We start from the raw sequence: 67170 nt of genomic DNA, 5'->3' as shown, positions 1-67170 counted from the left end.
ATGTACTCATTACCTGACGTGTAACTCGTCAGCCCTCTCTACATCGCCTTTATGATCATTTTCATTTAATAACACATATTTGATGATTTAATAATAAATATAATAAAACCCTAATGCTTCAATAATAAATTTAATGATTAATAATTTCAGTTAATAATAAAATGAGTATGTATGGCATGAAACATGGTATTATGGAAAATGTGGATATTCTGCTTTAAGCCTGATATCTGAGAAACCACTTATGAATCCAGGTCAAGAAGATAAATACGGGTCATCTTACAAGAGTGCTGTAGCTTAGTTCTTTTTTGGGTGACTATGCTATTTTATTTTAAATTTAATATTTAAGCAAGACATTTCTTAGTTTTAGCAAATAAATATATAAGTGCAATAACTATGTTAAGGTGTTTTATGCAATTGTGATTTGGTTTTATATCCTATAGTCAGCATAATAGATTTCAATAGGTATTGAGTAAATCTATATTAAATCAAATATTTAAGTAGAGTAATGCAAATAATTCTTTCTTTTTGTTGGTAATGGGGCTTGAACTCAGGGCCTGGGCATTGCCCCTGAGCTCTTTCACTTAAGGCTAGAGCTCTACCACGTTGAGCCACAGCTCCACTTGCAGTTTTCTGGTGTTTCATTGGAGATCAGAGTCTCACAGACTTTCCTGTCCAGGCTGGCTTTGAACTGTGATTCTCAGATCCCAGTCTCCTGAGTAGCTAGGTGGACAGGCACGGGCCAACAGCATGCAGCACAAAATAAATTATTTTATGTTCGTGGCTTTTTTTTGCCGAAAGCTGGTGCTCTACCACTTGAGCCACCCCTCCGCTTCCAGTGTATTTTTCCAGGATTCTAGTAATCTATTTGCAATCTTCATGCATCTTTCTCCAGACAACCCTCTCTGCACCAAAGGTAAAGCTGTTACTTTTACTGTCACAGTAAACATAGCCATGGCTTGCTGTGACCTGGCTGTTCCTCCCTCATCCAGAACTCTTATCGCCAATTAAGCCACCAGAAAGCAAGAAGAGGAATGGGGACCAAAGCGAGCCTTGAGCAGACAAACTCAGGGACAGTGCTCAGACCTTGAGTTCAAGCTCCAAATATAAATAGGTACATAAATCAACTAGACTTTCTCTCTTACACTCGACTTTTTGTGCTGCACGCGTCAGAACTGATTTATTGGGAACTGCAGGAACATTGTCAAGTTTACGAGAGGAAGGTTAAAGCCATTTGTCAAAAGATAAAGTAAATAAATGGACTCTTCCTGTCCAAGAGAAGCTCTGCACATTAAAGCATACAGTTATTATTTATCTGGGCCATGTATTCACTGTGACCAAGTATGTCTATCCTAAAAGTTATTATGTTATTAACACACAAGTTCCTTACTTGATTTGATAGAATTCACTGTTTTGTAAAGAGGGAATGATACACAGCAGGAATCTTTTTATTTTAATTTGGTTTTGGTGCCGGTATTAGGGCTTGAACTCAAGGTGCCACATTCTCACCTGGCTTTATCTTATCAAGGCTGGTACTCTACCACTCGAGGCACACCTCCATGTCTGGCTTTTTCTCTTCTCTCCATCTCTCCTCTTCCCTTTCTTTCCTCTCTCTGGTCCTCCCTTCCCCTTTTTTCTTCCTCTTCGTTCCCTTTTTCTTTCCTTCTACTTCCTCCTTCTCACCCCCCTTCCCCATCACCTTTCATCATTATTTCCTTTCATAATGGATCAATGCATCACATTTTCTACATTGCTCCAAAGCTACCATTTATTTATGTGTGCTGGTCCTGGGGCTTGAACTTAGGGCTTGGGCACAGTTCCTAAGCATTTTAGCTCAAGGCTAGTGCTCTACTACTTGAGCCACAACTTCACTTCTGGCATTTTTTGGTGGTTAATTGGAGATGAGTTTCATGGATTTTTATTTTTTGTTAGTCCTAGGCTTGAATACTGTCCTTGGACTTTCTCAAGGCTAGAGCTCTACCACTTGAGCCTCAGCACCACTTGCGGCTTTTTTCTATGTATGTGGTACCAAGGAATCGAACCTGGGTCTTCATGCATGCTAGGCAAGCACTTTAACCACTAGGCCAAACTCCTGGCCTGGGCTATATATCTTGCTAGATATATGCAAAGGAGATAACTTTGTGTTCTCACCACTTCTTAAAGTTGTGAGAGTTCAGATGATTTGGTGGAATCCAATATTTCCTAATCTGGGCCCCAAGGAAAATGGAAATAGGAGTATCTATGTTTTCACTTTCTAGAAAGAATTTTCCAAATATTAGTAGCCAAGATATGGTGTCCTTACAACCTAACTCTTGTTCTTTAGACACCGTTCTGAGGACTGTCCAGAAGACCCCGGCCTTAGTAAAGTGTATCAGAATCCATTCTATACTCTCTGAACTGCTGGCAGTCAGGTGCCCAAAGCAGGTTTTCTACTTGGATTTTCAGTATAATGTCCAGTATCAGGGACTTACCTTGTTCTCCAGATTGCTAAATTAATAGGGCTGAGTTTCTCAGCCAGGATGAGAGCTGTTTTCTCCCTCCTCCCTCTGCTCAGAGCTCACTCTCAAGTTTCCCTGTAAAGGGCCTGCAGGAAACCTGCAAAGGGTCAGCAGGGCCAAATAACCATAGAATTGTCACAGAAGAACTGAGAACTGAGGCAGGTGTAAAGAAGCACAAAAGACTTGAAAGCAACAGGGAGGTATACACAGCTGCGAAGGCCTACAGACTTCCCCTGTCATTGCTGCATCAGTCCCCACCTTCTGCATGGCTGGTACACCGGGCCCTGGGAGGCTCATCTGAGAAGGGAGTGCAGGTTGCCTCAGTGGAAGGAAACATAAAGGGTTGCTAGAGGCCCTGCAGACAGAGGACTGCACTATGGTGAGGGTCGCCAGAGTCGTCTGCATAGGTGCTGCTAAAATCCACAACTTCGTACAGCTTAGGTGCAATGACCCTTTCTTCGGTTGAGTTATGTAAGTCAGTTAATGAGCACATTTCTTTCTGGACAATGTCATCTCTTCTCCCTGTTTTTCCCCACCCATCCCCACTCATAAATTACCTAGTTCATATTACAATGTGGGGGGGAACCCCTCTTGTTACCATTTCCTAGAGTTCATTTTGATAATTATTTTATATGTGCCTTTATATTCTGTTGAACTTTAATCCATCATCTTTGCCTTCTTTGAGGCACAAGCGTGAAACCCCTCCGTAAGTGTAAAAGATCATTTTGCATCTATTCCAGAACCATCCAGTGTTTTTTTTTTTTTTTGTCATGGATTCACTTGGCTTCTGACAATGAGCATAGACCATGCCAGCTTGTAGACCCTCAGGTACAGAAGTCCTGATACAAAAATTGAGAACTTTCAGAGTCACTCTCTTGGGAAAAATAAGTAATTAAAACTCAAAGTGCAGGGAAATGGATGGACCTAGAAGGTATCATGTTAAGCAAGGCAAGACAACCTCAGAGGTAGTGTTTTCTCTCATATGCAGAAGCTAGAGCTAACATACACTGGGCTGTGATGAACTATACATGACTTTGGTCTCGCTATGAGTACCTAAGTACCTAAAGGAGGAGAAACACAAAGGTGCAATGCCTGTGTGCCTCTATATATCACTTTACAGTAACAGCAACAAACTTAAAAAGGAAACACCTTGACATTCACACAAACAAGAACAAAATCCTCTAAGTAAGAGCAGGAGTCTCAGAATGCAGGAGATGGACAAATGTCTGATCTGAACTTGAACTACAAACCTCGGACATCAAGTTGCTCTTTTCTACAGTACAATCCTGCCTCTCCCTGTGATACTTCTAGAAGGATCCCCTCTCACCTGAGGTCCCTCCTGGTACATGCTTTTCTCTCTTATCCCCCCTTTTTTATTTTACATTATTATTCTTCAAGTTTATCTTATTTTGCAACACTAAGGATTGAGTCCAGAGTCCCCATGTCCTTGGCTACTTCTCTATCATGGAGATATACTTCCCGCCTCTGCTTCATATACCTTTAAGCACCACAAAGAGAGTGGTTTTAGTCACCAATACATTGTTCAATAATCTGGTACAGAGTTACGCCAGCATGGCTTCCTCACCAGTACCTCTTAGCCCCTAATCACAGCGTCCTTGACTCCACCAGCCTCTTACTCGGCCTCCCAGGCTGCGGTGTCTCCCTCGCTGGGAGAATCTCAAGAGCAAGCAGGGGGTCAGATGTGCTGAGTGCAGATCTAGGGACTTCTTGCGGAGTTGCTCATCCCTCATCAGGATGCAGAGGGAGACAGGTACATGGATATTCCTTCACCTAGGCCCTCCAAGTCCCACTGTGTCTTTCAGCATGTGGTGGACAAAGACGGAAAGACCTCCATGAGGCGGCCCCATCACTGACAAAAAAAAACCCCATGCCACAAACCCATACCCAAACCCAAACCCACACCAGGCAGAAACAACTTCATCTTTCACAGGGATCTGCCCAGAGTCAACACCATTGGCCTTCCAACAGCAGGGGAATACTTCCTCAGTTTACCCTAATTCCATTTGTTACTCAGTGGAGACAACACCACGGCTGTGTTTCTGTCAGTATTGGGACCAACACCTAAACCATTCACACATCTTCCCATTCTCCATTTAATTCTAGCTCCTCTGGGAAGTGAGTTATGTGCAGGTTCGATACTGATTCTGCCCTTGTAAGGGAGGGAGATTGTTGGAGAATATACCTTTCTATGATGATTGGTACAAGAGATGCTTGGCATTCTTGATGTTAGAATGTGTGATTCTACACTATAACATAACTTGGGAATGTGATGACTCAAGTCTAAAAATTCCTGCTTTTTTTTTGGCAGTCTTGGAGCTTGGAACTCAGGGCCTGAGCACTGTCCTGGGCTTTCTCAAGGCTAGAGCTTTGCCACTTGAGCCACAGCACTACTTTTGGCTTTTTCCATGTATGTGGTACTGGGAAATCGAACCCATGTCTTCATGCATGCACTCTACCACTAGACCAAACTCCTGGCTGAGTTGTGTTCTTTTTCATGTACACTTTGTGTGGGTCTGTGTGAACACATATGTCTCAATGTGATTGTCTCTACACGTGTTTATGTTTTCTTGCGAATAGTATTGAAGTGTATTTTTAATCACATCCTTTGGTTGTCTAATATTTTTTAATTTTAATTAATTACTTTATTGTTGGGGTGCTGTACACAGGGGTTACAGTTACATTTATCAGGTAGTGGGTATATTACTTCTTAACATTGTTGCCCCTTCTCATGTTTTTCTCCCACTTTCCCTCCCCCTACTGCTTCCCACTCATCTTGTTTTTCACTTACCTTTTGGTTGTCTAATATTTTGCGTTAGTGACAAGTGATTGTCAGCCCCTGGGGCTTACAGCTAATACAGGCATTCTGGGCATGAACTCCTGACAAATCAGAGGATGCAGATACTAGAATAGTCCCCAGGGAAAGGTGAGGAGCTGGGAAAACTCTGACAGCAAGTTGGCTTGTCCAGGACAACTCACCTGCTAAGGCACTTGGAGTGGGCTTGAATCCTCTTCAGCTTCCCTGAAAGTCTGAGACTGGCTGCAGGTAGGCCTGCACAGAAGTAGCATGTTCGTGGACTGTGTCCTCTTAAAATCAAGAGGTTCCATCACAAGAACAGACTCAGGAATTGGAACTAGGAGCTAACTTCATTTCTTTCTTTGTCAGTTGTGGGGCTTGAATTCAGGGCCTGTCAGGTGCTGACCCTGAGTTCTGCAGTTCAAGGCCAATGTTTTACCACTTTGAGCCCCAGCACTACTTCCGGTTTTCTGGTGGCTCATTGGAGATGAATAATCTCATGGACCTTTGTGCCCAGGCTGACTTTGAACCACTATCCTTAGATCTCAGCCTCCTGTGTAGCTAGAATGACAGGTGTGAGCCACCAGCACTCTGCTTTGACTTTCTTGACAGAAGACCAAACTGAACTTAGAACCCAGGTAGCTAGGCAGACACGTTCCAAAGCCAACATCAGTTCAAGAGACAGTGGAGAAAGTAGGATGTTCTACTACTGTCTCCCAAGATGAGTCATTCACAGTAGATACTTAGGATTTTCTGAGAGTACATGTGTACATGAAGTAAATGTTTGCACTGTGGTGTGTGTTGGCTTGATGGTGGTAAACATTTCACAGAGTACTCCTTCAAAATATACAGTTTAATGGGTCAGCCTGAACCAAAGATTCAAAACTTTTAAATTAAATTTAGACTTTTATAAATTATTATTTGAGAATTAGTTTAGAAAATGTGTCTAACAGGAATCTTCAGTCATAATCACAATAAAATGCATGCTTTAGGTTAAATTTTTCTTCCAGTGTTATTACAACTATGAAATAGCACTAACATTTCTAGTAGATGTTTGAAAAAGAAAAAGTTCCTCAAGAATAATAAACTGTTAAGGTTATTGGTGATTCTTCATTTGCTAACAATGACACTGCTTTCAAATATATCAATTCAATACAAAGTTCCCATGCTATAATACAAGATTTACCTAAACATCAGGCAGGCTTTATGATTAACAAAATTATGTTTTTGATAAATTAACACTTCTAATGTATTAAATGAACACCAGAAATACTTGTTCCGTAGAATATTTTTGAGTTTCCTAATGTTTTGATATTGTATAAAGAAACTTTTCTCAAATGAAATCCTGCCAAGATTCTTTTTTTTTTTTTTGTCAATCCTGGGGCTTGAATTCAGGGCCTGAGCCCTGTCCTTGGGCTTTCTGAAGGATAGTGCTCTGTCACTTGAGCCACAGCACCGCTTTCAGCTATGGTACCAAGAAATCGAGGACAGGGTTTCATGCATGCTAGGTGAGCACTCTACCACTAGGCCATGCTCCCAGCCCCATTATTTCCTTTTTTTTTTTTCCCTGTCGGTCGTGGGGCTTGAGCTCTGGGTTTGGGCACTGTCACTGAGCTCTTTTTTTAGCTCAAGGTTAGAGCTCTACCGCTTGAGTCACAGGGCCACTTCCAAGGTGAATTCTTTCTCTCCTGCTCTTCTCCTAAGGTGTTTTTGCTGTGAGTTTTATCTTCATTCGTCTTTTTCTGCTGGAACAGAACACCAGAGGCAGAGGATTACTGGCGTCCATGTGGGGCTGGCCTTCCTGCTGCAGGAGGATAAGGGACGCCAGGCTGGCTCTGCCCTGTCTCGACAGGCGCACTGCACCATCACTTTCTCTGCGGTGGGGTTTCAGAAGTTTTGGTTTGAACTCAAGGCCTGGGCCCGGTCCCTGCGCCTTTAGTGGTTGACCGGTAGCGCCCTTCCACGTTAGCTGCAGCTCCCCTTCTGGCTGAGTGGACGTGGGTCTCATGGGATTTCCCTGCCCTGGCTGGCTTCGAACCTCTGTTCTGCAGTTCTCAGGCACCTGAGTGAGTGGGAATCCCGGGTGTGATTCATGGATATGGATGCTGACGTGATTCTTGTCGGTTCTGGGACTTGAACTCCGGGCCTGGGCGCCTTCCGGAAGCTCTGCAGCTCAAGGCTGGGCCACTTCCGGTTTCCTGGGGTTTCCTGGGGTTTTCCTGGGGTTTCCTGGGGTCAGAGTCTCACAGACTTTCCTACCCCGGGTTGCCTTCGAACCGCGGTCCTCCAGTCCCAGCCTCCGGAGCCGCCAGCGCCTGCAGTGACTTCCAGGCCTGGGGCTCAAGGAGTCGTCCCCCCCGTTGGCCCCATCGGGGATATCGCGAGATTTCACACGTGAAGTCGGAGAGGCGGGAATCGGCGAAATCGCTGAGTCATCCCGGCCTTCCTCGGCCGGCCGGGGCTGCGCGAGGCGGCGGCTGCGGCGGCGGTGGCGGCGGACACCGGGGGAAGACGCGGCGCGAGGACGCGCGGCGCGAGGAGGCGCGGGCGGGAGCGAAGGTAAACACTCACCCGGCTGGCGGGCGGGCGGCCCCGGCTCCCTCCCGGCTCCCTCCCGGCCCTGCCGGCCCAGGGCGCCGCCCACCTCCCTCCGACTGCGGGCCCGGGGGCCGCGCGAGGCCCGGGCGGCTCGGGCCTCCCGCCAGGGGCGGAGCGCACCGAGCCGGGGTCTAGGCCTATGGGGCCTGGCTGCCGAGAGCAGGGGTGGGCGGCAGGGGGTGGGTGTGTGGGGGGTGGGTGGGTGGCGGACGCCAGGGCGGGACTCGGGGCCTTCGGGGGAGGGGGTCGCAGTCTGGGGCGCCAAGGCCTGGGGCGCCCGGTCACTAAAGAGAAGTGGCTAAGCTTTGGGCACCAGAAAAACAAAACAATAAAAGATGGAATGAGTGTGGTGTGAGGCCCCCCTCCCCCTCCCCCGTAGTCCAAAACCACACAAGAAGGGAGGAGGGAGGGGGGAAGGGGGTGCATCCCACCCACTCGAGGCTGAGCCCTGAGGATCCTCTCTTCCCTCTCCACGCCCCCCTCCAGGAAGGTTCCCTGAGACTCCTCCAGTGACCCTCCAGAAATCTGGAAGTGGAGTTGTGGCTCCCTGAGGGGGAAAAAAAAAACAAAAAAACAAACCAAAGCAAATTCCTCAAGTAGGATGCCCTAGGCCTCACTGTCAAGCACCTATACTAATCCAAAAGAAATGCACTGTGCATTCACAGACTGTGAGACCAAAAGGAGGATATTCAAAAGGGGAGGTGAAATACCTGTGTGCTTCTGATTTTTACAAAATGATACCGTCAACATGCAAAATGAACTGAGAGGACAAAGTGGAGTCCACAGTACTCAATTTCTCCAAGCAATATATTGCTTCAAAATTACATGTATGAAAACCCAGTCTCCCTGACTTTGTGTGTGCGTGTGTGTGTGTGTGTGTTGGTGGGTTCTGGCCTTAGCTCAGGGATTGGGCACTGTCCCTGAACATTTTTTTTTTTTTTTGGGTGGGTCATGGGGCTTGAAGTTGGCATGGGCACTGTGCCTCAGATCTTCAGCTCAAGGCTACTGCCCTAACCTTGAGCCAAGCATCACTTCCCATTTTTCTAGAGGTTAATTGGAGATAAGAGTCTCAGGTTCTTTTGTGCCTGGGCTGGCTTTGAACCTTGACTCTCACATCTCAGCCTCCTGAGTAGCTAAGATTACAGGTGTGAGCCACCCTGGCTTGTCCCTGAACATTTTTACTCAGGACTAGCACTCTTCAGGTTGAAAAGAGTCTTATTTTCCTGGTGTCAAACCATGCTCCTTAGATCTCAGCCTTCTGAACAGCTAGGAGTGCAGGCCTGAGCCACCGTTGACCAGCTATGTCTACTTGCTTTCTGATTACTGCTCTTACACTTGTGCTGAAGCTGTGGACTGACAGGACAGGGCCTCTGGTAAAGGAAGCATTATAAAACTTGATTCCAATCTGAGTGTGGCCAGTGTGTACAGAAGACAGCATCAGGTAAGATGTCTTCTAATCATTTCCAGTTCACCACTGTCCTTGGTACTGAAGAGTTTGAAGAACTCTGAATTCTGACACACTTTGCAGGGAAAGCAGAAATAGGAGCAGCCTTTATTTTCTTAGATGCTGCATTTCCCTCCAAGAGCATTTTGTGCAAGTCTGTCTAGGTCCTCTTACAAGGAGCATTCTAGTTAACCGGAGACCCCTCTCACAAAGTGAGGTCATTTTTACAACATGTGCTTAGGGATGTCAAGCACTCAAGAGCTGACTGACAGGTCTGTGGACACAGGTTTTCAGTTTTATAAACTGGGTTAATGTGTCATTAACTTTCGGATTATGCATCATCAATTCCTGGCATGTTAGGTGTGACATGTTGGCTTTGCATGGTCAGATCTTGCATTCAGTGTGTTTAGCTCCCTGACTAAATGTACATCATATACAGTTGCTATTTTGACATTGTTGTAGGTACCTATTTTTTTTTTAACTTTAACTAATTGTAGTGGAACTTAAGGTCTGTTACTCACTAGGTAAGTGTTTTACACTAGAGACATGCCCTCATGTTTTCCAGATAGTGGATGTTTTTGCCTGAGACAGCCTTGGTACATGATACATTCACATCCACCTTTTAAGCAGCTTAGAGTACAGATGTGAAGTATAATGTCCAGCTGGGATTCTTTGTTTTCTTTCTGCCTTGGAAGTATTAGAGTTTGGTCTAGAGCTTGTGCTTGCTAGACAGGTAATCTGCTGAGCCTACTTATGTACTATTCTTGTGTTAAAGTCTTAATGTTTGCTGTAGCCAAGAAGGAAACAGTGTGGGCCATGCCGCATTATCATTCCCTTGTTCTTATCAAATACAGAAGAACATCTCAGTTTAGAAAACTTGAAACCTAATATGTACTAACATTGAAAATATTTTCATAGCTAATATGATATCAAATTGGGAAATCCTACATATGAAGTTTTATTTTTATGCCTAGAATTATTTAAAATACCAAATAAACCAAATGGATTGCCTTTGTACAGGTAATCTGTACTAGAAAATTTTAAATGTTATATAAAAGATCCGAGTATCTGTATGTGAAGTGTACATAAAACATTCATGTGTTTGGCATTTTGGGAATCAGACTAATCAGAATACTAACTAATACATAAGGCACATATCTCAAAATTGAAAAATACACAAAGCCCAAGCCTTCCTAGTGCTGGGAATTTTTGAGAAGTACAGTCTCACCCCTTTCTCCACAAAAAGGCTGTGCCAGCTTTTAAGCTCCTTGGTATTCACTTTTCAGGAAGGCTAGAATTAGTATGATCAATGTGGGTTATGAGGCAGGGGTAGTGATTATTTTGCTTCCTTCAGCTCTGGGCCAGATGTTGGTCCTGTTGTCGGGAGAGGCACAGATGTGGTTTTGTGGCCACAGAATTTAGAAGGTATTTTTCTCAGACCGAATTTCCCATGCTGTTTCCTGACCAATGGTACTGGTCCTGGATTGATCTGTCTGGAGGGTGGAAGAAAATGTTGCTCGTGCTCAGCCTGAGAAGGTTACCTAAGTGCCTGCATGTTTCCCCAGCATTTTTTTCCCCAACAGAGTCATCAGGATGAGTACATGTGGCCCACCGAGCCTCTTGGAGCTGGCTGTACAGAGCCTGCTGAAGGATGATGCATTGGTCATTGCTGCTCTGGAAGAGCTGCCGGTAGAGCTCTTCCCACCTCTGTTCACGGCAGCCTATACTGGGAGACACAGTGAGAGTGTGAAGAGGATTGTGCAGGCCTGGCCCTTCGCCTGCCTCCCTCTGGGGACCCTGGTGAAGAAAGGGCAGCCACACCAGGAGAACTTCCAAGCTGTACTCAGTGGGCTCGATGCCCTGCTTGCTGAAGACATTTGCCCTAGGTGAGAAGGACCCAGTCACCTGCAAGTCCTGGGAGTCTCACATGATGCAGTGAGAGTCTGAGGCCTTTAGAGCGGAGATTAGGTAGTGCTAGTAAAAAAACAATTGCTGGTGTCTCCTCAGAATGAGCCACCATATAATGCACAGTTGACTGAAGGAATATGTCTGCATTCCTTCCCAGTGTCACTTAAAGGTATGGGAAATAGATCCTAAGAGCACTTACATAGCTCTTCTGAGGCCTTTATGATCAGTAACACAAAGTTAAACATACGAGTAGAAGAACAGATAGATAATAAATGGATAGACAACAGAGACAGCCCTAAGAGAGAAAAATTCAGAGGAAAAAGCAAGATCCCAGGAGAGAAGGGAGGCAGCAGCTGATACCTGGGTTTTAGGTTTCATGTTTATATTTGACCTTTACCTTCATTCTGAGACTACTCTTTTTATTTTTAGTTAATCATCTTTTTTATCCACAGGCAGCGGAAACTGCAAGTACTGGATCTATGTCAGAAAACTATATGGTCTGGTAGCACAGATGGTATGTGCTCACTGTCCCAGACCATCCTGCCATTGATGAAGGTAAACGTGGATGGATCCAGTATGGGAGCGAAAGAGCCCAGGGCTCCTCTGAAGGTGTTCATTGATCTCTACCTCAGTATTGGCAGCCATGATGAATGGCTCACTTCTCTTATTGAAAAGACTAAGCAGTGGAAAGGTGCACTACACTTATACTGTAACAAGCTGAGAATTTTTGCACTGTCTGTGCAAAATATGAAGGTCTTGAAAATGGTAAGGCTGTATTGTGTCCAGGACTTGGAACTGATCTGTAACTGGAAATTATCAGTCCTGGGGAAGCTTCTTTCTCTTCTGCCATACATGGGTAAACTGCATAGACTCTTCCTGTCTCAGACACCGATGTCCCAGTGTAGCTCCTGGGAGGAGGAGGAGCAGTTTGTGGAGACGTTCAGCTCTCAGTTGCTTAGTCTGCATCACCTCCAGGAGCTTCATTTGGAATCTATCAGCTCCCTTGAAGGCTCCTTGTGCGTTCTGCTCAGGTGAGGGATATTACATTTCCTCTGTAGAATAGGACAAATCTGTATTCATTTTAGGAAGAATAAAGCATCTTTGCTCTGTGACACCCACAATTAGTGTGTCCTGAATGTCAGCATTTGTCTTGTTCCCAAGTGTGGTATCTGTCCAAACAGTTTAGAGGCAATCTTTGTCCCTTTTGTATTAGAATTTTACAGTTGCACAGATTGGGTACAATTATCTTAAATTATGTAGAAAAGTATTTTATTTTGGCTCACAGATCTTGTTGATGTCCAGTGGAAAACATCCAGTGATAGTTTCTGTTCTGGTAAACTACTAGAATAAAAGGGTTTTTGTGGTCCAGAGACTGTATATGCTCAAACAATGTAATGACACTGCATGAGGTAGTTTACACCTGTAATTCTAGCATTTGCAAGGCTTCCCAGAATTTTGTCTTTGAGATAGTGATTTTTTTTTTTGCCAGTCCTGGGCTGAGCTCAGGACCTGAGCACTGTTCTTTGGGTTTTCAAGGCTAGAGCTCTACCACTTGAGCCACAGCACCACTTCTGGCTTTTTTTCTATGTATATGGTAACTGAAGACTCGAACCTGGGTCTTCGTGCATGCTAGACAAGCACTCTACCAATAGGCCAAACTCCTGGCCCTACATAGTGATTCTTACACACGTGCACACGCGGAGAGTGAGACAGAGAGAATTAGACAAACCAGACTTTATAAAGGATTTCTTCTTTAGACAGCCCATTGATAAATTGATCCAATGATTATAACAGTACAGTCTTAACACTCTTCACAGTTCTACTTAATGTCTTTTATCATCATGGGGATCCAATTTCAACATGAATTTGCACTTATGTGAGAGAGTATATATGAAATAGGTGATTCTAGAAATGAAGGGGAATGAGGAATTGTAAACAGTAATAGGTGGTTAAGTGATAATAAAGTCTGAAGTTGATCTCTGCAGCTGGCAGACGTTTTGAGGGCTTTGTACCTCCTGTGCTTGTACTTTGTAGAAGGATATTTTAGTAGCTTCATATACCAGGTGATATAGGTGTCTTGGCCAACACAGTTGTTGGAAGAAAGCCTGATTTGTGTTTAGTTGTTGCTGCTGCTGCTGCTGATCCTCTTTTCATCTTTGTGTTTAGCTGCTGTGTCGTCTTTATCTTCTGATGCTGCTTCTGCTTTTTTACTTTAAGAAATTATTTTTTCTCCAGGTTATTAATTGAAGGCATGTATATTTATGTCTCTGAATCTAATGTCCTTCTTTTCTTGAGACTTAGGCTCAGATTCTTTTCTGCATAATTCCTGTGGTCCTTTTACCTTAATCTGTGTTTGCTTTGTTCTCCTCAGTAGATAAGAGAAGAGAATGGGTGAGATCTTATTCACTTGACCCAGTCCCACAGAAAGGTTAACAATGTAGAAAGGACTATATGTACATTGGCCTTAATGGAAGACCTCTTCACAGTATGACAGCCTGAAGATTGGGCGACAATCTTCAGACACCTTGGGGTTTTTCTTTGCTCCACTGGGTGTATTGAGTCATGAGTTCTCCTCATTGGCCACTACCCATTACCATCAGTCCCCAGCACTGACTATTGTGTCTGTCCACAGGTGCCTGAGGAGCCCCTTGAAGATCCTCTCTCTCACCAATTGTCTGCTTCTGGAATCAGACTTGATGAATCTGTCCAAGTGCCCCAATACAAGACAGCTAAGGGGACTATGTCTAAATAGGGTCATCCTGATGGACATAAGTTCTGAGACTCTGGAAGCACTGCTAGAAAATGTCTCAAGCACCCTCCAGGTCCTAAGCCTAGAGGAATGTGGGATCATGAACCTCCAGCTCACTGCCATTCTGCCTGCCTTGAGACACTGTTCCCAGCTCACAACCTTTTGCTTTTCTGGGAATCCCATCTCCATAAATGTGCTGTTGAGAGTCCTGCGCCACACCATTGGATTGACTAGATTAAGACGTGTGCGATACCCTGCACCACTGGAGTTTTACGAGCATGTTGGAGATGGGTTGCTTGCCACCCTACAAGCCAAGCTGATGCAAATGCTACAAGAGTTGGGAAGGTCAGACATGGAGTGGCTCAGGGGCAAACCCTGTCCTCATCGTGAGTGGCCCTTCAGTGACCTGTGGCCCATGCCCTGGTAGCATCCACACAGGTAAGTAGCCACATCCACAGCCTTGTTCTGGGCAAGTGGACACTGAAGCCCACAAATTGCAGAAGCCCCAGTCACAAAGAACTACTCATGGTAAGCAGACGGAAGTTAGACATTGACTTGGGGCAGTTTGGTCATTGTCAAAAATATCTTGAATAGTTACAAATGAGACTATGAAACTTTAGAGGGGTAGGGAAGGATGCAAGAATTGTCCCTGCATTGATGAATGTAAGAAATAGCCACAATTAAAGGAACTTTAGTATAAATTATTTGGTATGCTGTGTGATATGTGAATCTGCTTTTGTAACTTAGAAGTTGGATACTTTCTAAAGTTAAGAGTTAGAAGAATTTACTGAGAAAAGATTAGTAGAAACCTATTTATTAGGCCACTATAAAAGCATATTACTGCTGTTGCTAGTGCTGCTTCTGCTGCTGATGTGGGAAAGGTACCAATGTAGGGTTGGCAACAGGCTTTTATGGGGTTATGGAGTTCTCTGCTCTTTGTTTTTTTCTTGGAGAATAGTTTGAATTCTCATCAAATTGGTGCTTCTGCATCTCATGGGGGGCCATTTCAGGTGCTTGTGTTACCTCCACATTCTACCTTGACCTGGGTATCAATCTGACTGTCTGCTATATCTCCTTAAGGGGAGACAGTCTTTCACATACCCTCTTCCTGAAGAGAAGAATGAATCCAGTCTTGGATTTAGTGCTGTGGTTATCTCTTTTTTTTTTTTGCCAGTCCTGGGCTTGAGCTCAGGGCCTGAGCCCTATCCTTGGACTTTCTCAAGGCTAGCACTCTACTACTTGAGCCTCAGCACCATTTCCGGCTTTTGTCTATGTATGTGGTACCAAGGAATCGAACCTGGGTCTTTGTGCATGCTAGGCTAGCACTTTAACCACTAGGCCAAACTCCTGGCCCTAGTGCTGTGGTTATCTCATCTTAGATTTACTCAGAGCTGGTAGGCTTATAGATATGTCCTAACCTACTATCCAACACATGAATATGGAGCAGTTCACCAAGCTACATCAAGCTCTGATAGGTTTTGGAATAGAATATTATGGCATTATATGCGCTCCATGGAACTAAGAGGCACTGGAGGGTCAGACAGTATGGATGGTATCCTTAAACCTCTAGCCTAGTGCATGCAGAAAGAACTCTGAGTAAGAAGTTAATAAAGTGAGTTCTAGTGTCAAAAAGGAATAAAGTAGGTAGGAGTTCAGTCACTTGAAGAAATGAGGCCAGGATCTCTGACCAGATAGTTTCTTTTGAGCTTCATCAGAGACTTGATAGGTTAATTTATGAGTGTTCTTTGAGCTTGACCTGAAATTTAGCACCAAGGCAGCAGTCTTTCCCAAGCAAAGCACAGGTTTCCCTCTGGGTGGCAGTAGCCATATCTAAAAACTCTTCCATTTCTAATACTTCAACAAGTAGAGAATTGATAAGTTTTGTATACTAGTGAGCAGTTTGAGCTATTTGCTATTTGAAGAGACAAGTTTTTATAGATTAAAGAGGAAAATAGTTACATCAGAAATATGGAAAAATAGAAAACACAAACTTACAGTAGTGTTCATTGGATAGACTTTTCTGGTTTAGTATTTGTTTTTGTTTTTGTTTTTTTTCGGTTGGTCATGTTACTTAAACTCTGGGCCCGGGTGCTGTTCCTGAACTCTTCAGCTCAAGGCTACCACCCTACCCCTTGAGCTACAGCTTCACTTCCTGTTTTCTAGTGATTAATTGGAGATAAGAATCTCACATTCTTTAGTGCCCAGGCTGGCTTTGAACTGTGATCTTCAGATCTCAGCCTCCTGAGTAGCTGGATTACAGGCATGAGCCACAATGCTAGGCTTCTGTTCTTAATATGAATGCCCATACAAGGCCACTCTCACAAAACAAGCGATCACTTGATTAAATTTGTGCTATGTTTTGGAGAGAGATAAAATGTCTTTCTCAACTGGGTCTTTAGCCAGCAGCCTCAGTGTCTGACGAGGGTAAAATGCTTTCTTTTGGATCAGAGGACAAGATGGTCGTGTCAGTACAGAGGCAGAGTGAAGTGCTTTCCAGGGGAAAGAAGACAAGGAGAGGTGTTTAATTTCTTGGGAATTGAGTTGTATTAGAGAGTCAGGGGAATATGTGCTGAAACCGTGGAGTTTTAAACATAGACATTAAATGTTCCAGGCAGACTTATGAAATCTGTGGAAGGCAAAGTTCACACAGGAAAGGGGGCGGGATGGCTCTGAAGTGCTGGATAAGCAGGTAGAGCTTAAGGGAAAGGTAAGTGCCTGTGAGGAACTGGAAGCAAGGAAAGGATTCTGGGGAATGGTGATTACCACTGAGGAAATGGAAGGAGGATGGTGAGAAACCATCATGGATCATGAAGTTTGGGTAAAGGAGACATGAGAACATGGAGAATATCAAGGTAGTCTTTTGTTTTAGGGGATGAGAGACCAGGTATATTTGACATCCTTCTTGTAGGTCTTGAACTTAGACACATGGAAGTCTGGAGTTACAGAAACTTATCCCCTGTATTGGAACTATGGCAGAAAATATGAAGTAGTAAAATGCTGCTATGAATTAAGTGTTGGATTGAAGTGGAAATTTCTTTTCTTTTCTTTTTTTCTTTTTGTTTTCTTTTTTGCCAGTCTTGGGCTCAGGGCCTGAGCACTGTCCTTGGATTTTGTCAAGGCTTAGCACTCTACCACTTGAGCCTCAGCACCACTTCCAGCTTTTTTCTATGTATGTGGTACCGAGGAATCGAACCTGGGTGTTCGTGCATGCTAGACAAGCACTCTACCACTAGGCCAAACTCCCTGCCCTGAAGTGGAAATTTCTACAGCCACTTTCATTGAAGGTCCCTGCAGAAAGCAAGCTAAAGGAAATTATCAAGCATTTGTAGACCATACATACTTCTCCATTGTGTGGTTTGTAAACTGGTTAGGCTACATTGCAAAGACAAATGTTTCTTTTTAGGCATTTGTTGAAAAATTCAATTCAGAGATGAGTCTTAGGGGATGTATATGGCTTACTTTATTTTAGTGAAGAAGTTTCTGATGCCCTTACATCTTTGCATTATCCTACTAGGCGAAAAATGGTCCCCAACATCTGTAAATGTTAGACCCAGGGTGCTGATTCTTATTGGGTGTCGCTCTTAGAGGGAATCTAAAAATCAAGATATATGCTCAGGAATAAGGTGAACCATTGAGTGCTTCTTTCAGGACTGAGAATACCACTGATGGTTACATATTGTGTGCAGTGCTGACTAGGCCTGAACAGAAAAGGGGTGGGAAAATTAGGCACAAGGCCTGGCACCCAGACTCCTTTCACAGGGCAAAAATGTTAGTATGGATAATGTCAAATAGTCCCACCAATTCCTGGCACAGCCACAAATGTCTGTCTTCTACCCAACTTTGTCAGCTTTTTTGTTTGTTTGTTTGTTTGTTTTTGTTGGTCATAGGGCTTAAACTCTGGGCCTGGGCACTGTCCCTGAGCTCTTCAGCTCAAGGGTAGCCTTCTACTTCTTGAGCTACAATGTCATTTCCAGTTTTCTGGTGGTTAATTGGAGGTAAAAAAGTTTTTTTTTTGCCAGTCCTGGGCCTTGAACTCAGAGCTTGAACATCTGAACATTGTCCTTGGACTTTTCTCTGGCTTTTTCTGTGTGTTGGTACCCAGGAATCGAACCCAGGTCTTTGTGCATCGCTAGGCAAATACTCTACCACGAGGCCAAATCTTGTCCAACTTTGTCAACTTATATCTCAGCCTGATCCAGAACAGTCTAAAGAATACACTGGAAATTTTCACTGCCACTTTCATAGAAAGTTTCTGCAGAAAACAAGGTAAAGGAAGTTATCAAGTAGTTGTAGACCAGGCAGACAGTCCAGGCCATCCTGTGGAACAAAGTTTCTAACACATAGCAGTGACATCTATAGCTACTGTAAATTAATTTAAAACAATAACAACAAGAAGACACTGCTGAGCTCTATACATATAGGTTCATCTAGATGTGAAGCCAGCCAAGATGGGGGTAGTGTGTGTGGGGGGGGTGTGCTATGCCTTTAGTGGAATCCTCTAATATGCTTGTACCATGGGAGGTAGCCATCTGAATGTCTTTCCAGGAGAGTGACAAACATGAAGGGTAAACCTTCCTCACCACCATAACAAAGCAGCAGTTCCACACCTGATTGCTGGGTTTGACAACTCTTGTACAAAGTCCAGGTGCAAAAGGGCCAGGAAACTGTTATCAGACCAGCCATGGGATACATTCTACATTGATCGCTGCTTGTGATACTCAGAAATGTGAGAAGCAAGAGAGGACGGGCTGGACATAGAAATGAGGCTTTAGGACACTGACTCTGGATAGCCTGTGCTCCTTGTGAACAGCCCAGGATTGTTCTCTGGCTCTTACATGTCCCTCTGACTATTGAGATTGTTTAAGCTGTAGAAATTTAGGTTAGAGAAGAAGATGGACAATTACTTCTTTGATAATGTCCTTTAAATAGGTTTAGATCACATCCTTGAGGTAAGCAAAGAGAAAGATGAAGGTAGTTTACTTACGAAAAGAATTTGCACCCACCTGACACAGCCACTGAAACATTTTAAAACATCTCACACTTAAATAGATAACACACTGAATTACTTCCCTCAAAACTGCCTCCGCAATATAACCAACTTCTGTAGGGAAATGCTTGTTTACTGCCCTCATCAGATCTGATTCTCAGGACCTTCATAAGCCTTCACACATTGCATTGCTGTCCAGGAAGCCCTGTAGTACGAAGAAATAAACAAGGTATTAGGATTTGTGAAGGAGACCAAATAAATCTGAAGTGTGTTCAAAGTCTTTTAAGTGTTTGGAGCTTGCAAACCTCCAGATGGGAGCAGAGCTGGAGTTAAAAAACTATGGTGACTTCTCTAACTAGTTCTTTTTTCAGCTAAGGTTACACTTAGGACCCCAAAAACTATTTTTACATGGGAATGTCATCTGGCCAGGAGCCCAGACAATGATTTTTAACCCCATGTGAGTGTGGACAGAAGTCTGGCCTAGTCAGAATGTAAGGAGTCAAGACTGGAAATGGGGATGGCCCAAAGGAGAGCTGTGATAAGGCAGCTTTTGACACTGAGGAGTTATGGGTTTACCAGGGTAAGGCTCGGCATTTTCTTCAGAGTCATCTGAACCTGCAGGGGTGTGGAAGTCATTCCTTTCTGTGTCCCCTTACTTCTCTAAGCCTTCCCAAGGAACTCCATAAGTATAACTAAGGCCTGGAACCTTTCTGAAGCTCTGGACAGAAATAGCTTTGAGTTTTCATCGTGACAGTGCACTCCATGTGTGATTAGCTTCCAGGTATGAAAGTGAGTTTGGTGGGAGGGACTCCAGGCTCTATGATCTGAGAGGCCACCTGCCTACCACAGAGAGCAAATATGAGCTCTTGGCCCTGCTCAAATGGAAACACTCCAGGCAATAAACTTAGTGTCTTGGAAGGGTCTTGGCCTTTGAGATCCTACAACTAGACCTGGGTGAGTTTTGCATGCCTGCATTTGGAGATGCACAGAAACGGAGCTATGATCCTGATTTTGAGACCTGAAAAAGAAAAGAGAAACAACAGGGATTGGGGATTTAGCTCAAGGAAAGAGCAGTTGTCTGGCAGGTGAAAGGCTTGAGTTCAGCCCTCACCTCTACAAACAACAAAACCAAAATGTAACAACATCAGAAACAGATAGTCTGTCCCAGTCCATGGTTCGGTTAGCCCATCTCTAGAGTCCAGCTATTAAAACATGGACTTGTTCCTCAAAGCACCAGAGGTTTCCCCTGTGACAAAAGAACTTGATCCTTGAATCCCAGGCAAAGAAATTGAATCTACTGTCCTGTAGTGACTGTCTGTCTCTGTTTTCTGCTTTTTTTTTTTTTTTGCCAGTCCTGGGGCTGTCTCTGTTTTCTGCTTTTTTTTTTTTGCCAGTCCTGGGGCTTGAACTCAGGGCCTGAGCACTGTCCAGGGGCTTTCTCAAGGCTAGTGATCTACCAGTTGAGCCATAGCAGTTTCCAGTTTTTTCTATGTACATGGTACGGAGGAATCGAACCCTGGTCTTTGTGCGTGCTAGGCAAGAATTCTACCAGTAGGCCAAATTCCCAGCCCCTTAAACCAACTTTTTTTTTAATTAAAGAATTTATTAACATGGATTTTTACATCACAATGACAAATGCCATCTCATCTATCATTATGTAACTATAAGGATATTGGTTCACAAATGAATCATGATGTCCCAAATACCATCTGTTGTTCAAAATATGAGGTTAAAATAGGTTGTGATAGAAAGAGGAGCTTGAGCCAGGCATGGTGGCGGTGGCTCACGCCTGTAATCCTAGCTACTCAGGAGGCTGAGAGGTGAGGATCAAGGTTCAAAGCCAGCCTGGGCACAAAAGGACCTGAGACTCTTATCTTCAAATAACCTCTAGAAAACAGGGAAGTGGGGCTTGGTTCAAGAGTAGGGTGGTGGTCTTGAGCTGAAGAACTCAGGGACAGCACCCAGGCCCAGGGGTAGGGTGGTAGCCTTGAGCTGAAGAGCTCTGGGACAGGCCCAGACCGAGTTCAAGCCCCACGACCCACAAAAAAAAAAAAAAGGAAATGGGAGCTTGATGTAGTAATAATTTGTAATGTCATAACTGATTTGTAATGTCACAATGAATGGTGATGCCACAAGGTTCCTGAGGGCACAATGGGTTTTTGATATTACAATGACAATTGTGGTCTCAACAACCATTATATCACTATGAGGATATGAGTTTATGAGTGGATTGTGATGTCTCAAAGGCCATGTGATGACCTGAATATTAGGAGGTGAAACTAGGTTTCTGATGTCAAAATGAGAAAGTCATGTTAGTATAGTTTTGCAAACTCACAATATTAAGTCATAATAGATTTGGAATGTCACAATGAGTTGGTGGTGTCACTATAAGCTGGTGATGTCACAATGGTGATATCACACTGGGTTTTTGGTATCACAATGGGATTGTGATGTCATAATGACAAAGTGATATCACAGTGCTATATCATAACTAGTTTGTGATGTCATGAGGAGTTGGTGTTGTTGCAAAGAGTTGGCAGTGTCCCAATTGTGATGTCACAGTAGGTTGTTGATATTACTATGGATGTTGGATGTATCCATTATTACCTAGCAAATGCCAATTGTCATTAGGTGAAAATGAGAATATGAATTCTCAAGGGACCGTGATGCCCCAATGCCCATGTTACTTCATTTTTATGAGGTCATTATAGTTTTGTGATGTTACCATAAGGTAATGTCACAGCTTGATGATGATGTCTATGACATCAGCATGGATGAGGTCACAATAGGTTGAAGTAATAGTGGGATTCCGCAGTCATATTGGCAATATAGTGTCACAGTATTTGATTTCACAATGATTTGGATGTGTCATGATGCTGTTGAGGTTACAATTACTTGTGATATCATGATGTCAGATGTAATCCCAACCATCGTTACATCACTATGAGCATATTAGTTCACAAGTGTATCAGGATGACCCCAAAGGCTATCTGTTGTCTAAAATATTATGGGGTCAAAATGGGTTTGTGATGTTCAAATGGGAAATTTACATCGTGATTGTTTTGCAGTGTCACAATGAGTAATGATATCATGATGGGGATGATGTCACAATGGACGTTGAATGTCTTTATGACATGTCAAATATCAGTTGTGACTGTGTAGCAAGGATATGAGTTCCCACAGGACCACGATATTCCAATGGCCAAGTGATTAAAAAATTTTATGATATGAGTATTATATAATATGGACATAATACTTTTGGGTTGTCACAGTGAGTTCCTTATGTCACAAGGTTGCTGATATCACAAAGGGTTTGTGATGCCACAGTGCTGAAGCTGTCACAATGGATATTTAATGTCACAATATTATGATATCATAGTGCAATGTGACATCACAGTGGGTTGTTGTCCAAATGACAGTGTGATATCAGATATGCATGGGGGGGTCACAATGCATTGTTGATGTCACCGTGTTGCCAAGATGTTCGTGGGTTTATGATGTCACAATGACAAATGCGATCCCAATTATCATCACTATGAGGATATGAGTTTATGATTGGATTGAAATGTACCAAAGCTACTTGTTGTCCAAAATATTGTGAAAAATAGATTTGTGATGTCAAAATGGGAAAGTGATGTCATAGTAGTTTTAAGAATGTCACAGTATTGTGATGTCATTTCTGACATCACAATGAGTTAGTGTTATCACCAATAAACAGGTGATGCCACAATGAAAATATGATGTCACAATGTTAGGCTGTCTTAATAGTTTGTGATAGCACAATATATTGATAATGTCACAGCATTGATATTAACACTAGGTTTTTGGTATCACAATGGGATTGTGATGTCATAACAGCAGTGATGTTACAATTTCATAACCAACCAACTTATGCTGTCACAATGAATTGGTATTGCAAAAAGTTGGTGATGTCACAATGGGTTAGTGATATTACAATGGATGTTGGATGTCATCATGGCACATGAAATGTCAATTGTCATTAGGTGAAAATAAGGATATGTACTCCCCAGGGACCATGACCACCCAATGGGCACATGCTTTCAATATTTTTATGAGGTCATAATGGTTTTATGATGTCACAATGAGTTAGTGAGATCACAAAGGGTTTCTAATGTCACAATGGGGCTGTGGTGTCTTACGTACTGTGATGTTATAACACTCATGTCACAGTGAGTTGGTGATATCAAAATGACAATGTAATATCAAAACATCAATGGAATAACAATGGGTGGTAATGGCATATGATGTCATCATGTCAAATCTGAATTGTCTTTAGGTGAAAATGAAAATAGGAATTCCCAAGAGACCCTGATGTCCCTATGACCTCATTTATAAGTTTTATTAGATTTCAATAATTTTGAGGCCTTGAGGTCTAATGGGACAGGGATGGCATAATGTCCATAAGATGTCACAAAGGAGGGGTAGAGTGCTTGCTTAGCATGCACAAAGGCCTGGGTTCGATTCTTAGATACTACATACATAGAAAAAGCTGGAAGTGGTGCTATGGCTCAAGTGGTAGAGCTCCAGCCTTGAGAAAGCCCAAGGACAGTGCCCAGGCCCTGAGTTCAAGCTCCAGGACTGGCAAAAAAAAAGATGTCACAGTTATGAAGTCATAGATTTGGGAAGTCACAATGAATTGCAATGTCACAGTGTCAATGTTATGTCACAGCATGGATGAAGTCACAATGGATTTTTTTTGCATGACACAATATTTGAAGTCATGGCAATATGATACCACAGTATTATGATATTATAAGTTTTGTGATGTCACAATAAGCTGGAGATACTACAATGGTGATGATGTCACGGTGTCTTTGACATCACAATGGAATTGTGAATTCATAATAACAATATAATGTCATAATATATGATATCATAATTGCCTTGTGATGTCCTAATGAGTTAGTGGTAGCACAATGGTGTTGGGAGGGCGGTCGGTCACAATGTGTTTGTGATGTCACAATGAAAACTATGATCCTAGAGTTCACAAATGATCCAGGGTGTCTCAAATGCCATTTGTTGTCCAAATTATTATGAGATCAAAATAGGTTGTGTTGTCAAAAAAAATGGAAGAATGGTATCACAATGTATTGTGGTATCACAGTAGAATTATGATGTCCCAATAGAATTATGAAGTCGTATTTTGTTGGTGAAGTCATAATGGATATGATATCACAATGGGTTTGATGTCAATATGATATATGGGGTGTCATAATGGCAAAATGATGTCACAGTATCTTTGTGATGTCTCAGAGAGCTGGTGATCACAGTGGAATAGTCATGTCACAATCACAGCTTTCATTGTGTCACAAGGAGGAGATGAGTTCATAAAGTGATTGTAATATCTCACAGCCCATACTTGGTGTAAAATACTATAAGTTCAAAAATAGGTTTGTGATGCCACAATAAGACAGTGATGCCATAATAGTTTTGTGATGTCACAGTATAATGATGTAATAATAGATATGTAACATCAGAATGAGTTGGTGATATGATAAATACGTGATGTTACAATGTACTTATGTAAAAATGAGATTGTGCTGTAATGTGGGTCTTATAACGTCATAATGGCAGGTCTTTCCATGATGTTATGATGTCATAAGTTTTGTGATGTCCCAAGTCAGTGTTGTTACAAAGAGCTAGTGATGTCGCAATGAGCTGGTAATGTCACAGTGTTCAAAAGGTCACAATGGGTTTGTAATTTCCCAGATGGTTTGTGATATCACAATGAGTTTGTGATTTCATAATATTAATGACAATGTGTTTTCAAAATGTGGATGAAGCCACAATGTGTTTGGATATCCCAATAGTGATGATGTCACAATAGGTTTCTTGTGTCACAATATTGTGATGTCCAAATGACCATTTGCTGTCACAATGTTATGATATCTTCATAGTTTTGTGATGACACAAAGAATTGATGACCTCGGAATAAGTTAATGTTGGAATGATGATATCATAATAGGATTGTTATGTCACACTGGCAACATGTCAAAATGTTGCACTTATAGCAGTTTTGTAATGTTGTTAGTTGGTGATGTCACAATCATATGGCAATGTCGCAATGGTGATGATGTCATAATGGGTTGGTGATGTAACAGTATATGTCATAATTCATTATGTCATAGTGTATTGATGTAAAAATGAGGATTAATTGTCACAATGTGGATGAGTTAACAATGGGTTTGTGATGTCATCATGGGATTGTATTGTCATAATAGCAATGTGATGTCACAGTGTAATGATATAATAGTCTTGTGATATCACAGTGAGTTGGTGATTTCAAAAAGTAGCTGAGGTCACAATTGATTTGTGATATCACAGCAACAAATGTGATCTCAACTATCATTGCATCACCATGATATGAGTTCTCAAGTGGATTGTGATGTCCAAAAGCCATGGTTGTTGTCCAAAATATTAGGAGGTGAACATAGATTTGTGATGTCAAATTAGGAAAGTGACATAATAGTGTTATGATGTCACAACATCATGATTGTTTTGTGATGGCAGAATTATTTGGTGGTGTCACAATGGGGGATGATGTTGCAATGGGTTTTGGCATCAACATGGTATTGTGATGTCATAATGGCAAAATGATTTGACAATATTATGGAGTCATAATACTTTTGTTATATCAGTGTGATGTCAAAATAATTTGATGGCACACCACAGATGAAACTGCATTGAGTTTATGATTTCACATTCAGATTGTGTTTTCATAATGTGATGTCAAAATAATCTTGTGATGTCATAATGAGTTGTATTCTTGCACATTTGGTGATGTCACAACATAATGATATGATGGATTAGTGATGTCACCATTGATTTTGATGTCATTATGTCAGATCAAATCTCAGTTGTCATTTGGAGAAAATGAGGATCTGAATGAATTGTGAAAGGACCAAGATGTTCCAATTGCCACCTGATTCCAAACATTTTATGAGGTCATAATGGTTTTGTGATGTTACTGTGGGACAGAGATGATGTAATGGCCATGTGATCTCAAAGTTTTTATATAATAATAGTTTTATGCTGTCACAATAAATTGGTGAGGTCACACTTGATTGTGAGATCAGAATGATCGTTGTCATTATGTTACTAGGAATATTGAGTTCAAAAAGCTTTCATGATGTCCCATGGGCCGGCCATCTTTGGTATAAAATGTTATGAAGTCAGAGTAGCATAATGTCACTGTGGAACACGGATGTCATATTTTTTTGATGCCACAGTATTATGTTGACATGTTAGATTTGTAAGTTTGTTAGTTTCACAATGAAAATGTGATGTCAAAATGACATGAGGTCACAATGGATTTGTGAGATCACAATTTCAAGTGTGATATCAACTATCATTTCATCTTCAAGAGGATATACAGTCATAAATGGACCATGATGTCCCAAAGGCCATGTGTTTTCCAAAATATTGAGATGAAAAACAATTTGTGGATATTCTGGGACAAGAGGGGAGATTCAGGCTAAGCCTAACTGAGCTCTCACCAAGATACCAGTTTTAGCGTTCTAACGGAAAGTTTATTGCTAAAGAGTGACACCAAGTAAGCACAAAGATCTTGGTCAGAGAGGAACAAGTCAGGCAGCCTGTTTAAGAAGACAGTTTTGAGCCCACACCAGTGGCAGTGGTGGTGGTGATGGCAGTGGTGGTGGAGGTGGCAGTGGCAGCAGTGATGGTGGCTGCTGCTCCCTAGAGCACTGCGCCAAGAAAAGGCACTAGAGCCTGATCGCTCTGTGCCTCTCTAACCTGTAGCACAGACCAAAATCTTTATCTGGTTGCTACAGACAGATGCAGATTGCAGAAGGACTGGCAAAACAAACAAACAAACCAGAGTTTGGGAGAACACATCTTTGTTGCCTTCAATTAAATTTTTTTTTTTTGTGTGTGGGTCAGGCGCTTGAACCCGGCCTGGGCACTGTCCCTGAGCTCTTTAGCTCAAGGCTACTACCCTACCCTTGAGCCAAGCTCCACTTCCAATTTTCTAGAGGCTAATTGGACATAAAGAGTCTCAGGTCCTTTTGTGCCTGGGCTGACTTTGAACCTTGATCCTTAGAGCTCAGCCTCCTGAGTAGTTAGGATTAAGTAGTAGGATTAAGTAGTCATAGTAGTAGGATTAAGAGGATTAAGGCATTAATTTTTTGAGCTGTTACTGGGCCTCATGCTTTGGGCCTCCCACTCTTACTTTGCTTTCTTGTTCACAGTTGGTGCTCTACTACTTGAACCATGCATCTAATTTGCTATTTCCTCAGAGAGTCTTTCAGACTTTACTGCGTGGGAGGAAAAAAAAAAGATGTTTTCATTATGAGCATGGTTTTAGTACAATGTGAATCACATGGTCTTTTTTTTTTTTTAATTTTCAGAGCTGTGTCCCAAGTGTGAACATCCTCGTGCTCACTTCATGCAGCTTCAGACCCACTCTGCAGATGAGCCAATGACCACCTTCTACAAGTGCTACAGTGCTCAGTGTGGACACCGCTGGAGGGATTAGGTCCAGCATGGCCCAGCTGCTTCACTGTCTCCTTACCTCCTTCCCAGCGGTGATTCCCAGCTTCAAAAATAGATGGAGTGTCCTGACAGTCTTTGTAGTAGGAAGCTAAAACTTCTGAAAGCAGAGGGCGAGGGCTAGTGAGCCAGGAAACATAGTCCATTTACGAGACAGTAAACGAAGTCATTAATGTCCAGAGAGGTGTGTGTGCACACATGTACACGTGTGTGCGTGCGTGTTTACTAAGTAGCTTTGATTGCAGGGTAATCCACTAGCACCTGGTGGGATTTTTTTGTTTGGTCAGAGGAGATCTATGAGGAAGTGCATGTAGTTTAAAGTCCTGTGCTTTCTTTCATTGTTTACATTTTCTGGTCAATTGACATTTCCTGATTACTACCCCACACTCTAATGTCTGCACAGGTTATTACATTAAAAAAGTAAAGTTAATTCAACTGTTGTAAAGTTATGTAATCAAAACGTATTGTGTGGACTTTTCTGAAAAGGTTGGCCTCAAATCACAGTCCTCCCAGCCTTAGCCATCATTAGTCACTGGAACCTGGCTATTCTGGATATGTGAATATGCAATTAGTTAATATAGTGTATGTAGTCCTTACAGGAATTTTTTTTCCAGTCCTGGGTTTGAGCTCAGGGCCTGAACACTGTCCTTGGACTTTCTCAAGGCTAGAGCTCTACCACTTGAGCCTCAGCATCACTTCTGGCTTTTTTTTTTCTATGTATGTCATACTGAGAAATCTAACCATGGTCTTCGTGCATGCTGGGCAAGCACTCTACCACTAAGAAAATCTCCCCACCCTTCTCACAGGAATTTTATTCCAAGAGCATTTCTGTTTTTGTTTGTTTGTTTTTTTGCCAGTCCTGGGGCTTGAACTCTCAGGGCCTTTGGCTTTCTCAAGGCTAGAGCTCTATGACTTGAGCCACAGCACCACTTCTGGATTTTTCTATGCATGTGGTACCAAGGAATCGAACCTAGGTCTTTGTGCATGCTAGGCAAGCACTCAACCAGTAGACCAGTAGGCCAAACTCCTGGCCCCCCTTTTTTTTTGCCAATCCTGGGGCTTGAACTCAGGGCTTGAGCACTGTCCTTGTGTCACTGCCTGATGCAACGACATGTCACTTTGGAGGCAGACTGGGAATGATCACAGACTCAAATACCTTGCTTGGCTCTACTCGCCGACGGTTTCGCTTTTGATGAGCACTCTTTTCGTGCCATAATGTTGGGGTTTTTAGTCCTCAGTTCCTCCCGACCTGCAAGAGGGATAGGGAGAATACGCCCCAACCAGGACAAGCCGAGAAACTAGAGGGCCCACTGATTGCCTGCACCCAGCCCTCCCTCTCCGGAGGACAATCAGATGCGTCAGGGAGACCCATCAAGGCAGGAACTCCTCTATTCAGGAAGTCGCTCCAGCTAATATCGGGTGCTGGAGCCTATCAGCACAAAGGTGGGCAGGACAGGGAGGTCCACGTGTTTACTCTCACTATAGGTCTCAGCAGAGAGTGATAAAGCAATAACACATTCGTAACCGATGGTAATCAAGTCTCAGCAGAAAGTGATTCACAATACCGACGATATAGCTCAAAGTTAGATATGGTGTTCATACATGACAGCTCATTTCTTTGTGTGGTTAACCTACTCAGTGATGCAGATTCATGGGCCAGCCTGACCCTGTACTTGGCTCCCAGCATCCTTGGATACTTTTTTGCTCAAGGCTAGTGTACTGCCACGTGAGCCACAGCTCCACTTCTGGCTTTTTCTGTGTATGTGGTACCAAGGAATTGAACACAGGGCTTGCTGCATGCTAGGCAAGCACTCTACCAGTAGGTCCCACTCCCAGCCCCAAGAGCATTTCTGAATGGTATGCTTGAAATAGTATAGTAATGAATCCTATATATGTTTTTCTTACAACACATACTGCTAGTTGAGTCATATCTCTGCTTCTGGCCTTGAGCTTAGTTAGAGACTGAAATAAATACACTCTAACTAAGGGCCTTGTTATTTCACTTGGCTTTTTTCACTATGTCATTTGATTTATTTATTTAACTTTATTTTATTTTTTTGGTGCAGGTCCTAGGGCCTGGGTCTGGGCTCTGTCCCTGAGCTCTTTTGCTGTCAAGGTTAGTGCTCTACCACTTGAGCCACAACTGCACTTCTGGCTTTTTGATTAATTGCAGATAGGAGTCTTTGGAACTTTCCCTCTGGGGCTGGTGAACTGGGACAGATCCTGGTCACTGTGAGCAAGCCATGCCCAAAATGCGTCTTTAGTATGAGAGTGGGAGAGCTATAGACAGAAGATAGGAGCAGGCATCCTTATGTCTAACCAAGGCATGCCCAGAATGGGTCTTTAGTATCCGGAGTGGGAGAGCTATAGACAGAGCAGGCATCCTCATTTCTAACCAACCATGTGCCTCATGTGATCAACTGTGAGGGCTGTCTAATTGTGGAGAACAGAGAATCCCAGGTGAGCACTTCAGCCTCAGAGGCTGGACAAGGCTGAAGCATGGACATTAGTAAGTAAGTGCTATGATGGGTGACAGAAAAATCTATAAGTGATCAAAGGAAAGTCTGCTGTCTCTGTATGGAACCTTTTTGCCTGGTTAACCTTTGTCCTGGTAAATTTCTCCTCCTTGCTTAGATGAGATATCCAAGTTGGTCTGGTCCTATATTGTACACAGGTGACAGACAAGTCAGGTGGGCAGCTGTGCCATTAAGATCCTTTTTGACTAAATTTAAGTAAAGGAGAGATCAATAGAAATTTCTCCTAAGCATGACTTTTCTAGATTTCCTTCAGTTTGAAAAGTTAAGTAAGTTTGGTGAATAAACACTTGTAATGCCATCCTCTGTGAGCATGAGTGCAAATGCTTCATTGGATCAAATTTATGATAACAGAAAGACTTAAAATAGCCATGGGAAAAATTGAAACAGCTACTGATTAAGTTGGCCATTTAAAGGACTTTGACACAGTCTTGATATATAAATGAGCTTTGATTCAGTTTCCTAAACAGTCAAAAGCCTGATAAGCAGTTACTCTGATAAATAGTATTTCCTTTAAGTCAGGTTTTCATAAAGGTTAAAGAGCACAAGTGTCCTAAGGTAGCCTTATAGATGAGAATTTCATTAGTGTATTAATCTTGACCTTAGGAAAACCTCAGGGTATATACTACCTAATCATAATGCTTTATACATTCCATATTTTAAATTTGAATTTTGAAATTACTTGCAAAACCTCTGTATCCAGGAAGAAAAGGAACTTTAAATGGTTGTTCTATGCAATAGTGAGTAAACACATCTGCGGCCATAGGCGCAGTGTGGGTGGGGGGTCAGAGGGGCAGGGAGGGGCAATCCGTGGTGCCGCCGCTGCCTCTGCTCCACGCACAGCCCCCAGGACTCCGTGTCCAGTGCCGCTGCCCAGCTCTCAGCTCCAAGCCACTGCGGCCATTCTCACCTGGCTGAGCCACCCGCCCTCCGCCCTGGCCACAGCCCCTGCACCAATGATGAGAGCCATAGAGGCTGCAACCACGGTGGGGGACACCCCCATGTCACCCATACCCACTCCAGGATGGGCAGTGGGTCAGCCCCGCAGCACCCCAGAGCACTGGACTCCAAGCCCAGTCCAAGGCCACAGAAGGAGACCGCCACCGGAAGCTGCCCTGGCCCACACACGTCTGGCTGTTGTATTCACCTTGTCTCAGGTGGGAAGGGGGAGGTGGAGGCCTGGGGCTGAAAGTAGAGTAGCCAGGAGCCAGTGGGAAGGACAGCTGTGGAAAAAGGCAGGCTGGAGCAGGGTGTACAGCTCAGGCTGGAGAGGGGCGGGGCGGGAGTGAGATAGGGAGCAGTCTGGGGAGACGATGCTGACCTTGGTCGAGTTGGTTCTGTGTGGAACCAGTGAGACCAGTGAGAGGCTCAGGTGTAGTCTCCTTCCTCTGGGAGGATGAATGTTTGAGTTAGGGCCTACAGATCTGGTTGGGGCACTTTCCGTCTGAGGCTGGGATTTTGTTCACCAGTCCTGTCTGGGCTTTTCTTTGTGGTGGAAGTACCTGAAGGAGGCTCTCTACCCAGATGCGGCTTGAGAAGAAAGCGGGGGTTCTTGAAGAAAAGCAAAGACAAGCCGTGCTTCCTGCCGGGTCTGTACCAAGGCATGCATGTGGTGGCTGTGGAGGTGTGTGGAGAAGTGGGGCCTGTCTCTCCCTGTTTGTCCTTTGTCCCCTTCCGGAAGTGGCTTCGGCTTAGCAAGGCCCAAACCAGACCTCCAGAGCCAGCTCCCAGTAAGTCATGTCCTTGTTTTCTGACTCTTAGATGGAAAAGATACATAAATTCCATGTTTCTAAATGTTAATTTATTATAAAGATCTAAATGACATGTTGTAACAGTTTTTTAATATTAACAAATCAGGTTCATTTCACTTCACACTGTGGTAGTTTCAGTCTAGGCTTTCTTGACTTGTAATTTATGCATCAGGAGTGAGAGAAGTCAGGAAAGAAGAGTATACCAGAAGATTTTCACTTCCTGGAAACGGGAAAAGATGATTGTGGGTTTCACATAACCCTATGTAGGAGACGTCTGTCTTTTAGAGAATGCTTTGACTGATACAGTGAGAGTTTTCATTTATCAGGAATAAGAAGAAGACAATGAATTTCCAAGGCATCTGTGACTTATACCTATAATCCTACTTGCTGAGAAGGCTGAAATCTTGTGACTATGCTTTGGACCCATGTCAGGCAGGAAAACCTCTAAGACTCTAATCTCCAATTAACCACAACAATCTGAAAATGAAGCTGTGGTCTAAATTTGACTTGAGCAAAAAAACAGGGATAGTGCCCAGGCCCAGTGTACCAGCCTTAGGATTAACATACACTAGTGACTGCATGTGTATGTATGCATCTGTGTGTGCGCGTGGGCACACATAGGCACACACACACTTGAGAATTTCACCAGGATTGGGTTTCAATGAACAGCTTAGTATTAGGCTACCTCTTTTTTTTATTGTAATTAATAGAAGGGTTACATTATATTCACCAGATAGAAGGTGCATTACTTCACACACATTGATACCCTTTCTCATGTCTTGGTCCCCATTTCCCTCCCCCACCCACACCCCTCATCTTGATTTCCTTCCTTCCCTATCCAATTTCAAATAACCAAATAGCATATATACAGTGTATCAGATAACAAGGTGAAATACTGTAACAATATGAGATAACCAAGGGATAGCAAAAGAGATGAGAGATAACAGTACATTAAGGACAGCAATCTCTCATTATATGGCTTTTGTTTCTATATCCTAGAGGTCCTTTCATTTAGCATCATCCTATATGGCCTTATGTATCTAGGTTTTGTTCTATTGTAAATCTCTGCTAGGAGAGCCCAAGGTTTCTACTGATTATGACAAATGAGGGAAACCATTGAGTTAGGCTACCTCTTAAAGGTTCAGCATTCCACTGGACTGCAATAGCACATAAGCCTTTGGGGATCATGACCTATGAAATCTTTAACAGTATCAGATTGGTTTTAAGTATATAGATATGTTTTCTTAAATCATCTAATTGCTAAGAATACTTAACTCTTTTGATGAGTAGGTAAAAGTGTGAACATTTGCTAACATATATTTGATTTTCCCCTGACTCATCACTTAGTTTACAGTGAGAGCTGTGATTCTGGATTCAGGAAATCCCCTCAGGAGCAAAAGGCTGCCTGTTGCTTTGACTGTGTCTCTTGCCCAGAGAATGAGATTTCTAATATGACAGTTACCTGTCATATCACTTGAGTAGAAATTCTCCCTAACATTCTCTGATTAATCCAATTAAAAAATTAATATTGTACAACCAAATTTCCCTTCCTTCAGGTTCTAACAATTGATGATATTGCTCTTTAAAATTACAAAGTTCATGGCCTTGAAATTTTATCTGGCATTATATTTTTTCTAGCCCAATGTATACATGGTTATGTTAAGCAAACTCACTTTTTGATACTCAGTAGTGGTTGGTGAACTACTTAGTATTAAATATGAATCCTTATTAAGGAGAAGGTCTCAATTTTCTTGCAGATTATATTTAAAAGACAAGGAGAACTTGGATCATGTACTCAGTGCACAGAACTTCTCTTGCCACAGCAAGAAACAATGAAGTGTTGTGCGTAGCATGTTAGAGCTTCTAAGGGTGATTTGGTCCTCAGCTTCTCACTGCTTCTCAGGTCATTAACTCAAGGTTGTGAATCAGGGCTTCTATGAACATTTCACAGAGATATACACAGATATATATCTAGATATCATCAAGTATGTTTACATGTAGATTTATAGGCATATTCTAGCTACCATAAGTGTGGGAAACCATGAAACCTATGTTTCCTTGGCTCTGGCTTACTTAATATTTTACAGTTCTTTCATTTCCTTAGCAATGGTACAATATCATTCTTTCTGATGAATTAGTAAGAATTCCATTTTGTATATATACCACATTTTCTTGATCTACTCATCCATGGAAGGACGTCTGGGTTGATTTCAAATCTTGGCTATGGTCAAGAATGCTGCAGTGAACATGGTTGTGCTGTTATACATATTGTGGGGTTGTCTGGGTGGTATTGGGTAAATGCCCAGGAGTAGGATTGCTGGGTCATAGGGAAGCTCTGTGCTCAGTCTTTTGAGGATCCCCCATACCTCTTTCCAGGGTGGTTGAACAAGTTTACATTACCATCCACAGTAGTAGCATTCTATTTTCACCACATCCCTGCCAGTACTTGTTACTGTTAGTTTTATTGATAATGGCCACTCTGGGGTGAGCTGGAATCTCAATATTTGAACATTTCTTATACTAATTGGTAATACTTTTATGATAACAAATATTGACATATTAGTTTTATCTCTAAGCAGGAATTTCCAATTTCCATGGAAATGCATTTCTGAAAGTGGAATAATGGTTATTTATCTTTTTCCACCAGATATGGAGCAATGTATGAAGTGTGCAGATCATCAGTATGTCAAGACAGAGAAAAACCAGTGCCTCCTGAGAGCTGAGTTTCCTGGCACATGGAGAATGCTTGGGCATGGCCCTGGCCTCCTTGGCTCGCTGCTTGTTCAAACTCACTCTATTTAATCCAAAGAAGATATCTTGGACAGTTTGTTTTTTTTTTGTTTTATTTATTTATTTAGTTTTGGCTTGGGGCTTCCTTTCTAGATTATTTTTTTTAATACTTCGTTGACTGGGGTTCGGGTACCCCTGCTTCTTCGGACACCAGAGGACCTTCTTGGCCCCTCCCCACACATTAATGAAGCAGCCACCTGGCGAGTCTGACATCTCTGAACCCACACAGGTGAGAAACCTTACCACTGTGACTGGGATGGCTGTGGGTGGAAGTTTGCCCACTCTGATGAACTGACCAGGCACTATCGAAAACACACAGGGCATTGGCCCTTCTAGTGCCAGAAGTGTGACAGGGCCTTTTCCAGGTTGGACTACCTGGCCGTACACATGAAGAAGCACTTTTAAATCCCAGACAGTGGATAGACATGACAACCCACACTGCCAGAAGAGAATTCAGTATTTTTTTTTTCAACTCTTTCACACTGTCTTCCCTTGTGGGGAGAGCTCAGCTGGCAAAGCACTACAATCATGGTCAAGTTCCCAACAAAGTCAGCGTATGATCGGATGGATAATCAAGAGAAAAGAGGAATCCAAAAGACAAAAAAATTAAACAATGAAACACACGCACAAAATCAAAGAACAGATGGGGTCTGAGACTGGATCTTCTATCATTCCAATTCTAAATCAACTTGAATATGCCTGGAGTTACAAAACACTGCAGTGGGGGTGACTGGAAGCTGTGGATATCAAGGTATAAATTAGATCCGTCAGTTAGGGGAAGGGGGAGAAGGGAAGACCAGAATTCCCTTGAATGTTTCAGATGCAATATAAGTATAAAGATCACCTTGTATTCTCTTTGCTTTCTAAAAGCCATTATTCAGTTAGAAGAAGAGGAAGAAATTTCAGGTACAGAATATGTGTTCTAATAGCCTAAATGATGGTGCTTGGTGAGTCTTGGTTCTAAAGGTACCAAAAGAGGAATCCAAAGTTCTCAAACTGCTGCATACTTTGACAAGGAATCTGTTTTTGTCTTTGGATCTACATGTATGACCTAAGTCAGGTAAATTACACCTGGTTTACTTCTTTCTTTAACATTTTTTTATGCAGACAGTCTGTTATGCACTGTGGTTTCAGATGTGCAATAATTTGTACAATGGTTTACTCCCAAGTATGCCTTAAGCAGAACAAATGTGTTTTTTCTATATAGTTCCTTGCCTTAATAAATATGTAATATAAATTTAAGCAAATTTCTGTTTTGTATATTTGTAAACTACAAAGTAAAAAAATTGAACATTTTGTGGAGTTTGTATTTTGCATACTCAAGGTGAGAATTAAGTTTTAAATAAACCTATAATATTTTATCTGAAAAAAAAACCCAGCAACCACAAAGATAAACCTCTTTTTCCATATCCTAGAGTTCCATATCCTAGAGTTTCAATTAGCCTTATGCTATGTGGCTGTGTGCATATAGCTTTTGAGCTATTGTGATCCTCTGCTAAGAAAATCCCCAATGAATACTAATTATTACAAATGAGGGAAACCGTGGAGCTGATGTTAATTAGATCTGGCTTACTTCACTTAATAGGATTTTTTTCCATATTAAAGTGACTACCTCCCCCCACCTCTTTCTTCCTTTCTTTTTGTCAGTCATGGGGCTTAAACTCTGGGCCTGGGCGCTGTCCCTGAGCTCTTCAGCTCAAGGCTGTCACTGTAACACTTGAGCCACAGCACTACTTTCAGCTATTTCTGTGTATGTAGTATCAAGGAATTGAACCCCGGGCTTCATGCATGCTAGGCAAGCACTAGCACTAGGCCATACTCCTGGCCTAGGCTTGAGCTCTGGGCCTTGAGCCGTTCCGTGTGCAGGTGGCTGGACATCATGTCATAGCCCATTGCCCCTCAAAATTTGCACACAGTGAGCCATGTGCCCTGTACAGAACACCCAGTTAGAGGGCCAGGAGAGGCATGGAGTACTCCTGCCGGCTGCATGGGGCCTGTGATTGGGTCTGGGGATTGATAGGACCTGCAGGCAGTCCAGTGACATTGAGATTCACATAGCTGTCTCCTAGAGACACCTTGTTCACTCCTACACAGCACATATCTGGTGACGCCCTCCTTTGTGACTCCTTTTATCTTATGGGAGTTCTTATTTTCACACTCAAGACATCAAATGTCTACTAGAAGAGGCATTTATTTTCTCAGCAAAGGGGATTAGAAGAGCGTTGCATAGGTCTGCATCCTGCCAGGAACCACTGATGCTTGGTGATTTGGTGGAAAGGGTGAGCAGTATCTGGAGATGGCAGGGGCAGCTTTAAGTACCCTTGTAAAGGTGATGGGCCAAGGGCACGCTAGTCTCAAAATTACCCATCATGAAAGGTCTATTAGTGCTGCCACTGCATGGGACTTTGGGTCAGCTTGTTAAATTTTATTTGGAGCTGCAGGTTGTTTTTAGAGTCATTCTAACATGCTTAGGTAGGCCTTGTTGCTCATGCCTACAGTCCTAGCTACTCAGGAGGCTGAGATCTGAGGATTGTGGTTCAGAAGTGGCCTAGGCAGGAACTTCTGTGAGATTCTTATATCCAAATAAAAGGTACCACTGTGGCTCAAGTGTTTAGAGCACCAGCCTGGAGCAAAGAAAATGTAAGTTAAGGGACATACAAACAAAATGTGTTTAGTTCCTTACCTTTGCCAGTCTGGAAGGGCGCCTGTGCACTTGGAAGCAAGGATCTTGCTGTGAGCCCCTCTGTCTCCATGGAATGAATCTGATGAGTAAACTGTCAGTCAAACCTCCCTCTCCCTTCGGTGGATGTGTAATAAAGAAAAGTCTAGCTAGTGATCATTGTGAGGGCCTCTGGGGCCAAGCTGTAAGACCTGGAAAGGGTTAGAGATCGGAAGTTCCATCTCTGACCACATTCATAAGGCTAATTGCTGGGCCCAGGAAAGGTTAAACACTTAAGGCAGACAAAGTAAAAATCATTGCCATAAGCGTGTTGAAGCTAGAGCATTTTGGGCACTTAAAAGCTTAGATCAGAGTGTAAGGTTGGAATGTTTATTGCTTTCCCCTGCTTCCTAGGGAAGTCAATTATCACCTGTATAGAAAATATGTCTCGTTAATGATTGTAACCGCAACTCTTGCATGTAGCTGCAGTTCCCTCTATGTTGAACTCATGAAAGTACTTGCTAATACAATCTTGGGATTCCACAGCAAGAATCACAATGTGCACATGGAGACACAGTCCACAGCACAGTTTACCTTGTCTGTCCAATCCCAACATCCTCTGCTAGCCCTGGCTACTGGCATGTCTCAGCTTCCAGGAGCCATTCCTGGGTCAGATCCATGCCTTCTCTGCCCCGGTTCCTCTCATCCTGAACAAATCCTTCTGCCTCTCAGGGTCCTCTGTGCCTGCCATGTGCTTCTTCTACGTAGTTTGACATCTATTTCCTAGGACATTATTAGCTTTCTGTGTCCTAATCATCTGTTTGTCCTTGGAGCCCCTCTGTACTGTCATCTGGAGAAATGCCAAAACTTAGAGTTGGAAAAGCAAAGAAGTATTAAAAACACACATTACACATATAGACATTTTACAGGTTGTTTGTTCTTGTAAGGGAAAAGACTATTTTTCATACTTTGGACAAACACTTTATGAAGTTGGCATGGGGAAAAAGGAAGAGGGGTTATACTACCTTCTCATTAGGATGGCTAGCATTTTTTAAATAGTACAACTTTGAGTGAATGTAATATTTAACATAGAAAACTGTGCTCCTGTGCTTTTTGAAAGCAATTTGTTTATATGTGATTTGCCATGATATCTTGGCTTCTCTAGTTTCATGATCTACCATCCTTCCTTTACATAAACAGGAAAAGGGAATTTTATAAATCACTGAGATGTTGTCCGATGTCTGAATATGAATTTTTTTGTATTTCTTTTTTTTTATTGTAATTAGTAAAAGGGTTACATGATATTTGCCAGATAGAAGGTGCGTTAATTCACATACATTGATACCCTTTCACATGTCTTGGTACCCATTTCCCTCCCCCCCAACCCCCCCGTCTTGGTTTTCCCCCCTTCCCTATCAAATTTCAAATATCCAAATACAAATAAATTCAATATATCAGATAACAAAGTGAGATACTATACCAATATGTGATAACCAAGGGACAGCAAAGGAGATGAGAGACAACATAGTACATTAAGGACAACAATCATTCATTATATGGCTTTTGTTTCACTATCCTGGAGGTCCTTTCAATTAGCTTCACATTATATGGCCTTATGTATCAAGATTTTGCTCTATTGCAGATCTCTGCTAGTAGAGCCCAAGGTTTCTACTGACTATGACGAATGAGGGAAACCATTGAGCCTAAGTTCCCTTGAGTCTGGCTTACTTCACTTAATATGATTTTTTCTAAGTTTTCCCATTTCCTAACAAATGGGGCCATGTCATTCTTTCTGACAGCAGCATAGAATTCCATTGTGTACGAATACCACAACTTGTTGATCCACTCATCAACTGAGGGACATCTAGGTTGGTTCCATATCTTTGCTATGGTGAATAGTGCTGCAATGAACATTGTTGTGCTAGTGGATTTAGTATGTCCTAGTTTCTGGATGGTTGGGTAAATGTCAAGTAGTGGAATTGCTGGGTCATAGGGGAGTTCTATGTTTAGCCTTTTGAGGCACTGCCACACTGCTTTCCATAGTGGTTGAACGAGTTTGCCCTCCCACCAACAGTGTACTAGTGATCCCTCCTGGCCACATCCCCTCCAGCATCTGTTGTTATTCGTTTTCCTGATCCTGGCCATTCTAACTGGAGTGAGGTGGAATCTTAAAGTTGTTTTGATTTGCATTTCTTTTATGACCAGAGATGTTGAGCATTTCTTCATGTGTCTATAGGCCATTTTTGTTTCTTCTTCAGAGAAGACTCTTTTTAAGTCTTTGGCCCATTTTTTAATGGGATGGTTGTTACTTTGGAGGTTAGTTTTGGAGTGATTCAATTTTTTGAGTTGTTGATATATTTTATTTTATTTATTTAATTTTTTTCTCTTTTTTATTGTAATTAGTAAAAGGGTTACATGATATTTGCCAGATAGAAGGTGCATTAATTCACATACATTGATACCCTTTCACATGTCTTGGTACCCATTTCTCTCCCCCCCTCACACCCCCCACCTGTCTTGGTTTTCCCCCCTTCCCTATCAAATTTCAAATATCCAAATACAAATAAATTCAGTATATCAGATAACAAAGTGAGATACTGTACCAATATGAGATAACTAAGGGACAGCAAAGGACATGAGACAAATGGACATGAGCAAAGGACAAATCTGAAAGTCTCTTATCTAATGAGCCTCCAAAAGTCAGGAACTTGAAGTGTGGCCTGAGTTATTTTCCTGAGCGTTGAACAAAAAAATAAGAGCTTAAGGTCCTAAGTTCGAATTCCATTAGCGGCACAAAAGATAAAAACATCTAAGACATGAAATTTTGGAAATGGCAGTTTTAAATCAAGGGAAAGTAGGGCCTAGGTGCCTCTCCCTGAGCAATTTTTTTTTTTTGCTCAAGGCTCAGGCTCTACCACTTGAACCACAGCTCCACTTTCCGCCTTTTGTTGATTAATTGGCGATAAGAGTCTTAAGGGACTTCCCTGCCTGGACTGGCTTTGAATCTCCATCCTGAGATCTTGGCCTCCTGAGTAGCTAGAGTTACAGGGCTGGGCCAGGGGTGCCTGGCCAGTATGTCTCTCTGTGATAATGTTCCCTGGACTAAGTAATGCTGCCTCATAGAATGATTGTGGAACGGGGAGTCACACAAGACATTATTTTTCCTGATGCTTCCTGCAAAAAAAAAAAAATGACACTGAACAAACCTGCAATAGCTCTGAGCAGAAACCTGTCAGCCACAAAATGACCAGGTTTGTGGAACCAGTGACTCATTAATGCATGCATTTTTCATTGTATACAAAAAGGAATTTATTCACTCTTCCGAATAAACAGCCTCATTAACAAAATGAATGACCTAACATCTGGTCTCCATATTGTTGCACTATTTAGCAACCTGTAATTGGCTTTGCTATAGCCATTATTGTATTTTCTTAAAAAAAAAGGACCAGATTTACACCTAAATAATTTGCTTAAAATACTCCCTTGGTCAAGTATTTCCGTATAATTTAGTCATCACTCTGTAGGTTCCTCTGTTTATGACACAGCCTCTAACATTTGAACTCCTCATATCTATTAATGTCAGCTTTGGCAGAGGGATAGGGGTGGGGGGTGGGGTTGGGAAAGGAAAGCATGTAGACTTTTGACACAAAATAGGAACAAAAGGGAGGAATTACAAAAGATGACTAAAAGAATGCATGTCTAAGGTACCTAAAGTTTTCTACTTTATTGAAAAGATGTAGGACTCTAGAAAACCTCTGTGTTTGTTTCTATTATTATACTGACTAGCTAAGGCCACATATTTTATGAAGAAAAGAAGTTTAGTTTGGAAAAGCTTCAAGCAGCAACAGTATCTGAGAATATCACTGTGGATGGCATTACAAGGATAGAATGGTGAGACCATGCGAAATAGACAAGAGAGAGTCAGAGGGAAAGGGGGAGAGAAAGATAATGAAATTCAGAGACAATAGAAAGGGAAGTAAGAAAAAAAGAAGTGGTGAGGGTAGCTAACTGTATTATACAAACCCTCTGTTCACCACCTGTTGTAAGACTTAACCCACTTCAGGACCCAAGAGACATGCGCAGTGGGAGGCCGGAGGGTGCGCATGCGCAGACCTGGACTCTGCACACGGCCCGCCTTGGCGGTGCCGAGCGGCGACGAGGCTGGAGTGGAGCCAAGGCCGCTCCGAGGCCCTGGGACCGGGCACCGGCGAGGAAGGGCAGCCGTGGGGAAGGGAGGCCTCTGGGGAGAGCCTGCCGTTCCCTGTGTGGCGAAGGAAGTTGCGGGCCTCGGCTCCGGGGTGAGCCCTTGGGCGCCCCCGTCCGCCCTGTGCGCCGAGGGACCGCGTGGAGCTGCAGGCCGCGGGCTGAGCTGAGGTGAGTGGCCCAGGTGTCTCCCGGGCCTGCAGGCCGGTGGGGGTGGGTGGAGGAGCGGTTCCGGGGGGGGGGGTGATTTCCAAGTAAGGCAATAAACCGTCTCCTCCTTCTCCCCCTCCTCCTCCTCCTCCTCCCCATTCCCCTCCCCATGCACCTCCCCCTCCCCCTCCAACTGAAAGCCTTGACACTGCCGTTGAACTTTTTTCTCTCACTTATTATTAATTATTATTATGATTATCATTGTCCTTTCTTTTATGACAGTACTAGGGCTTGAACTCAGGGCCTAGGTTCCTCTCCCTGAGCAATTTTTTTTTTTTGCTCAAGGCTCAGGCTCTACCACTTGAACCACAGCTCCACTTTCCGCCTTTTGTTGATTAATTGGCGATAAGAGTCTTAAGGGACTTCCCTGCCTGGACTGGCTTTGAATCTCCATCCTGAGATCTTGGCCTCCTGAGTAGCTAGAGTTACAGGGCTGGGCCAGGGGTGCCTGGCCAGTATGTCTCTCTGTGATAATGTTCCCTGGACTAAGTAATGCTGCCTCATAGAATGATTGTGGAACGGGGAGTCACACAAGACATTATTTTTCCTGATGCTTCCTGCAAAAAAAAAAATGACACTGAACAAACCTGCAATAGCTCTGAGCAGAAACCTGTCAGCCACAAAATGACCAGGTTTGTGGAACCAGTGACTCATTAATGCATGCATTTTTCATTGTATACAAAAAGGAATTTATTCACTCTTCCGAATAAACAGCCTCATTAACAAAATGAATGACCTAACATCTGGTCTCCATATTGTTGCACTATTTAGCAACCTGTAATTGGCTTTGCTATAGCCATTATTGTATTTTCTTAAAAAAAAAAGGACCAGATTTACACCTAAATAATTTGCTTAAAATACTCCCTTGGTCAAGTATTTCCGTATAATTTAGTCATCACTCTGTAGGTTCCTCTGTTTATGACACAGCCTCTAACATTTGAACTCCTCATATCTATTAATGTCAGCTTTGGCAGAGGGATAGGGGTGGGGGGTGGGGTTGGGAAAGGAAAGCATGTAGACTTTTGACACAAAATAGGAACAAAAGGGAGGAATTACAAAAGATGACTAAAAGAATGCATGTCTAAGGTACCTAAAGTTTTCTACTTTATTGAAAAGATGTAGGACTCTAGAAAACCTCTGTCTTTGTTTCTATTATTATACGGACTAGCTAAGGCCACATATTTTATGAAGAAAAGAAGTTTAGTTTGGAAAAGCTTCAAGCAGCAACAGTATCTGAGAATATCACTGTGGATGGCATTACAAGGATAGAATGGTGAGACCATGCGAAATAGACAAGAGAGAGTCAGAGGGAAAGGGGGAGAGAAAGATAATGAAATTCAGAGACAATAGAAAGGGAAGTAAGAAAAAAAGAAGTGGTGAGGGTAGCTAACTGTATTATACAAACCCTCTGTTCACCACCTGTTGTAAGACTTAACCCACTTCAGGACCCAAGAGACATGCGCAGTGGGAGGCCGGCGGGTGCGCATGCGCAGACCTGGACTCTGCACACGGCCCGCCGTGGCGGTGCCGAGCGGCGACGAGGCTGGAGTGGAGCCAAGGCCGCTCCGAGGCCCTGGGACCGGGCACCGGCGAGGAAGGGCAGCCGTGGGGAAGGGAGGCCTCTGGGGAGAGCCTGCCGTTCCCTGTGTGGCGAAGGAAGTTGCGGGCCTCGGCTCCGGACTCGCTGTGGGCCGCATGCAGCCGGTGAGGCCTTGGGCGCCTCCGTCCGCCCTGTGCGCCGAGGGACCGCGTGGAGCAGCAGGCCGCTCAAGAATTGAGGGGGGACAGATGCTGGCTCCTATTTTCCCGCACCCCCTACCCACTGTTGTAAGGCAGGCTCCCAGCGCCCTCCATTCTCCAGATCCAGTGGCCAGGGAGAGGAGCCTGGTGGGCGGGTGGGAGCTGGGACAGCTCTGCCTCCCCTGGGTGGGGTGCTGAGTCTTAGGGTCCGCCCGCTTGTCAGTGTCCAGTCAGAGGGCTGGGTGTTGAGCCCGTTGGGTGGGTGGGAGTTGGGTCAGCCCAGCCTCCCTTGGTGGAGTCCTGGGTCTTAGGTAGCCCGCCTGTCAATCTCCAGTCAATGGCCTGAGGGAGGGGGCTGTTGAGGGGAGGGACAGGATTCTAAATTCCTTGCCCCCCTGCTCCCGCCAGTCTTTACGGGCGGGGTGTTGGGGTCTGGTTTCCCCGCCGCTTTCCAGGTGTGGAGCAGGCACCCGCTTTTCGCAGCTTGAGCCAGCGCCAGCTGCCGCTTTTCGCGGCTTTCTGAGGCTTTCGCGGCTTGGATCCGGCGGCGAGAGGTGGGGGAGGGGTCCTCCCGTTCCGAATTCTTTGAGAAAGTTGGATGTGAGCTTTATCTGGATTTCTTTTCCAGTTTGAGTCCTTCTCCATTGCCTTTTGAGTTTGTTGTTGTAGATTTCTTAAGGTAGTTGGCTCGTGGGACTCCCTGGTTCTCTCTTTTTGTCAGAGAGAGGTAGGCAGCGTCCCTATTGTCTCGGCGCCATCTTCCTTCTCTGCCTGTCCTTTTATGTATGTGTGTAAGAGAGAAGGAGAGAGCGAGAGAGAGAGAGAGAGAGAGAGAGAGAGAGAGAGAGAGAGAGAGAGAGAGAGAGAGAGAGAGAGAGAGAACGACTGAGACAGTGACAGGGAGATAGAGAGGTCATTATTGACACACGAGGAAATGCTCGGCATCTCTGGTCATAAAAGAAATGCAAAGCAAAATAACTCTTAAGATTCCACCTTGCTCCTGTTAGAATGGCCAGGCTAAAAAAAAAACTTATAACAACAGATGCTAGAGGGGATGTGGCCAGGAGGGATCTCTACTAAACTGTTGGTGGAATTGCAAACTTATTCAACCACTATGGAAAGCAGTATGGCAGTTCCTCAAAAGACTAAACATAGAGCTCCCCTGTGACCTAGCAATTCCACTACTTGGCATTTACCCAATTGTCCAGAAAGAAGGACATACTAAATCCAGTAGTACAATGATATTCGTTGCAGCACTCTTTACCATAGCAAAGATATGGAACCAACTAAGATGTCCCTCAGTTGATGAGTGGATGAACAAGATGTGGTATTTATACACAATGGAATTCTATGCTGCTGTCAGAAAGAATGACATCACCCCATTTGTAAGGAAAGGGAAAGACTTAGAAAAAACATATTAAGTGAAGTAAGCCAGACTCAAAGGAACATAGACTCAATGGTTTCCCTCATTTGTCATAATTAGAGGAAACCTTGGGCTCTTCTAGCAGAGATTTGCAATAGCTATACTAGATACCTAAGGTCATACAGTATGACCCAAAATGAAAGGACCTCTAGGATATAAAATAAAAGCCATAAAATGAGTGATTGCTGTCCTTAATATACTATGTTATCCCTCATTTCTTTTGCTGTCCCTTGGTTATCTCCTATTGTTACAGTATTTCACTTTGTTATCTGATATGTTGGATAAATGTGTATTTGGTTATTTGAAATTGGATAGGGAAGGGGGGAATTCAAGATGAGGGGTGCGGGTCGGGGGGAGGTAAATGGGGAGCAAGACATGAGAAGTGGTATTAATGTATGTGAAGTAATGCACCTTCTATCTGGTGAATATAATGTAACCCTGCAATTAATTACAAGAAGTATATATAAAAATTAAAAAAGAGAGTTCATTATTTCATTTCTGTATCTCTTACAAAGAGCAAACAGATCTTCCAGTGTTTGTCTTTAAAGAACACTTGCAAATGTCAAGTGTTTTCATGGCTGTCAGGATCCACAGAGCACTGTCTCCAACTCCACTAGATGTGAGTGATGACCAAAAGGAGAGGAAAAAAGGGAAAGCCCCTCCTGCTGGAGTTCTCAGCCCGGAGAACCTTCCTGCAGAGGAAGACTGCATGTCTGTCCCAGTGTCTGCACTGAACTTGTCAGAACATTCCTAGGATCTGAATGGGAACAGTGAGTGCCACAAATGTATGTACAGGCATGCACGTGCATGCATCCATGCGACCACACAATATCACAATGCAGTACCTAGGAGCACAGCCACGTAGCCTGGATTCATCACAGAGTTTCTCCTGTCCATTCTGAAGGCAGCCTCCTAAGAGTCATGAGCACACACACAGCACACACACCTTGTCTGCTGATGGCTATGTACATGGCTTTGCAGAATGTTCAGACTGAAATCCAGGCTCCACTCTGGGCTTCAGAAACATCAGGCCTAGTCTCTGGCATCTTTGGATTCTAAACTAAGGGTCTTCCAGCACCTTGAGAAAGCATTCAGGCATGCAGGGACATTTGTTCTTGCACAGGGAGCTAGCTGCTTATGTTTCTTCTCCCAGGATGCTTTTTTCCTTTGGAAGAAAAACAGTAATGAAGTTCCCATTTCAGATGATTGAATTACTCTACTATTTCCTTGAATTTAACTGGTCGAATTGTATAACACAGCTCCACTCTGGCTAAAGTGACAAAGTACTGGCTTCTCCAGGCATCAGTGACTCCTGTGATTCTACTAAGGAGGCTGAGATCTGAGGATCTCCATCTTTTTTTGCCAGTCCTGAATTGAACTCATGGCCTAAGCACTGTCCTTGGGATTGCTCAAGGTTATACCTCTACCACTTGAGCCACAGAACAACATCTGGCTTTTTTTTCTATGCATGTAGTATGGAGGAATTGAACACGGGTGTTCATGCATGCTAGGCAAACACTCTACCACTAGGCCAAAGTTCGAGCTCTGAGGATCCCATTGTTAAGCCAATCTGGACAGACCAATCTAAAACATTGTCTGTCTCTGTATCTTCACTCCTTCTCTCTCCCTCTCTCTCTCTCTCTCTCTCTCTCTCTCTCTCTCTCTCTCTCTCTCTCTCTCTCTCTCTGTCTCTCTCTGTCTCTGTCTCTGTCTCTCTCTCTCTCTCTCTCTCTCTCTCTCTCTCTCTCTCTCTCTCTCTCTCTCTCTCTCTCTCTCTCTCTCTCTCCCCTTCTCTGTGTCAGTCTGGGATGGCTTCACTAAGCTTTTCACTCAAAGCTAGCAATTCTTTTTTGATGGTTTTCTGGAGAAAAGAGTTTCATGAACTTTCCAGCCCAAGGATGGCCCAGAACCTAGACCCTCAGACATCTCTGTCTACTAAGTTGTTAGTGTTAGAGGTGTGAGCCAAACTACCTCCTTGCTTCCACCAAAAACCGATTTCCATTTACTCCTTGCCATTCCCTGTGCATGTAACTGCTCCATGTATATCCAGTAAGTTCCTCCCACAGCTCCAGGTCACTCTACATTTCTCCCCACTCAGGATCCAGGTGTCGAGGGCATCATATAGGGAGGGGGGTGACAAAAACCACAGTACTTGATTTATTGTACAACATAATATAAACAGTGACATTTTAATAAAATTAGAGCAATAAATAGAGAGCACATTTTACAACAGCCATTACAAAAAGAAAGAGTAAGATTTTCTCAGGGATGGGGGAGGGAATATCAAGATCTAAACCAGCCTCCAAATTGCCTTCGGGAAGATATTCTAAGTCAGAGTCCTCAAGGAGATCTACTGCCTCAGTGAAGATGGGATTTCCTTCCTGAGGTGGGGCAGGGGCAGATTCTAGTTCCTCAGGTGGAGACTGGATCTCGTGCAGCTGGACAGATGTGTCTGGATATTCTGTGAGAACAGACTCACTTTCCTCGACTGACACTACCTTTTTGACATCTTTAAGGGGTTCTCTTGAACTTAGGTTGGAGACATACTCCATGAGCCCCTCAGGGGATGCTTTATCCTGCACCCCAGGAGTGATGACTTCACTCAAACAGGGCTGATCTAAGCTGATAGTAAAAGTCAGGGGAGAGTCTCCATCATCTTTCTCTTCCTGCAGGGGACCGGCAGGTTCCTGGGTGACATTGGTGGGGTTCAGAATGCATTCGCTGTACACAGGACACAAAGCCTGTTCGGGCTTCTCCACACCATTAACAGATTCTTCTGGCTTCACATGCTGTGCGGAGTCCAGTGATGGTTCCAGCTCTTCACGGGTCACCATCGTTGAAATCACTGCTGGGATACTGATAGGGAGTTCAGGAGAGGCTGCTCTATGGCGGCGCCAACCTGAGAATGGAGAAAGGATCTGAGTCTCTTATCTCCAATTAACCTCTAGAAAACGGCAAAGGAGCATTGGCTCAAGGTTAGGAGAGTAGCCTTGTGCTGAAAAGCTCAGGGACAAAGGTCAGGGCCATTTATAGGACAGTGGCCTTCAGCTGAAGAGCACAGGGAGTGCCCAAGTCTACTTCAAGCTCCATAACCCACAAAAAATAAGAAAGAATTGGAGATTGGATTGAACTCTGAAGGTTGGGTCTTTCTCAGCTGTGGCTCAGGCCTAGTACTTTCAAAAAGAGAACAGACGTTGGCTGGCAGAGCATATCCATAAAAGGGCATTTCTGCTAAGCTGGGTAGTACTATGGTATCCTGTCCCGGCCAATCCGGGGCATTCCCAAGAGACCCAGGTCCCGTCCGTCCCTACTCACGAGCTCTGAAGCGCCTATACAAGGACTCCTTCCTCCCCTTCTTCACGGATTTCTCCAGATCAGAAAGGATGATTTCTAAACGGAGCAGTAGGTCCGAGGAAGGCATGTAGAGCCACACATAGTACATGAGCTCATGCAGGGTGTCCTGGTTCTGGCACTTATAAAAATCACCAGGGCAGCAGTCCATCCACATAGTGATAATAGAGCAGAGGGCGCTGTGGGCAGATTGGGGACAAGCACACTATGAGCACCACCCTGCCCGTTCTGTGCCTTCCTCCTGAGCCACTTAGTGGCTGGACTCGCATGCTGTGGGGGTCCTATACACAGACCTGCATGTTGGAAAGAGGGAGAGGAAACCTGGGAGCAGGATCCTCCTCACAACATGCCTCTAGAAACTTCTGAAAGACAAGTGTACACCATTCTCACTGTGACAGGCAATGAGAAGGTTGATGGTTGATTCCACGCTGGATCTGACTTTCTGCACAAAGCCTTTCCTGTCATCCCTAGACAACACACCCACACCCACAGCGGTGTCCTCTGAAATCCACTGAAGTCCCAAGCTGCCCCCCCGCCCAAGGAAGTCACAAGTGGTGTGCAAACAAGAAATCTGCACTTTGGTGCAGAAGCCTCAATGATGCCCATTTAGCAAGGAGGGGCACAAGTCTTTGTGCCAAAGCCCACTTACATTTTGGTTTTCTCATCTTCCTCCCAGTAACGGTGGAGATATCTGTACCTAAGGGAGGACAGGAAGAAGTCACCTCCATGGTTCTCCCTTTCTAAGTTAACAGGATACCTGTGGTACTGGCCAAGTCCCACATGGGAATGTAAAAGTGACAGGGAAACCAGGGAGATATGTCTATACAGTTCTGTGAGTATTCTGCTAAGACTCTTACAGGCATTTGTCCAAAGTTAATGTGTCAGTGGCTCGTGCCTTTTTTCTTAGCTCTTACACTGGCTGAGAACTCAGAATCACAGATGGAGAACAGTCTAGTCAGTAAAAATCTAAACACATTAAGTTTCACTGAACTGGCAACAGGCAGCAATTGTACCTGTGGCTCACTTGGCAAGTGCTAGCTCTGAGTACCAAGAGGGCAGCACTCAGGCCCTGAGGTCAAGATGTAGGTCTAGAACACACACCAAAACGTAAACGCTTCCAGGGTTATAAACAAGTAAAGCCTGCATAATCCCTCCTTGATGGCTCAGAAGTGATTCAGCTTCCTTACCACCTCCCCAGCCTTTCCTCTGTCTACTTGTACTCCGCAAGCCTCCAAGACTGCTACTTTGACACCTTATCTATAATTGGAAATGTGATTACTTCGGGCCTCAACCTAGGTGAGGGCACAAGTTGGGTGCCACTAGCATATGCCTGTAATTCTAGCCCTTTCAGAAAGCAGGCTTCTGAAGTTCCAGTAGCTTCTGAGGGAAAAGGAATGCCTTGGTGACACTGTCCTAAAAAATCTAGCCAGGGTGTACACTTCTGGGTCTCATCCTTCATTCCCATGAGAAGACCTCAGTGAAAAGAACAGGCTCAGGGAGGTGCTAGGCGGCGGCTGAGCAGCCCTGGGCTTGAAGGGGGAACACTCACTTTTTAAAGATCATATCCATCACTTGTTCCATCGTCCCCCACCGTCTGTAGTTATGCAGAAATATTTCGACAAAGAAGAGGTCTCCCTTCTGGTAGGCAGGGACTAGGTTAATTACCAGCCTCTCCAGCAGGCCTGCCTCCCGACTCCATAGATTATGCGGCCCATTCCGGCTCTGGGCTGAATCACTGTGGCCCTAAGGTGGTAAAGAGAAGGGATCTTTCAAATGTGGAAATGAGAGCACACTCTATATGGAGTAATTGTGATAGAGAACATTGAAAACTACACAGAATGTATTCTCTCAGCAGAGACAGACACTTGAAAACACACACAAAGAAGGTTCTAATATGGGCCAGGATGGGGTGAAATAGGTTTCCTATCATGAACATACCTGGCCTGAATTGCCTTGTGCTTTCCTTAGTTTCATCCTGGAAAAGAGCTTTAGACCTTGGGCTCGTGGCTGGGCACAGACCCAGTGTTGGTAGCTTTCCGTGAGGCCGTCACGCCTGTCTTGCCTGAGACTTGAGTCTCTTGTCCTGTGAAAACAAAACGAGAACATGTTTCTCGCTCCTGAGTCACAGGCCAAGTGAGCTGGCGTGAGCCCACAGTCAGTTATGGTTGCCTGGCTATCAGGGTTCCATGCTCTCTTCCATTGTGAGGGAGGCAGGGTCACCTCTCAGCCCAATGACCTATGCTGCTTCCTCACACAAGACCAACTGGAGGCTGACATCTCCCCTCCCACATCACAATGTGCACATGGAGACACAGTCCACAGCACAGTTCACCTTGTCTGTCCAATCCCAACATCCTCTGCTAGCCCTAGCTACTGGCATGTCTCAGCTTCCAGGAGCCATTCCTGGGTGGTCAGATCCATGCCTTCTCTGCCACGGTTCCTCTCATCCTGAACAAATCCTTCTGCCTCTCAGGGTCCTCTGTGCCTGCCATGTGCTTCTTCTACATATTTTGACGTCTATTTCTAAAGACTTTATTAGCTTTCTGTATCTTAATCATCTGTTTATCCTAGGAGCCCCTCTGTACTGTCATCTGGAGCAAATGCCAAAACTTATAGAGATGGAAAAAGCAAAGAAGTATTAAAAACTCACATTACACATATAGACATTTTTACACGTGTTCGTCCTTGTAAGGGAAAATTTTTTTTTATTTTTTATTGTAATTAGTAAAAGGGTTACATGATATTTGCCAGATAGAAGGTGCGTTAATTCACATACATTGATACCCTTTCACATGTCTTGGTACCCATTTCCCTCCCCCCCACACCCCCCACCCGTCTTGGTTTTCCCCCCTTCCCTATCAAATTTCAAATATCCAAATACAAATAAATTCAATATATTAGATAACAAAGTGAGATCCTATACCAATATGAGATAACAAGGGACAGCAAAGGAGATGAGAGACAACATAGTACATTAAGGACAACAATCATTCATTATATGGCTTTTGTTTCACTATCCTGGAGGTCCTTTTAATTAGCTTCACATTATATGGCTTTATGTATCAAGATTTTGCTCTATTGCAGATCTCTGCTAGTAGAGCCCAAGGTTTCTACTGACTATGACGAATGAGGGAAACCATTGAGCCTAAGTTCCCTTGAGTCTGGCTTACTTCACTTAATATGATTTTTTCTAAGTCTTTCCATTTCCTAACAAATGGGGCGATGTCATTCTTCCTGACAGCAGCATAGAATTCCATTGTGTACAAATACCACAACTTGTTGATCCACTCATCAACTGAGGGACATCTAGGTTGGTTCCATATCTTTGCTATGGTGAATAGTGGTGCAATGAACGTTGTGCTAGTGGATTTAGTATGTCCTTGTTTCTGGGTGGTTGGGTAGATGCCAAGTAGTGGAATTGCTGGGTCATAGGGGAGTTCTATGTTTAGCCTTTTGAGGCACTGCCACACTGCTTTCCATAGTGGTTGAACGAGTTTGCCCTCCCACCAACAGTGTAGTAGTGATCCCTCCTGGCCACATCCCCTCCAGCATCTGTTATTATTCATTTTCCTGATCCTGGCCATTCTAACTGGAGTGAGGTGGAATCTTAGAGTTGTTTTGATTTGCATTTCTTTTATGACCAGAGATGTTGAGCATTTCTTCACGTGTCTATAGGCCATTTTTGTTTCTTCTTCAGAGAAGACTCTCTTTAAGTCTTTGGCCCATTTTTTAATGGGATGGTTGTTACTTTGGAGGTTAGTTTTGGAGTGATTCAATTTTTTGAGTTGTTGATATATTTTAGATATGAGGCCTTTGTCCGTTGTTCGGTTGGTGAAGAACTTCTCCCACTCTGTAGGCTTCCTGATTAGTTTACTAGCTATGTCCTTTGCCTTACAAAAGCTCTGCAGTTTAATGCAGTCCCACTTATCCAGCCTTTCTCTGATTTGTTGTGATTCTTGGTCCTTATTAAGAAAGTTGCGACCTGTGCCAAGGAGGCCTAGTGTAGCTCCTATTCCCTCCTGTAAAGTTTTCAGTGTGTCAGCTTTTACCTCCAGGTCTTTGATCCATTTGGAGTTAATTCTACTGCAGGGTGACAAAGAAGGATCCAACTTTAGTTTTCTGCAGGTGCTTAACCAGTTCTGCCAGCACAACTTGTTGAAGAGGCTGTCTTTCTTCCATTCTATTTTTTTGGCTCCCTTGTCAAAGATTAGGTGGCCATAGGACTGTGGTTTAATATCTGGGTCCTCAGTTCTATTCCATTGGTCTTCAGGCCTGTTCCTGTGCCAGTACCAAGCTGTTTTGATAATTATAGCTCTGTAATAGAGTGTAAAGTTTGGAATTGAAATTCCTCCGGCGCTGTTCTTTCTGCTAAGAAGTGTTTTTGCTATACGGGGTCTTTTATTATGCCATATGAAATTTTGGATTGCCTCTTCTATTTCTTTAAAGAATGCCATTGGGATATTGATGGGTATTGCGTTGAATTTGTAGAGAGCTCTTGGCACGATTGTCATTTTCACAATGTTGATTCTTCCAATCCAGGAGCATGGGAGGTTTTTCCATTTCCTTAGTTCTGCTTTAATTTCCTTTTTTAGGGTTTTAAAGTTTTCGTCAAAAAGGTCCTTTACATTCTTAGTTAAGCTAATTCCTAGGTACTTTATTTTCTTTGAGGCTATTGTGAAAGGAGTTTCTTTCCTGATTATTGCCTCGTTCCTCTCAGTGTTGGCGTAAAGGAAGGCAGTTGATTTTTGAGGGTTGATTTTATAGCCTGCTACTCTTCCAAAGTTTTGAATCAGCTCAAGGAGCTTGGGATTAGAGTCTATAGGATTCTTTAAATACAGAATCATGTCATCTGCAAAGAGGGATAGTTTTATTTCCTCTTTCCCTACTTGGATCCCCTTTATGCTTGCTTCTTGCCTTATTGCACTGGCTAGGAATTCTAGTACTATGTTAAAGAGGAGTGGAGAGAGTGGGCATCCTTGTCTCGTTCCTGATTTTAGAGGGAATGGCTTTAGATTTTCACCATTAAGTGTAATACTAGCAGTGGGTTTCTCATACGCAGCCTTTATTACATTGAGAAATGTTCCATGGATTCCTAGTTTCTCCAGAGCTTTTAACATAAAGGGGTGTTGGATCTTGTCAAATGCCTTTTCCGCGTCTATTGAGACAATCATGTGATTTTTGTCCTTGCTCCTGTTGGTGTGTTGAATTATATTAATTGATTTGCGTATGCTGAACCAGCTTTGCCTCCCCGCGATGAATCCAGTTTGATCATAGTGCATAATTTTTTTGATGAGTTGTTGTAGACGGTTGGCCAGTATTTTGTTGAGAAGTTTTGCATCGATGTTCATCAAAGATATAGGTCTATAGTTCCGTTTCTTTGATGAATCTCTGTCTGGTTTGGGGATCAGGGTTATACTGGCTTCATAGAATGAGTTTGGTAAGGAACCTTCATTTTCAATTTCGTTGAAGAGCTTGAGGAGTATTGGTGTGAGCTCTGCTTTGAAGACCTTACAGAATTCAGCTGTGAATCCATCTGGCCCTGGGCTTTTCTTCGGTGGAAGTTCTCTAATTGCCATTTCTATTTCAGAGCTTGAAATAGGCCTGTTGAGTTGGCTTAGTTCTTCTTGGTTCAGTGTGGCTATGTTAATATTGGCTAGGAATTCATCCATTTCATCTAGATTCTCAAATCTGTTGTCGTAAAGGTTTGAGAAGTATTCCCTCATGATATTCTGGATCTTGGTAATTTCTGTTGTGATATTACCATTTTCATCTGCGATTTTGTTTATTTCGATATGCTCTCTTCTTTTTTTGGTAAGATTTGCTAAGGGCTTGTCAATTTTGTTAATTCTTTCAAAGAACCAACTCCTTGTTTTGTTGATACTTTCTATAGTTTTTTTTTGGATTCTAAATCATTTAATTCTGCTTTGATTTTAATAATTTGCTTTCTTCTGCTGGGATTAGGGTTGGTTTGTTGCTCTTTTTCCAGGAGCTTAAGGTGAGACATTAACTTGTTGGTTTGCAATTTTTCCAACTTGCTGTTGTAGGCACCCAGCGCTATAAATTTTCCTCTGAGTACTGCCTTTGCTGTGTCCCAAAGGAGCTGGTATTTTGTGTGCTCCTTACTGTTAAATTTCATAAACTGTTGGATTTCTCTTCTGATCTCTTCGATGACCCATTGGTGATTCAACAATGTGTTGTTCAGTCTCCATGAGTTACAGGGTTTTCGTTGGTGGAGATTTGTGTTCAGTTCCAATTTGATGCCTTTGTGGTCTGAGAGTGTGCATGGAATAATTTCAGTGTTTCTGAATCTGTCCAGGTTTGTTTTATGGCCTAAGATGTGATCTATTTTGGAAAATGTTCCATGTGCTGCTGAGAAAGACGTATATTGTGTTGTTGCTGGGTGGAATATTCTGCAGATGTCTGTTGGATCTAGTTGGTCTATATAGTTGTTCAGTTCTAAGATTTCCCTGTTGAGTTTTTGCCTTGTTGATCTGTCCATAGGTGAGAGTGGTGTGTTAAAGTCTCCGACAATCACTGTATTTCGATCTATGCATGGTTTCAGTGTAAGTAAAGTTTGCTTGATGGAGTTCGGAGCTCCGGGATTGGGTGTGTAAATATTTAGGATCGTTATGTCTTCCTGGAGGAAAGATCCCTTTAGTGGTATGTAGTAACCTTCTTTGTCTTTTCTTACTAATTTTAGTTTGAAGTCTATTTTATCTGATATGAGGATGGCAACTCCAGCCTGTTTATGGGGGCCGTTAGCTTGATAGAGTTTATGCCAACCTCTCACTTTCAAAAGATGATTGTTTTTTGGGGTAAGATGTGTCTCTTGAAGACAGCAGAGCGATGGCTCTTGCTTTTTGATCCAACTAGACAGCCTTTGCCGTTTAATTGGAGAGTTAAGTCCATTGATATTGAGAGTTAGGATTGAGAGATATTTATTAGTTCCTACCATTTTTAAAAGCTTTTATTAGGGCCTGTGTCTTGACAGTTCTTGTGGTCCTTAGATGGTATGCTGTTTAGGTGCCATTTCTTTCCCTATATTGCATTTATTTTGGTTTTCTATGTATAGAACATCTTTGAGAATTCTCTGTAGTGTTGGTTTTGTTGCGACATATTGTTGCAGCTTTTCCCTGGAATGGACTGTTTTTATTGTTCCCTCAGTTATGAATGAGAGCTTAGCTGGGTACAGTATTCTTGGTTGGTAGTTATTTGACTTAAGGGCATGACATATATGCTTCCAGTCACTTCTTGCTTGCATGGTCTCTGCTGAGAAATCTGGGGTTATTCTGATTGGTTTTCCTTTATAGGTTACTGAACCCTTTTCCCTGGCTGCCTTTAGGATCCTTTTTTTTTGGTTTCTATTGATCCAGTTCGGATTACGATGTGGCGGTGGGATGTTCTTTTCTGGTCAGGTCTGTTTGGGGTTCTAAAAGCTTCTTGTATCTGGATGGGCCTGCCCTTCTGGATATTTGGGAAATTCTCTGAGATGATTCCCTGAAGTATATTTCCAATACCATTGACCTTTTTCTCCACGCCCTCCTCAATACCAATTAGCCTTAAATTAGGCTTCCTAATTGTATCTTGGACCTCCTGAAGCGCTCTCTCATTTTTCCTAGATTTGGATTGACTCATTTTCTGTTCTTTCTCTATAATAACTAAATTATCTTCAGCCCCGGAAATTCTCTCCTCTGCATTGTCTAACCTGCTATCAAAGCTATCTACTTTATTTTTCATCTCCCTTGCTACTAATTGCTCATTTTTGATGCCTTGCATCTCTTCTTTTAGATCATGTATGGATTTCTTTAGCTCCTTGATTTCCATTTGAGTGGTTAGCTCAGTAGCTTTATTTTCTTTGAACATTTGCTGGAGTTCGGTCAATTTTTATTTGTGGATTCTATGAATTCACCCATCTTTCTTTGAAAAACCTTTATTATGGCCTCCTTTATGGCTTCTTCTTTTTCACTTATCACCTTGTTTATGGATTCCTCTTGTTCAGCTATGGCTTCCTCCCTTATCTCTTTCTTTATATTTTCACATTTTTCATTAATGATGTTTATCAATTGCATTTGTACGGCACTTGGAAGACTCTCCTCTAGGATTGCCAGTGACTGTTCCATTGTCTGTTTACATTGGATGGGGGATGTTGTTTCTTGATTTGACATTCTTCTTGAGTTTCTTGTTCTGCCCATTTGAAAATGGGAGCAAGATTAATACTAAACACGATTATGGTTTTTCAGATATAAGCAACCTGGACCTCTGTAGCTGGCAGACTCTAGATGTTCACAAGTTTTGATTGGTGTTATCACTCTTTCTTTTTGTGCAGTTACCGACCAGTCTAATACATCCACTGATAAGCGATTTATACCCAAAACAATAAGCCTCTCAATCCAATCTCTATTGTCCTTAAGTCCCTCTGAGCCTAGAGAATAATTAAACACCTAGATATACAGTGTTGCTCAACAGCCATCAAGTGTAGGTCCATGTAGTATAAGGGTTGAAAGATGAACAGAGGTCCAGAGATAGAAAAATAGAATGAGAGAGGTCAGGGGGTAAGTAGGTAGCGTATTTGAGTACAAAGTTTGGAAAGTATTAGAATAAAACTTATGTGTTGCTGCACGACTAGCTCTTAGCCCAACCAGTGGCCTCAGAGTGGACCATGGGGTGGATCTGCGAGCTTCCGTCTGAGCACGGTTGGCAGACGTTTTCCTGTGCTGCTTCCAGGGGCGGCCCCAAGCCAAGGGTCTGGGGATTGAGAGTTTCAGGGGCTCTCAGCAGGACCAGCAGGAGACCCCTCTGTTCCCAGGGGTGGGGCCCAGCTGAGGAAGTGGGCTCCAAGGGCGGAGCCTCGCCGTTTTGATTCTCAGAAGGGGAGCTTGGCTGCTGGTCGGCCCTTCAGATCCCTGCTGTGTTTCCACTGCTTTGTCAGAGTCTGTGACTGTGGGGGGCCCCTCGGTGCTGTCTTGCTCAGGATTCCCAGCTGGAGGATGCCCCGCTCAAGAATTGAGGGGGGACAGATGCTGGCTCCTATTTTCCCGCACCCCCTACCCACTGTTGTAAGGCAGGCTCCCAGCGCCCTCCATTCACCAGATCCAGTGGCCTGGGAGAGGAGCCTGGTGGGCGGGTGGGAGCTGGGACAGCTCTGCCTCCCCTGGGTGGGGTGCTGAGTCTTAGGGTCCGCCCGCTTGTCAGTCTCCAGTCAGAGGGCTGGGTGTTGAGCCCGTTGGGCGGGTGGGAGTTGGGTCAGCCCAGCCTCCCTTGGTGGAGTCCTGGGTCTTAGGTAGCCCGCCTGTCAATCTCCAGTCAATGGCCTGAGGGAGGGGGCTGTTGAGGGGAGGGACAGGATTCTAAATTCCTTGCCCCCCTGCTCCCGCCAGTCTTTACGGGCGGGGTGTTGGGGTCTGAGTTAAGTTCTATTGCTTGGCACCCGCTCCGCTTTCCCGATGGGTTTGGGGACGCGCTGTATTACTCCCGCCTCTGCGTCTGTCTGCGGGTGCTCCACGGTGGTGGAGAGTCTTTCACTCCCCTCAGGTCTCCGCCGCCGCCTGTGTTCTGCGTCTGGGTTCCACTGCTTGCTGTTCTGGTTTCTCGCCGCTTTCCCGGTGTGGAGCAGGCACCCTCTCAAGCCGCTTTTCGCAGCTTGAGCCAGCGCCAGCTGCCACTTTTCGCGGCTTTCTGAGGCTTTCGCGGCTTGGATCCGGCGGCGAGAGGTGGGGGGAGGGGTCCTCGCGTTCCGAATTCTTTGAGAAAGTTGGATGTGAGCTTTATCTGGATTTCTTTTCCAGTTTGAGTCCTTCTCCATTGCCTTTTGATTTTGTTGTTTTAGATTTCTTAAGGTAGTTGGCTCGTGGGACTCCCTGGTTCTCTCTTTTTGTCAGAGAGAGGTAGGCAGCGTCCCTATTGTCTCGGCGCCATCTTCCTTCTCTGCCTGTCCTTTTATGTATGTGTGTAAGAGAGAAGGAGAGAGCGAGCGAGAGAGCAAGAGAGAGAGAGACAGAGAGAGAGAGAGAGAACGACTGAGACAGTGACAGAGAGAGAGGTCATTATTGACACATGAAGAAATGCTCGGCATCTCTGGTCATAAAAGAAATGCAAAGCAAAATAACTCTTAAGATTCCACCTTGCTCCTGTTAGAATGGCCAGGCTAAAAAAAAACTTATAACAACAGATGCTAGAGGGGATGTGGCCAGGAGGGATCACTACTAAACTGTTGGTGGAATTGCAAACTTATTCAACCACTATGGAAAGCAGTATGGCAGTTCCTCAAAAGACTAAACATAGAGCTCCCCTGTGACCTAGCAATTCCACTACTTGGCATTTACCCAATTGTCCAGAAACAAGGACATACTAAATCCAGTAGTACAATGACGTTCGTTGCAGCACTCTTTACCATAGCAAAGATATGGAACCAACTAAGATGTCCCTCAGTTGATGAGTGGATGAACAAGATGTGGTATTTATACACAATGGAATTCTATGCTGCTGTCAGAAAGAATGACATCACCCCATTTGTAAGGAAAGGGAAAGACTTAGAAAAAACATATTAAGTGAAGTAAGCCAGATTCAAAGGAACATAGACTCAATGGTTTCCCTCATTTGTCATAATTAGAGGAAACCTTGGGCTCTTCTAACAGAGATTTGCAATAGCTATACTAGATACCTAAGGTCATACAGTATGACCCAAAATGAAAGGACCTCTAGGATATAAAATAAAAGCCATATAACGAGTGATTGCTGTCCTTAATATACTATGTTATCCCTCATTTCTTTTGCTGTCCCTTGGTTATCTCCTATTGTTACAGTATTTCACTTTGTTATCTGATATGTTGGATAAATGTGTATTTGGTTATTTGAAATTGGATAGGGAAGGGGGAATTCAAGATGAGGGGTGCGGGTCGGGGGGAGGTAAATGGGGACCAAGACATGAGAAGTGGTATTAATGTATGTGAAGTAATGCACCTTCTATCTGGTGAATATAATGTAACCCTGCAATTAATTACAAGAAGTATATATAAAAATTAAAAAGAGAGTTCATTATTTCAAGAGCAAACAGAGCTTCCAGTGTTTGTCTTTAAAGAACACTTGCAAATGTCAAGTGTTTTCATGGCTGTCAGGATCCACAGAGCACTGTCTCCAACTCCACTAGATGTGAGTGATGACCAAAAGGAGAGGAAAAAAGGGAAAGCCCCTCCTGCTGGAGTTCTCAGCCCGGAGAACCTTCCTGCAGAGGAAGACTGCATGTCTGTCCCAGTGTCTGCACTGAACTTGTCAGAACATTCCTAGGATCTGAATGGGAACAGTGAGTGCCACAAATGTATGTACAGGCATGCACGTGCATGCATCCATGCGACCACACAATATCACAATGCAGTACCTAGGAGCACAGCCACGTAGCCTGGATCCATCACAGAGTTTCTCCTGTCCATTCTGAAGGCAACCTCCTAAGAGTCATGAGCACACACACAGCACACACACCTTGTCTGCTGATGGCCATATACATGGCTTTGCAGAATGTTCAGACTGAAATCCAGGCTCCACTCTGGGCTTCAGAAACATCAGGCCTAGTCTCTGGCATCTTTGGATTCTAAACTAAGGGTCTTCCAGCACCTTGAGAAAGCATTCAGGCATGCAGGGACATTTGTTCTTGCACAGGGAGCTAGCTGCTTATGTTTCTTCTCCCAGGATGCTTTTTTCCTTTGGAAGAAAAACAGTAATGAAGTTCCCATTTCAGATGATTGAATTACTCTACTATTTCCTTGAATTTAACTGGTCGAATTGTATAACACAGCTCCACTCTGGCTAAAGTGACAAAGTACTGGCTTCTCCAGGCATCAGTGACTCCTGTGATTCTACTAAGGAGGCTGAGATCTGAGGATCTCCATCTTTTTTTGCCAGTCCTGAATTGAACTCATGGCCTAAGCACTGTCCTTGGGATTGCTCAAGGTTATACCTCTACCACTTGAGCCACAGAACAACATCTGGCTTTTTTTTCTATGCATGTAGTATGGAGGAATTGAACACGGGTGTTCATGCATGCTAGGCAAACACTCTACCACTAGGCCAAAGTTCGAGCTCTGAGGATCCCATTGTTAAGCCAATCTGGACAGACCAATCTAAAACATTGTCTGTCTCTGTATCTTCACTCCTTCTCTCTCTCTCTTCTCTCTCTCTCTCTCTCTCTCTCTCTCTCTCTCTCTCTCTCTCTCTCTCTCTCTCTGTCTCTCTCTGTCTCTCTCTGTCTCTGTCTCTCTCTCTCTCTCTCTCTCTCTCTCTCTCTCTCTCTCTCTCTCTCTCTCTCTCTCTCTCCTCTCTCTCTCTCTCTCCCCTTCTCTGTGTCAGTCTGGGATGGCTTCACTAAGCTTTTCACTCAAAGCTAGCAATTCTTTTTTGATGGTTTTCTGGAGAAAAGAGTTTCATGAACTTTCCAGCCCAAGGATGGCCCAGAACCTAGACCCTCAGACATCTCTGTCTACTAAGTTGTTAGTGTTAGAGGTGTGAGCCAAACTACCTCCTTGCTTCCACCAAAAACCGATTTCCATTTACTCCTTGCCATTCCCTGTGCATGTAACTGCTCCATGTATATCCAGTAAGTTCCTCCCACAGCTCCAGGTCACTCTACATTTCTCCCCACTCAGGATCCAGGTGTCGAGGGCATCATATAGGGAGGGGGGTGACAAAAACCACAGTACTTGATTTATTGTACAACATAATATAAACAGTGACATTTTAATAAAATTAGAGCAATAAATAGAGAGCACATTTTACAACAGCCATTACAAAAGAAAGAGTAAGATTTTCTCAGGATGGGGGGAGGGAATATCAAGATCTAAACCAGCCTCCAAATTGCCTTCGGGAAGATATTCTAAGTCAGAGTCCTCAAGGAGATCTACTGCCTCAGTGAAGATGGGATTTCCTTCCTGAGGTGGGGCAGGGGCAGATTCTAGTTCCTCAGGTGGAGACTGGATCTCGTGCAGCTGGACAGATGTGTCTGGATATTCTGTGAGAACAGACTCACTTTCCTCGACTGACACTACCTTTTTGACATCTTTAAGGGGTTCTCTTGAACTTAGGTTGGAGACATACTCCATGAGCCCCTCAGGGATGCTTTATCCTGCACCCCAGGAGTGATGACTTCACTCAAACAGGGCTGATCTAAGCTGATAGTAAAAGTCAGGGGAGAGTCTCCATCATCTTTCTCTTCCTGCAGGGGACCGGCAGGTTCCTGGGTGACATTGGTGGGGTTCAGAATGCATTCGCTGTACACAGGACACAAAGCCTGTTCGGGCTTCTCCACACCATTAACAGATTCTTCTGGCTTCACATGCTGTGCGGAGTCCAGTGATGGTTCCAGCTCTTCACGGGTCACCATCGTTGAAATCACTGCTGGGATACTGATAGGGAGTTCAGGAGAGGCTGCTCTATGGCGGCGCCAACCTGAGAATGGAGAAAGGATCTGAGTCTCTTATCTCCAATTAACCTCTAGAAAACGGCAAAGGAGCATTGGCTCAAGGTTAGGAGAGTAGCCTTGTGCTGAAAAGCTCAGGGACAAAGGTCAGGGCCATTTATAGGACAGTGGCCTTCAGCTGAAGAGCACAGGGAGTGCCCAAGTCTACTTCAAGCTCCATAACCCACAAAAAAATAAGAAAGAATTGGAGATTGGATTGAACTCTGAAGGTTGGGTCTTTCTCAGCTGTGGCTCAGGCCTAGTACTTTCAAAAAGAGAACAGACGTTGGCTGGCAGAGCATATCCATAAAAGGGCATTTCTGCTAAGCTGGGTAGTACTATGGTATCCTGTCCCGGCCAATCCGGGGCATTCCCAAGAGACCCAGGTCCCGTCCGTCCCTACTCACGAGCTCTGAAGCGCCTATACAAGGACTCCTTCCTCCCCTTCTTCACGGATTTCTCCAGATCAGAAAGGATGATTTCTAAACGGAGCAGTAGGTCCGAGGAAGGCATGTAGAGCCACACATAGTACATGAGCTCATGCAGGGTGTCCTGGTTCTGGCACTTATAAAAATCACCAGGGCAGCAGTCCATCCACATAGTGATAATAGAGCAGAGGGCGCTGTGGGCAGATTGGGGACAAGCACACTATGAGCACCACCCTGCCCGTTCTGTGCCTTCCTCCTGAGCCACTTAGTGGCTGGACTCGCATGCTGTGGAGGTCCTATACACAGACCTGCATGTTGGAAAGAGGGAGAGGAAACCTGGGAGCAGGATCCTCCTCACAACATGCCTCTAGAAACTTCTGAAAGACAAGTGTACACCATTCTCACTGTGACAGGCAATGAGAAGGTTGATGGTTGATTCCACGCTGGATCTGACTTTCTGCACAAAGCCTTTCCTGTCATCCCTAGACAACACACCCACACCCACAGCGGTGTCCTCTGAAATCCACTGAAGTCCCAAGCTGCCCCCCCACCCAAGGAAGTCACAAGTGGTGTGCAAACAAGAAATCTGCACTTTGGTGCAGAAGCCTCAATGATGCCCATTTAGCAAGGAGGGGCACAAGTCTTTGTGCCAAAGCCCACTTACATTTTGGTTTTCTCATCTTCCTCCCAGTAACGGTGGAGATATCTGTACCTAAGGGAGGACAGGAAGAAGTCACCTCCATGGTTCTCCCTTTCTAAGTTAACAGGATACCTGTGGTACTGGCCAAGTCCCACATGGGAATGTAAAAGTGACAGGGAAACCAGGGAGATATGTCTATACAGTTCTGTGAGTATTCTGCTAAGACTCTTATAGGCATTTGTCCAAAGTTAATGTGTCAGTGGCTCATGCCTTTTTTCTTAGCTCTTACACTGGCTGAGAACTCAGAATCACAGATGGAGAACAGTCTAGTCAGTAAAAATCTAAACACATTAAGTTTCACTGAACTGGCAACAGGCAGCAATTGTACCTGTGGCTCACTTGGCAAGTGCTAGCTCTGAGTACCAAGAGGACAGCACTCAGGCCCTGAGGTCAAGATGTAGGTCTAGAACACACACCAAAAACGTAAACGCTTCCAGGGTTATAAACAAGTAAAGCCTGCATAATCCCTCCTTGATGGCTCAGAAGTGATTCAGCTTCCTTACCACCTCCCCAGCCTTTCCTCTGTCTACTTGTACTCCGCAAGCCTCCAAGACTGCTACTTTGACACCTTATCTATAATTGGAAATGTGATTACTTCGGGCCTCAACCTAGGTGAGGGCACAAGTTGGGTGCCACTAGCATATGCCTGTAATTCTAGCCCTTTCAGAAAGCAGGCTTCTGAAGTTCCAGTAGCTTCTGAGGGAAAGGAATGCCTTGGTGACACTGTCCTAAAAAATCTAGCCAGGGTGTACACTTCTGGGTCTCATCCTTCATTCCCATGAGAAGACCTCAGTGAAAAGAACAGGCTCAGGGAGGTGCTAGGCGGGCGGCTGAGCAGCCCTGGGCTTGAAGGGGGAACACTCACTTTTTAAAGATCATATCCATCACTTGTTCCATCGTCCCCCACCGTCTGTAGTTATGCAGAAATATTTCGGACAAAGAAGAGGTCTCCCTTCTGGTAGGCAGGGACTAGGTTAATTACCAGCCTCTCCAGCAGGCCTGCCTCCCGACTCCATAGATTATGCGGCCCATTCCGGCTCTGGGCTGAATCACTGCGGCCCTAAGGTGGTAAAGAGAAGGGATCTTTCAAATGTGGAAATGAGAGCACACTCTATATGGAGTAATTGTGATAGAGAACATTGAAAACTACACAGAATGTATTCTCTCAGCAGAGACAGACACTTGAAAACACACACAAAGAAGGTTCTAATATGGGCCAGGATGGGGTGAAATAGGTTTCCTATCATGAACATACCTGGCCTGAATTGCCTTGTGCTTTCCTTAGTTTCATCCTGGAAAAGAGCTTTAGACCTTGGGCTCGTGGCTGGGCGCAGACCCAGTGTCGGTAGCTTTCTGTGAGGCCGTCACGCCTGTCTTGCCTGAGACTTGAGTCCCTTGGCCTGTGAAAACAAAACGAGAACATGTTTCTCGCTCCTGAGTCACAGGCCAAGTGAGCTGGCGTGAGCCCACAGTCAGTTATGGTTGCCTGGCTATCAGGGTTCCATGCTCTCTTCCATTGTGAGGGAGGCAGGGTCACCTCTCAGCCCAATGACCTATGCTGCTTCCTCACACAAGACCAACTGGAGGCTGACATCTCCCCTCCCCACATCACAATGTGCACATGGAGACACAGTCCACAGCACAGTTCACCTTGTCTGTCCAATCCCAACATCCTCTGCTAGCCCTAGCTACTGGCATGTCTCAGCTTCCAGGAGCCCATTCCTGGGTGGTCAGATCCATGCCTTCTCTGCCACGGTTCCTCTCATCCTGAACAAATCCTTCTGCCTCTCAGGGTCCTCTGTGCCTGCCATGTGCTTCTTCTACATATTTTGACGTCTATTTCTAAAGACTTTATTAGCTTTCTGTATCTTAATCATCTGTTTATCCTAGGAGCCCCTCTGTACTGTCATCTGGAGCAAATGCCAAAACTTATAGAGATGGAAAAAGCAAAGAAGTATTAAAAACTCACATTACACATATAGACATTTTTACACGTGTTCGTCCTTGTAAGGGAAGTTTTTTTTTATTTTTTATTGTAATTAGTAAAAGGGTTATATGATATTTGCCAGATAGAAAGTGCGTTAATTCACATACATTGATACCCTTTCACATGTCTTGGTACCCATTTCCCTCCCCCCCCCACACCTCCCACCCGTCTTGGTTTTCCCCCCTTCCCTATCAAATTTCAAATATCCAAATACAAATAAATTCAATATATTAGATAACAAAGTGAGATCCTATACCAATATGAGATAACAAGGGACAGCAAAGGAGATGAGAGACAACATAGTACATTAAGGGACAACAATCATTCATTATATGGCTTTTGTTTCACTATCCTGGAGGTGCTTTTAATTAGCTTCACATTATATGGCTTTATGTATCAAGATTTTGCTCTATTGCAGATCTCTGCTAGTAGAGCCCAAGGTTTCTACTGACTATGACGAATGAGGGAAACCATTGAGCCTAAGTTCCCTTGAGTCTGGCTTACTTCACTTAATATGATTTTTTCTAAGTCTTTCCATTTCCTAACAAATGGGGCGATGTCATTCTTCCTGACAGCAGCATAGAATTCCATTGTGTACAAATACCACAACTTGTTGATCCACTCATCAACTGAGGGACATCTAGGTTGGTTCCATATCTTTGCTATGGTGAATAGTGGTGCAATGAACGTTGTGCTAGTGGATTTAGTATGTCCTTGTTTCTGGGTGGTTGGGTAGATGCCAAGTAGTGGAATTGCTGGGTCATAGGGGAGTTCTATGTTTAGCCTTTTGAGGCACTGCCACACTGCTTTCCATAGTGGTTGAACGAGTTTGCCCTCCCACCAACAGTGTAGTAGTGATCCCTCCTGGCCACATCCCCTCCAGCATCTGTTATTATTCATTTTCCTGATCCTGGCCATTCTAACTGGAGTGAGGTGGAATCTTAGAGTTGTTTTGATTTGCATTTCTTTTATGACCAGAGATGTTGAGCATTTCTTCACGTGTCTATAGGCCATTTTTGTTTCTTCTTCAGAGAAGACTCTCTTTAAGTCTTTGGCCATTTTTTAATGGGATGGTTGTTACTTTGGAGGTTAGTTTTGGAGTGATTCAATTTTTTGAGTTGTTGATATATTTTAGATATGAGGCCTTTGTCCGTTGTTCGGTTGGTGAAGAACTTCTCCCACTCTGTAGGCTTCCTGATTAGTTTACTAGCTATGTCCTTTGCCTTACAAAAGCTCTGCAGTTTAATGCAGTCCCACTTATCCAGCCTTTCTCTGATTTGTTGTGATTCTTGGTCCTTATTAAGAAAGTTGCGACCTGTGCCAAGGAGGCCTAGTGTAGCTCCTATTCCCTCCTGTAAAGTTTTCAGTGTGTCAGCTTTTACCTCCAGGTCTTTGATCCATTTGGAGTTAATTCTACTGCAGGGTGACAAAGAAGGATCCAACTTTAGTTTTCTGCAGGTGCTTAACCAGTTCTGCCAGCACAACTTGTTGAAGAGGCTGTCTTTCTTCCATTCTATTTTTTTGGCTCCCTTGTCAAAGATTAGGTGGCCATAGGACTGTGGTTTAATATCTGGGTCCTCAGTTCTATTCCATTGGTCTTCAGTCCTGTTCCTGTGCCAGTACCAAGCTGTTTTGATAATTATAGCTCTGTAATAGAGTGTAAAGTTTGGAATTGAAATTCCTCCGGCGCTGTTCTTTCTGCTAAGAAGTGTTTTTGCTATACGGGGGTCTTTTATTATGCCATATGAAATTTTGGATTGCCTCTTCTATTTCTTAAAGAATGCCATTGGGATATTGATGGGTATTGCGTTGAATTTGTAGAGAGCTCTTGGCACGATTGTCATTTTCACAATGTTGATTCTTCCAATCCAGGAGCATGGGAGGTTTTTCCATTTCCTTAGTTCTGCTTTAATTTCCTTTTTTAGGGTTTTAAAGTTTTCGTCAAAAAGGTCCTTTACATTCTTAGTTAAGCTAATTCCTAGGTACTTTATTTTCTTTGAGGCTATTGTGAAAGGAGTTTCTTTCCTGATTATTGCCTCGTTCCTCTCAGTGTTGGCGTAAAGGAAGGCAGTTGATTTTTGAGGGTTGATTTTATAGCCTGCTACTCTTCCAAAGTTTTGAATCAGCTCAAGGAGCTTGGGATTAGAGTCTATAGGATTCTTTAAATACAGAATCATGTCATCTGCAAAGAGGGATAGTTTTATTTCCTCTTTCCCCTACTTGGATCCCCTTTATGCTTGCTTCTTGCCTTATTGCACTGGCTAGGAATTCTAGTACTATGTTAAAGAGGAGTGGAGAGAGTGGGCATCCTTGTCTCGTTCCTGATTTTAGAGGGAATGGCTTTAGATTTTCACCATTAAGTGTAATACTAGCAGTGGGTTTCTCATACGCAGCCTTTATTACATTGAGAAATGTTCCATGG

General features: G+C 43.6%; 3 protein-coding genes across 4 annotated transcripts; 1 reads left to right on the top strand and 2 right to left on the bottom strand.

Annotated features, from left to right (window-relative positions):
* Positions 1–7749: 7749 nt before the first annotated feature.
* On the top strand, positions 7750–35812 carry LOC150044044 (melanoma antigen preferentially expressed in tumors-like). Of its 2 annotated transcripts, none has more exons than XM_090321842.1 (7): positions 7750–7869; positions 10936–11238; positions 11713–12291; positions 13893–14447; positions 27387–31219; positions 31587–31792; positions 34461–35812. In XM_090321842.1, the coding sequence occupies exons 2-4, from the start codon at positions 10946–10948 to the stop codon at positions 14434–14436; spliced, it is 1416 nt and encodes a 471-aa protein (XP_090177968.1). In that variant the 5' UTR covers positions 7750–7869; positions 10936–10945; the 3' UTR covers positions 14437–14447; positions 27387–31219; positions 31587–31792; positions 34461–35812. The 2 variants fall into 2 exon arrangements, with proteins under 2 accessions (XP_090177968.1, XP_090177967.1); XM_090321841.1 differs by lacking the exon at positions 7750–7869 and adding an exon at positions 8454–9349.
* An 11160-nt stretch (positions 35813–46972) lies between these two features.
* On the bottom strand, positions 46973–50342 carry LOC150044043 (uncharacterized). Its single transcript, XM_090321334.1, has 5 exons — positions 50128–50342; positions 49739–49932; positions 48839–48886; positions 48154–48368; positions 46973–47737 (listed from the first exon to the last, which is right to left on the bottom strand). The coding sequence occupies exons 1-5, from the start codon at positions 50293–50295 to the stop codon at positions 47037–47039; spliced, it is 1326 nt and encodes a 441-aa protein (XP_090177460.1). The 5' UTR covers positions 50296–50342; the 3' UTR covers positions 46973–47036.
* Positions 50343–61255: 10913 nt separating this feature from the next.
* LOC150044042 (uncharacterized) lies at positions 61256–64175 on the bottom strand. Its single transcript, XM_090321422.1, has 5 exons — positions 64017–64175; positions 63627–63821; positions 62726–62773; positions 62041–62255; positions 61256–61623 (listed from the first exon to the last, which is right to left on the bottom strand). The coding sequence occupies exons 2-5, from the start codon at positions 63656–63658 to the stop codon at positions 61256–61258; spliced, it is 663 nt and encodes a 220-aa protein (XP_090177548.1). The 5' UTR covers positions 63659–63821; positions 64017–64175.
* Positions 64176–67170: the final 2995 nt, after the last annotated feature.

This window comes from Megascapheus bottae, chromosome 30, assembly GCF_031878675.1.
Source record: "Megascapheus bottae isolate mThoBot1 chromosome 30, mThoBot2.hap1, whole genome shotgun sequence".
Classification (NCBI taxonomy): Eukaryota; Metazoa; Chordata; class Mammalia; order Rodentia; family Geomyidae; genus Megascapheus; species Megascapheus bottae.
This window is presented reverse-complemented; position numbering and strand designations above follow the sequence as displayed.

Coding starts and splice junctions, on each gene's coding strand:
- LOC150044044 (XM_090321842.1), top strand. CDS start 10,946: ATGAGTACATGTGGCCCACCGAGCCTCTTGGAGCTGGCTGTACAGAGC. Junction 11,239..11,712: donor GCTGAAGACATTTGCCCTAG/GTGAGAAGGACC, acceptor TTTTATCCACAG/GCAGCGGAAACTGCAAGTAC. Junction 12,292..13,892: donor TCCTTGTGCGTTCTGCTCAG/GTGAGGGATATT, acceptor GTCTGTCCACAG/GTGCCTGAGGAGCCCCTTGA.
- LOC150044043 (XM_090321334.1), bottom strand. CDS start 50,295: ATGTTCTCGTTTTGTTTTCACAGGACAAGAGACTCAAGTCTCAGGCAA. Junction 48,369..48,838: donor GAAGATGAGAAAACCAAAAT/GTAAGTGGGCTT, acceptor ATCTGCCCACAG/CGCCCTCTGCTCTATTATCA. Junction 47,738..48,153: donor GTATAGGCGCTTCAGAGCTC/GTGAGTAGGGAC, acceptor CTCCATTCTCAG/GTTGGCGCCGCCATAGAGCA.
- LOC150044042 (XM_090321422.1), bottom strand. CDS start 63,658: ATGGAACAAGTGATGGATATGATCTTTAAAAA. Junction 62,774..63,626: donor ATGGATATGATCTTTAAAAA/GTGAGTGTTCCC, acceptor GTCCTCCCTTAG/GTACAGATATCTCCACCGTT. Junction 61,624..62,040: donor GTATAGGCGCTTCAGAGCTC/GTGAGTAGGGAC, acceptor CTCCATTCTCAG/GTTGGCGCCGCCATAGAGCA.